Here is a 72,089-nt window from a genome sequence, read left to right as displayed (position 1 = left end):
TGCCCTAGATCGGACCCCTCCACTCCGACCAACTGGTGCCGGTGATTGTGGCTTCATTGCGGTTGTCCTTCCCTTGCCAAGAAGTGTCTACAGAGGGATTTTTGGCTACTTATGGCTTGTTGCAATCACAGGACCTCTACTTTGACCATTGTCTTGCCCAAGATCCAGTGCTAGACATCATTTTCTGGTTCTGATATGAAGTTGCTGGACATCTTCCAAACATCATCGATTTGGCTAGAAATCAGGATTCAACAGAGGGTAAGTTGGTTGATTTCAGTTGATGGATTGAGGTTTAAATCTAATGCTCGATGTTGATTGTGTATTATGATATTGTTTGGGAGTTCAGCAGTCTCATCTTGCCCTAGTTACCAATTTCCAACAGCCAACATTTTTGGCTTTGGATCAACCACGGTGCATCCGAAATTGGGTAAGTTTTGGAGTTGATTTGTAATGGTTAATTGGTGAATGATTTATGAAAATGGATACATAATCGTTATTGGTATGAGTTGGATTGATTAGAGTTTGTATTGGGTTAATTATTTCAATTAGAGTTTTCCCTAACTAGATTGGGGAATTTTATTTAGCTATTTGCTACCTATGTAATTGGCTAAAGGTATTATGTGATCGCAGGATTTGGGTTTGAGGTGAGTGTCTCGATGTGGGATTGGTCTATCTGACGTGATCGACAGATAAAGGCGGGTATTTCTTCCTTGGCTCTATGTAGATTTTTATTGAGCTTAGTGCATGATTTTATGTGATGGATTAGGCTATTGTACCTTATATCATATCCGTTTGTTGCTTTCCTGCTTGATACTTATGCTTGATCTTTGAGGTGTTCTAGTTATATCATATACAGTCTCTACTCTTGATATCTACTCTGCTATGTTGACACGCGTAGAGTATGTATTGTAGGGATTGTCGGGTTGTTTGTAGTATCATGCTGATTGTGCATATGACGGGGATTGTACGTAGGTTGGTATGTGTTATAGGAGTCCGCATGTTGACCTTACATTTATATGTTGTATGTACGTACGTGTTTGGTTATGTACTTTTGGAGGAATTGTGTTGATTGTATGTTCGGAGTATATACACATGTCCGTTGTGTTTTTATTGGAGGATACATGTTGATTGTACTTATACTTTTGTGTACATGTGTCTGATGGGATTATTGGAGTTTTGGTTGAGTATACATGTGTAGTGGGTACATATGTTTGGTGGGATACGTGGAGGTATCGTGACGATTATACTCTTGTTGGAGGTATTTATGAGGTTTGGGGTGGTTGCATGGATGATGATTATATATATATATATATATCATGTTCATCATTCATTGCATCTGATGACCATTATCTCCCTTGTGGTTGAGAGAGTCATCAATTGGTTTGGGAATAGCACCGCACACTCGACCACTCATGGGTAGTGGTAGCTGGAGCAGTTGCTGCTAGTCCTGTCGTGCCACCCGGTCACGAGGTTTTTGTGAGATCCGGCGTTGTGAGCAGTCAGGGACCCTGATACTATGTAGCTAGATAGTTACTAGTGTACTGTCCGCCTCGACCACTATATTGTGGGCTGGAGGGTAGTACAGTCGTCACAAACCCAAGCCTCTCGGCCATACAGGGGTCGTGGTGTCTGGAGAGGTGGCGGGGGTGACCATGGAGCATGCATGCACTTTTGCATATGATGCGCGGTGCATCTGGGGGGATATAACTGCATACATGCCTAGTAGATACTAGTTGCATGTGATTGTGATTTGTTGCATTTGATTGAGTTATGGTTGTTGCATATGGTTGTCATGCTGCATACATGTCATTTATTTTACATGTATATGCAGTCGTATTTATATTGCATAGGTGTCACGGGTATATCTGTTGCAGATCCGGTGAGTTTACTGATCATTGTACCATGTGTCGATTCCAGATTGGGTATGTATCTGTCATTATGTTAGTTGTGGTTTATACAGTTTATATGTCATGTTACTATGTCATATATGTTTAGGTGCATTGATTATGATAGTATGATCATGTTCTTTATTCCCTACTGAGACTGTATACTTGTGATCTCCATGTTTGTTTATGGACCATGCACTATCTTTTCTATAACCCGCTGAGTTACCTATACTCACCACCGCATGTATATCTTTATATTTTCAGGTAGATGGTTGGAGTGTCGCTTGGAGTATCCTGTCTGCCGGGTCCTACGTCACATCCGAAGACCGTGTTGTATTCTTTTGTATATCTTTTTATTATTTTTGGTATTGTATTTATGTGTAGCCATGTGTCTATCTTGTGGTTTTGGTGTTGTATTTGTGTTTAAGCCGTGCCGACATGCATTGTATTTATTTGTGTTGTGTGGGCTTTCCTTCGTTTTTCCGCTGTGTTTTAGTACAGCCGTGTGGGCTGTTTTATATATAACTGCGTGGTTGTGATTGTTTCATTCCAGCCGAGTGGGCTGTTATTATAACTGCGTGGTTGTGTATATAAATATTCCAGCCGCATGTGGCTGATGTATATTTTGTTTGTAGTGATGCTTCATATTGTCACCGGTACAGGGGAGATGCTGTCGGATTTTTGTCTGGCAGGGACTCCTTTGGGGGCGTGACAATTTAGTGGTATCAGAGCAGGTTTACGATACTTGCTATGTGTTTTGGATTTTCGAGATTTATCTGATACCAATTTAGTGGTATCAGAGCAGGTTCGTTGTCTGTTATTCGTGTTTTGGATTTCGTGATTCGGTTTTCTTGATGTGACTCTTCGGGCTTTGGGACCAGGCAGCAGCAGGACATCTCCAGGCTATAGGAGGTATGTTTGCATATTGTTATCATATATTTCTGTTGGTATGTGTATTGTTGTCCATGATGGTTAGTTATGACATGTATTAGTACTCTTGTTAGTACCTGCCTATTTGTTTGTAGCATGCATTGCATGTGTTGGGTCAATCACTGATCACGGTTGACCTACTGGGGATCAAGGATTACAGTCTCAGGGGATTTCCTCATATCATACTATTAGTAGTTTTAGTGTCTGTTACTACTAGTTGGTTGAGATTCAGAGTCACATACCTGTCTCTATTATTATTAGCTGGATAGTGGATGATATCTGTATGCATATGTTGACTCAGTTTGTATTACTCCGGTTGGTTAGATCAGTTTAGGATTGATTTACCTGATCGACTTGTGCAGTTGTGGATTGATTTATCTTAGTTGGTTTCGTACTCCTGTTATTTTGATTAGTAGAGTACTGATTTACTCCTGTTGGTTAGGTTTGTAGATTACCCTTATTGATTGAGGTAGTGGGGGATCGATTTTACCTTAGTTGATTTTGACGAGGATTGATTTACCCTTATTAGATCAGTTAGTTGACGACCGATTTATTTAGCAGTTCGATCATTAGGGTATCGTCATACTCTATTTCTAGAGATTCTGATCTTTGGGGTTACTTATGCTTGGTTAGATATTTGGGAGACACATTTGAGTACATGACTTGTACCGGTGTAGAAAGGACTGAATTGGCCGTATACCATTATCGGCTTAGTCAGTTTATAGAGGATCGATGTATCCTATTCCACGGGGACTTTGACTATGGATTGTCTGTACTTGGTTGGGGGCTTAGAAGGTACATACAGATAGGATACCGCACGGTGTGGAAAAGTGTAAAGCTACGTGCTTAACACTTTGAGATACAACCGTAACTAGGTATAATTTCAGACAATGATCTTCGAGGGGTAGAGCATCGATTGACGGATATTTGATCAGTTATTTAGTTGTAGTGTTCCTTTATCTTTGTGTTCATTGCTCGATACTGGAGGTTGCTGAACCTCAGGGTGGAGCAATCACAGTAAGATGGGGTACAAGACAATGGTTAGACGACTCAGCTAACATTGTCTATATCAGGTGACTCAATGATCCTGACCACATGATCATTTTACCAGATATTGTAGTTTATATCGCAGATTAGAGGATTTGACCTTTTATCGATATTTGTCGAGGGACATATATGGGATGATTATGAGAGTTGCGGAAATACTTTCTTGATGGGTAGATTCTTAGTCAGGAGATTGTGTGACCCTTTGAATTTGGATTGATATTCTTTTACTATGGATATTTGATTATCAGAAAGGATGAGATGATGAGATTTGGCAGACTTTATGGATACATTTAGTTTGTTGGCAGTAGGTGTTGAGGGTTGGATGCTTTCGTTTTTCTCTGTCATTGTTTAGGAGACTATCTGGTATGATTGATTGATATTGAGGATGATTATGATTGGTGGATATTGGGAGATCAGATGTGGTGATAGGTTGTCTTTTGATGATCTATTAGTGGATATTTGACTTGATGATCTATTATTTGGTAATTTGATGTTGATAGTGACATGGATTTATGGATTTGATGATTTGTAGTTGGTGATTTGATCATAGGCTTATTGTTGGGGATCCTATGGTTGAGTGAGCCTATTGTACGTACATTATGGGTCATTGGTGTTACCATTTTAGGTATACCGTGCCTTAGATGTTTTTATGGATTTGATGTACTTGGTATTCCTAGGGTGATTGGATCGATTTTCATTGTCTTCATTGACGATGTTGTGATCTATTCACTATCCAAAGTGGATCATGTACACCAACTTCGCATAGTTCTAGAGATGTTTCGACGGGAACATCTATATGTGAGGTTCAATAGTACGTATTGTAATTATCTTCTGTGAGATTTTGGGACGCGTTGTCTTTAGTAGAGAGATATTAGTGGATCCATGGCAGTTAGAAGTTGTTATCAGTTGGGAGTAGTCGTAGTCTATACAGGAGATACACAGTTTCCTTGATCTATCTAGATATTATTGGAGATTAGTTGAGGTTTCTCCAGTATTGTTATGCTGTTGACTAGACTGTCCAGGAGGGGTATGGAATTTTCCTAGATAGATGCGTACGAGATCAGTTTCAGGAGTTGAAACGAAAAGTTGTTAACTGCACCGTATTAGTTATGCTTTCTAGTGTAGACGGATTTGTACTCTACACAAATGTATCGTACCTGGGGTTTGGTGCAGTTCCTATGTAGCTTGGGCAGAGCAGTCTTATGCCAGTATACCGAATGAGCATGGAATGGGAATGAGATTCTTTGAATTCTATGGAAGATTATGTATGTTTTCACGTCACTTCTTATCCGGGAGGAGTTATTGCAGGAAACACATTGATCTGGATTTGTGATACATTCGGTTGACGCCTGATGTATAGAGACTTAGAACGTTCCTATTGGTGAAATGACATTAAGAAAGACATCGCGAATTTTGTAGCTTGATGTCTAGTGTGTCAGCAAGTGGAGGCTGAACATCGGATATCAGTAGGATTGTTTCAGTAGACTCGTATTTTGGAGTGGAGTTGGGAGCATATTTTGACGAATTTTGTTGAGGGATTATCCAGGACATGGAGAGGATATGATGGTTTGAGTAATCATTGTTGGGAGATGACTTGCTCCCTAGCTATTGATTTGTAGGATAGATTCTTTTGGATTGAGTAGTAGGATTATACTGTAAAGAGATTACCGGATCTTATGGTGTATCTTTGAGTATGATATTGGATGGAGATCTGCGATTTCACATCATGGTTATGAGTGAGTTTTTAGCAGACTTTGGGTTCAGAGTTTTGCTTTAGTATAGATTTTCACCCTCAGATTGATGGATAGTTTGAGTATTTTATACAGGTGTTGGAGGATTTATTGATAGTGGATTTTGGATTGTAGAGGTGTTTGATTTATCTGCAGTTGGCTAGATTACAGAGTGAGAGTAGCAGGAGTAGGGTGAGTTCATAGCTCACAGAGTTGTCGCTAGTCACTTGGAGGAGGATTATCATGTTTGGAGATTTGTTTATGATATTTGGATGGAGTGGTATATGAGTATGTTGCTTGGTGGTTACCCTTGGATGAGGATCCCTAAATTGACCAGTAAATTTGGGGACCAAATTTTTATTAGTGGGGGAGAATGTAAGATAACACAAATTTAAATAATAAATTTGTTTGGACGAAAAATCTTATTGGATTTTTCAGGAATATTTAGAAATTTTTTGGGATTTAAACGGAGGTCGTATGACCCATTTCGAGGGGATGGATTCGGAGCTAATTGGAGGCCTGTTTGGAATACCCATTTAAGTGGGAGTTGATTTGGGAATGGACTTAGGCTTTAATTAATCTAACCTAGGTTTTATTTTTTTAAATTTCTTTTCCTTTTCTCCTCCCCGAATTCGCCCGAACTCTCCCCCTTTCCCCGATCTCCTCTCCCGAGCCCTCTCTCGCACGACCTCTTCTTCCCCGATCACGAGTCTTCTTCTTCGCGAGACCTCTTGCGATTTCTCTCTCGGGCGATCATCGGCGCCGACAACCCTAGCTCTGGTTCAGTCGTCGCCCTCTCCCTTCTCTCTTGTCGTCGTGCCCTAGATTGCCGACGCCGAGTCTTGCTCGCCGAGATGCCTCCAGCACACCTTCATCGCCAATCAGGGGAGCATCTGTTGGTGCAGATCCGGTCGCCAATGATTCTTCTTCGACCTCCAACGAGAGATGCCTATTCCCTTTTGTGCGCCACCAACCAACGCGTGGATCGACACCAACCCTAGTCGCGGACATCTGGTGCTCACTAGAAGCTGTGTGCACGAACTGGAGACGAGGTTACTAGCTTTGATCGTTGTGGCCAGCCGTTGCCCTCTTCCTTACGCACCTGTGCCCTAGATCGGACCCCTCCACTCCGACCAACTGGTGCCAGTGATTGTGGCTTCATTGCGGTTGTCCTTCCCTTGCCAAGAAGTGTCTACAGAGGGATTTTTGGCTACTTATGGCTTGTTGCAATCACTGGACCTCTACTTTGACCATTGTCTTGCCCAAGATCCAGTGCTGGACATCATTTTCTGGTTCTGATATGAAGTTGCTAGACATCTTCCAAACATCATCGATTTGGCTAGAAATCAGGATTCAACAGAGGGTAAGTTGGTTGATTTCAGTTGATGGATTGAGGTTTAAATCTAATGCTTGATGTTGATTGTGTATTAGGATATTGTTTGGGAGTTCAGCAGTCTCATCTTGCCCTAGTTACCAATTTCCAACAGCCAACATTTTCGGCTTTGGATCAACCACGGTGCATCCGAAATTGGGTAAGTTTTGGAGTTGATTTGTAATGGTTAATTGGTGAATGATTTATGAAAATGGATACATAATCGTTATTGGTATGAGTTGGATTGATTAGAGTTTGTATTGGGTTAATTATTTCAATTAGAGTTTTCCCTAACTAGATTGGGGAATTTTATTTAGCTATTTGCTACCTATGTAATTGGCTAAAGGTATTATGTGATCGCAGGATTTGGGTTTGAGGTGAGTGTCTCGATGTGGGATTGGTCTATCTGACGCGATCGACAGATAAAGGCGGGTATTTCTTCCTTGGCTCTATGTAGATTTTTATTGAGCTTAGTGCATGATTTTATGTGATGGATTAGGCTATTGTACCTTATATCATATCCGTTTGTTGCTTTCCTGCTTGATATTTATGCTTGATCTTTGAGGTGTTCTAGTTATATCATATACAGTCTCTACTCTTGATATCTACTCTGCTATGTTGACACGCGTAGAGTATGTATTGTAGGGATTGTCGGGTTGTTTGTAGTATCATGCTGATTGTGCATATGACGGGGATTGTACGTAGGTTGGTATGTGTTATAGGAGTCCGCATGTTGACTTTACATTTATATGTTGTATGTACGTACGTGTTTGGTTATGTACTTTTGGAGGAATTGTGTTGATTGTATGTTCGGAGTATATACACATGTCCGTTGTGTTTTTATTGGAGGATACATGTTGATTGTACTTATACTTTTGTGTACATGTGTCTGATGGGATTATTGGAGTTTTGGTTGAGTATACATGTGTAGTGGGTACATATGTTTGGTGGGATACGTGGAGGTATCGTGACGATTATACTCTTGTTGGAGGTATTTATGAGGTTTGGGGTGGTTGCATGGATGATGATTATATATATATATATATATCATTCATTTGATAATTATATCCCTTGTGGTTGAGAGAGTCATCACTTGGTTTGGGAATAACACCGCACACTAGGGTTGGAGCAGTTGCTTCTAGTCCTGTCGTGCCACCCGGTCACGAGGTTTTTGTGAGATCCGGCGTTGTGAGCAGTCAGGACCCCGATACTATGTAGCTAGATAGTTACTAGTGGACTATCCGCCTCGACCACTATATAGTGGGTTGGAGGGTAGTATGATCGTCACGAACCCAAGCCTCTCGGCCGTACAGGGTCGTGGTGTCCGGAGAGGCGGGGGTGACCGTGGAGCACGTACGCACTTTGCGTATGATCGCGGGTATCCGGGGATATATCTGCATACACGCTAGTAGATACTAGTTGCGTATGATTGTGATTTGTTGCGTTTGATTGAGTTATGGTTGTTGCGTATGGTTTGTCGTCGCATACGTATCGTTTATTTTACATGTATATCGCATCGTATTTATATTATGTGTCACGGGTATACATTGCAGGATCCGATGAGTTCTATCGATCATTACCGTGTCGATTCAGTTAGGTATGTATCTGTCATTATGTTAGTTGTGGTTTATACAGTTTATACGTTTATATACGTATATGTTTAGGTCATTGATTATGATAGTATGATCACGTTCTTTATTCCTCGAGACCGGATACTTGTGATCTCCATGTTTGTTTATGGACCGTACATTATCTTTTCTATAACCCACTGAGTTACCTATACTCACCACCGTATATATTTATATTTTCGTGTAGATGGTTGGAGTGTCGCTTGGAGTATCCTGTCTGTCACATCCGAAGACCGTGTTGTATTATTTTGTTTATCTTTTTATTATTTTTGGTATTGTATTTATGTGTAGCCATGTGTCTATCTTGTGGTTTTGGTGTTGTATTTGTGTTTAAGCTGTGCCGGCATGCATTGTATTTATTTGTGTTGTGTGGGCTTTCCTTCGTTTTTCCGCTGTGTTTTAGTACAGCCGTGTGGGTTGTTTTATATATAACTGCGTGGTTGTGATTGTTTCATTCCAGCCGAGTGGGCTGTTATTATAACTGCGTGGTTGTGTATATAAATATTTCAGCCGCATGTGGCTGATGTATATTTTGTTTGTAGTGATGCTTCATATTGTCACCGGTGCAGGGGAGATGTTGTCGGATTTTTGTCTGGCAGGGACTCCTTTGGGGGGCGTGACAGATGCGTAGGTCGGTCCCGCTATAGGCCGATCGGTGTCCTCTCGATCGGGGTGCCCCCGCTCGATCGCGCTAAACTAAGCAATCTCCCTTCGCTCGGCTTCTTTGTTCAGCAAGGGGTCGCCTTTTACCCTGACGGACACGCCACCCGTTTGGCAAAGACAACCTCTAGGGAAGGCACTATTTGTTTGTCTCTTGATCTTGTGCTATCCACTTGCCATTGCTTGTCCATTCGATCTGTAAGTACCCCGTGGTAGTTTTAATATGGTCAACCAAGTTAAGTTAAGTCATGTTATATTTGATTCTTGTGTCTAAGTGTGTAAGAGCTTAAGAACACAAGAAGTTAAGCGGAAGACGCAGCTAGCAAGAAGGATGACACAGGAAAGGAGCCGATAGGCTTGGTGCATTCGAAGGACGAAATACTGCTGAAGAGTACACTTGTGGATGAGAAGAATGTGTGTGGCGTTCGAGGGATGAGAAGCCAGGGAGGAAGCCTGCTGGAGTAGAAGGTTGGAGTTAGGTTCGGTTGAGCTCAACTCCGATTAGCCGGAGCATCACTCACACGAAGAGGTCAGCTCTGCTGGTCTGCCTTATGGAAGGCGCCTTCGATGAACAGTGCGAAGGCACATTCCAGCCTATGAAGGCGCCTTCCCTAGCCGTTACTAGAGGATAATGTTTTATCTTAGGGGGGATAAAGTTTATTCGATGGAAGGCACCTTGGACCACTTTGAAGGCACTTTAAAGCTATGGATAATATTTTCTAGGGGCTATAAAATGACCCTTAGACCTAGAAAATATTCAAAAACTTAAACTACAACTTTTGTAATATTTTCCTAGCATTTTCTTGAGCTTTTCAATGATTGTAAGAGGCTTATCCACCTGCAATGAAGGAGATCTTCTAGTGTCTTTCACTTCTTTGGATTAACAACCACTTAGGTTGTGACCTAGTAAAACCTTAGTCTCTTAATCTTTCTTTTTAATTGTTTAGTTCAGTTTTATTATTACTATTTTAATTGTGCAACTAATCAAGTTCAAAGTACGAGAAGGGGTTAATTTTATTTTATAGGCAATTCACCCCCTCTTATCAGCCCCACTGTACCAATAAGTGGTATCAGCACCAGAATGCCTCAGAAGGACTAATCGCTGACTGAAGCACCAAAACGATGGCAGAACCGAGTATTTACCTGCTGAAGTTCAAAGGAGACTTCGCACAATGAAAATGTTGGATGGAGGTATTTTTAAAATGGATTTTGAGATTCTTTTAATTATAAAATATGGTTTTGTAGCTCCCAAGAACCAACAAGGAGCTAAAGAAGAGTATTCATGGACCAAGAAGGAGCAAGCAGACTTCGTAGCAAATGGAAGAGTCGAATTCCATACGTTGAGCATGCTACCTCCGAAGGAAGTTAGCAGAATCGACACCTACTAATTAGTAAAGAAACTTTGGGAGAAGTTTTTGGAGCTACACGAATTTAGGTCTGAAGCCAAGCTCGCTAAACAAGATCTGCTCCAGAACCTACTGACCAACCTCCCGCTGAAAGAAGGAAAGTCAGTAATATAACTGCTGTAACACCCATAGAATCCCTAGTCATTTTATGTGAATTGTTGCATGATTAGAATAAGCCTTATATGAATATTTCCAATAATAAAAGAAAAATAGAACCAAAAAGAGACATGACCAAGGTTTGAACCTTGGACCTCTTGTTAGATGTATGAATGTCATAACCAGTAGCCCCAGCAGGGGTGTGCTGTTAGGAAGGAAAGGGACAAGATAGTTAAAGGTAAGGAAAGTGAAGGCTCTCTTCACTAAGAAGGAAAAGTTTAAGTTTCCTTCTTCTTCTTTTAATGAGAAGTTGGTTTTTTTCCTTCTTCCTTCATGGAGAATAAATAGGAAAAAGGGAAAGAGAACTTCATTTTTTCTTCCCTCTTCCTCCTCCTCCTTCTCTCCACCGAAATCAAGTCCCTCTCCTCACCATTGCCGAAACCAACCAAAGGGATTTTCTCTCTAGGAAAGCTTCACAAGTAAGGTTACTTCTCCTAGTAAATCAAGCGAGAGGAAGTAAGTATCCCCCTCACCTGCAGTACAAGTACCTCCTATGTTTTCTATGCTTAAAAATGATTTGAAAAACCTAGGAAGTTACCTTGTAGGGTTCGGCCATGATAAGTAAATTTAGAAACATGCCATCTATTAGTTTTTGGTTATCTATGGTTGTTAAAGTTTTATTGTTTCATGTTGTTTAAAAAAAACGGAAAAAAAAACTTAGAAGCATACTCTTTTAAGTTTCGGCCATGAAAAGATAAAGAGGTTTAGAGAAGGTTAAGATGTAAACTATGCTTGTACATGATTTCTTATGGTTTGTAACTCACTACATGATGTTAGGTTAAGGTTCTTCATGTTTGATGTTGCTTAGATCTTGGAACTGTTGGTGCAATCTTAGGTCAAGGTTGACCTGGTTGACCCGACTCAAGTTGACTTGACTCGAGTTGTATTTTGATGTTTGACTTGGGAAGATTGTTGATGCAACCTTAGGTCAAGATTGACCTAGTTGAGTTGCATGTTGATGTTTGACACTCGTGGAAGAGTTGTATTCTTGATGTGAGACAAGAATAGATGGTTGGGAGATTATTGGTGCAACCCTAGGTCAAGGTTGACCTGGTTGACCTGAAAAGTCCAAGTATGGAGACTTGGCAAACGGAAAAGTCCAAGCAGGGAGCTTGGCACGCGAAAAGTCCAAGTATGGAGACTTGGCAGGAAAAGTCCATGGAGACTTGGCAGGGAAAAGTCCAAGCTGGCACGCGGAAAGTCCAAGTATGGAGACTTGGCAGGGGAAAGTCAAACAGGAGTTTGCACGGAGAAAGTCCCGTGAGTGAAGCAGGCGGTGGAAAGTCCCGGTGAGTGAAGCCAGGCGGTTGGAGAAAGTCCCTGGTGAGTGAAGCCAGGGAAAGACCTAGTGAGTGAAGCTGGCAGGTGAAATCCAAGTGAAGCGGCGGTGAAAATCCTAGTGAGTGAAGCTAGGTGAAAGGGAAAGTCCAGTGAGTGAAGCGGTGAAAGTCCCGTGAGTGAAGCCAGGCGGGAAAGTCCAGGATGTTGGCGGTGTGGAAATCGGTGAGTGAAGCCGGTGAAAGTCCCGTGAGTGAAGCCGGGCAAAATCCAGATGGATCGGGGATGATCGGACTTCTGGTGTTGGAAAGTCCAAGTAGGTCAAAGGGATTGACCGGACACTTGGCGGGGAGTTCTAGCAGTCAAGGTGACGGATGCTAGGGATGAAGTACCAATAGGTCAAGGTTGACGGATATTGGTTTGGAAGTCTTGGGACTTGGTTTGGGCAAAAACCAAGCTCGGATCGGTCACCGCCGATCCGGTGTCTGTTTTCTCGATCGGTCCGTGACCGATCGGATCTGTAAGCTCCGCGAAGAGGCGGTGATCGGTCCACCGATCGATCAAAGGCCATGTCCCGATCGGTGCGTGGACCGATCGAGATGAAGATCGCGACACCGATCGATCCGGGGACCGATCGGTGACAAAACCTGACCAATGTTGGGATCGGTCGTGGACCGATCCGGTATCTGATCGGTCCACGGACATCGATCGAAGGTTACGCATGTATGTTCACTAACCGATCGATCGGGGACCGATCAGCCTGGCGATCGGTCCTTAGGCCGATCGAGGTTCTAGCGCGACGCAACGGCTAGTTTCTTCGCCGTCTTCTTCGCAGGTATAAAGGGGTCGAGGGCTGCTGCTGCTTCTTCCTTCTTCTTGCGAAGTGCTTTGTGCTTGAGCTTTGTTGAGCTCCTCCAAAGCTTCGCGTGAGCTTCCTACTGGGTTCCTGCCGTTGTAGGCGTCGCGTGAAGTTGCTGCTTCACCTCCAGTCGACAAGAAAGCAAGCAATTGGTAGAGTGCGATTGTGTTCATATTGTATTGCTTTTCTTACTGCTCTTGTACTCTTTGTTTGCTGTTGCAAACGTTTGTGGCGAGGTTTCTCCACCCACAAGGAGTATATTGTATTAGCCGGTTCTCCGGGGACTCATCCACCGACGGATTGACCGGACTCGTCCACCTTACGGACACGCCGAGGAGTAGGAGCCCTAATCTCCGAACCTCGTTACATCCTCGTGTTAAGGTTTGGTTTTCTTCTCTTTCGTTTCTTTGTATTTTCCGCTGCGACTAACCTAATTGTAGGAAGAAACGAGAGCGATTTGGGGCGGCTATTCACACCCCCCTCTCTAGCCGTACGAAAGATCCTAACAAGTGGTATCAGAGCGAGGACGCTCTTCGTCGGATCAACATCCGTGGGAGCAAAGCTAGAGATGGATCAATTCGGAGAAGACATCACGATTCCACCCTTCTACAACGACAACTTCACATATTGGAAGGTAAGGATGATGTATTTTCTTAGGACTAATATGTTGAACTGGTTTTGTGTACAAGAAGGGTTTTCTCCTCCAATGGATAAAGAAGGAGAGCCACTTGAGAAGAAGGAGTGGACAAGAGAACAACTTCACAAATCCGAGATCAACAATGAGGTAACTAAAACAATTGAATTTTCATTACCTACTAATATTTTGTGTAAGATAGGTAAATACAACAATGCCAAGGAGTTGTGGGATAACTTGGCCAAGTACCATGAGGAGAGCTCCACCTCAAGCCATGAAGAGGAGCCTAGTGAGCCAAGTAGCTCACATCATGGAGGGAGCGAATTGGGAGTTGAGGGCTACTCAACATCCAAGGAAAAAGAGGAGGAGAGTTCCTCTTGTTCAAGTTCGGAGCAAGAAGAAGAAGTTTCCACCTCCGGAAGGGTTGAAGAAGAAAGCTCATCTCCACCCTCAACCCTAGGTAACTCAAGCAATTTAAGTTCAATTAAATTACACATTGTGTGCTTTGAGTGTAGGGAACATGGGCATTACAAGAGTAAGTGTCCAAAGAGGGTAAGAAAGACTCCACCGGCACCAAAGGTCAAGGAAGCCGGAGTCCCAACACGCAAAGGCAAGGAGCACATCGTGTGCTTCCAATGCAAGCAAAGGGGACACTATAGGAGCCATTGTCCGAGGGGGAGGCAACCTCACAAGGGCAAGAGACCGGGCACATCGATAGGGGGAGCTAAGGCAAACCCTAAGGTAATCTCTAAGGTTCATTATTGCAATTCTAATAAAACTCATGCTAGTAGTTTTGTTGCAATTGTTAATAATGATAAGCATGTTAACTTTAGGAACCAATACATGTGCTTAGGAGCTAAACATGTTAGCCTAGGTAAGGATAACACTAGAAATACCAACCCTAGGATTAACGCTTCTAAAGTTAAGGAAAACCTAGGTAGAAATCCCAAGAAGACTAGACACATGCCTAGGAATATCTCAAGAGAAAATGACAAATTAAAACTTGAGGTATTAGAGAGGGAAAATCAAGTCTTGAGGTCAAGACTTGATAATTTAGAAAAGGCTCTTAAAAACATGGAGAAGCCATCTCTAGGGTTTAAGAGTCAAAAACCCAAGTCCAAGGACAAGAAAGGTTTGAGTCACAAACCTAAGCCCCAAATGGTCAAGCCCACATATCATAATGTTCCATTTGATTATGGAACAAGACCTAGGGCTAGGAAGACCATTACCAAGGTCACAAGGGGAGTCACCCCTATAGTTGACCTTGATGAGACCCAAATGACCAAGGCTTTAAAGCCTAAGAGGGTCATTAGGAGGGTTGCTAGGGAAGTCATCCTAGTGAATTTTTAGTGAACCCAATGAGCTCAAGTAGGTATTGGGTTCCTAGGAGCATTTTCTCTACCCCATAGATGGGTTAGAGAGTGTCAACTCCAATAAGAAGGGTAGTTAACCCAACTTTGAGGAAATTGACACTCAAGGAGCATTTTCAAGGTTTTTGGGAACCTTTGAAAATGAAATGGAATAATCTTTATCATTCACTCCTTGGAAGAGTAAAGTGTGCCAAAGTGAGAATATATTAATCTCACTTTAAGTTGACACAATTTTGAAAAACCTAGAGAAATATCAAATTGGGATTTTGATATTCTCTTAGGTAATCAAGGCAATCCGGGCCTTAAATTAGAAGTGCTACTCTTGTAGAATTTTAAATGGTATAAATCAAACAAGAGATCAAGAAATGCCAATTTGGGTTTTGACATTTCCTTGGAGCACTTTGGGCAATCTAGGATTAGGACTTAAGTTAGCTAAGTGGTTAAGGATACTTAGATAGGTAATCTAGGTATATTTATCTATGCTAACTTACCATGATTGGTTGCCATATGCCATGCCATGACATCATATTTATCTTATTATCATTTGAAATGTCATGATAATGCTTAGGTTATCTATATGTCATGTGTTAGTTTAGTTTCAAACTTTATGCCATGACATCATGACATTGGCACATGTTTTCATTTATGATACCATTTTATGCCATGTCATCATCTCTTGCATTAATAATCAATTGAATTGATTTAAGGACAAACATATAATTTGATATTGAGATCAAATTGGTGTTTAGAAAATGCATGAGAACTTAGCCTAAGTTGACCTTAACCCATATCTCACATCAAAATTGACTTGGATGTGTTTGATACACTTTAGATGTGTGTGAGATATTAGGATCATGAGTTAGGATCAAGGTGCATAGGTTTTGTACCTAGATGAGCCTAATTCAAGAAAATAGGGATCATAGGGAAAGCTTGTGTACAAGTCATGTACATTTAGCCCTAAGATTATGGTCCTAAATTCAAATGGTTTTAAAAGCATTTTAAAATTGATTTGAAAAACCTTGATGAAGCTTTCCTAGTGATAGCATTCTTCATTGAGCAAGATGATACAAAGATGACTTAACTTTGAACTATTTCAAAGTTTTCGAATTTTGTATCAAGATTTGAAAATGGAAACTATTTTCATAGAAAACTATTTTTCCATGATAATGTATGTTATGAGGAATGTATCCTCAAAATTTCACAATTTTTCGAATTTTCTGGAATTTATTAGGGGTTTCTGAATTTCGGGAGAAGAAAAATCAGAAATCCCTGTGATCAGTGTCTGGATCGGTCGCTGGACCGATCCAGAGGCTGGATCGGTCACCGGACCGATCCAGAGTTGTGGATCGGTCCGTGACCGATCCGGTGAGGTCTCGATAAGCGTTAATGTCTTGAAATTCGATTGCATGTCCGAAATTTCGCCGACAGCTGGTTTTAGATTTATAAAGGTTTGAAACTCTCAAGACATTGTTGGTGCAATGGTCAAGGGAGTTGACTTTTAGGGAGTTTTACTCCTTAAAACTTTTGAGGATTAGTGATATGAGATTATCACTAAGTTGATTGTTGAGTTTAGTATCAAGGGGAAATTAAGAGTTTCAATGAAAGGTATGGGACTTTCATTAGGAAGAAACTTTGACCTTGATATCCTCCTTTTGATGTGTGTCAAAGGAGAGTTATTGGAGAACCCAAGTTAGGTTATCGGGTTAACCTAAGCTAGGGAAAGAATGTCAAGGAATGTTCAAGGAAGAACATTGGAATTCTTTTGATGTGTGTCAAAAGGGGAGAACTATTGGAGAACCCAAGTTAGGTTATCGGGTTAACCTAAGGGGAGAATGTCCGGAGAATGTTCAAGGAAAGAACATTGGACATTGGAAGATGGTTGGAAAACCTAAGTTAGGTTATCGGGTTAACCTAACTTGATTATAGTTTTGTCAAACATCAAAAAGGGGGAGATTGTTGGTGCAACCTTAGGTCAAGGTTGACCTGGTTGACCCGACTCAAGTTGACTTGACTCGAGTTGTATTTTGATGTTTGACTTGGGAAGATTGTTGATGCAACCTTAGGTCAAGATTGACCTAGTTGAGTTGCATGTTGATGTTGACACTCGTGGAAGAGTTGTATTCTTGATGTGAGACAAGAATAGATGGTTGGGAGATTATTGGTGCAACCCTAGGTCAAGGTTGACTGGTTGACTGAAAAGTCCAAGTATGGAGACTTGGAACGGAAAAGTCCAAGCAGGGAGCTTGGCGAAAAGTCCAAGTATGGAGACTTGGCGGAAAAGTCCAAGCACGGAGACTTGGCACGGGGAAAAGTCCAAGCGGGTAGCAGCGCGGAAAGTCCAAGTATGGAGACTTGGCGCGGGAAAGTCCAAACAGGAGTTTGGCACGGGAGAAAGTCCCAGTGAGTGAAGGCAGTTCGGAAAGTCCCGGTGAGTGAAGCCAGGAGTTGGAGAAAGTCCCGTGAGTGAAGCCAGGGAAAGACCTAGTGGTGAAGCTAGGCAGTGTGGGTGAGTGAAGCCGGTGAAAATCCTAGTGAGTGAAGCTAGGTGAAAGGAAAGTCCCGGTGAGTGAAGCGGTGAAAGTCCAGTGAGTGAAGCCAGGGGTGAAAAGTCCTAACTGGGATGTTAGGCAGTGTGGAAATCCTGGTGAGTGAAGCCAGGTGAAAGTCCTGGTAAGTGAAGCCAGGCAAGGGAAAATCCAGATGGATCAGGGATGATCGGACTTCTGGTGTTGGAAAGTCCAAGTAGGTCAAAGGGATTGACCGGACACTTGGCAGGGAGTTCTAGCAGGTCAAGGGAGTGACCAGATGCTAGGGATGAAGTACAAGGTTGACCGGATATTGGTTTGGAAGTCTTGGGACTTGGTTTGGGCAAAAACCAAGCTCTGGATCGGTCACCAGACCGATCCAGTGATACCTTGTTTTCTCTGATCGGTCTGGTGACCGATCAGATACAGAACAGAAGCTCTGGCGAAGAGAAAGGCAGGCTGATCGGTCCACAGACCGATCAGGCCATGTCCTGATCGGTCTGTGGACCGATCAGAGGTGAGCATCGCGACACCTGATCGGTCTGGGGACCGATCAGGTGACAAACAGAAGCACACCCAATGTTGGGATCGGTCTGTGGACCGATCGGTGCTCGATCGGTCCGCATCGATCGAGTCTGTGAAGGTTACGTGCACTAACCGATCGCGGGGACCGATCGGCCTGATCGGTCCTTAGACCGATCGGGTTCTAGCTGACGCAAGCGGCTAGTTTCTTCATTGTCTTCTTGGCGGTATAAAGGGTCGAGGTCGCCGCGCTATGACTCTTCTTCCTTCTTGCTGAGTGCTGCTTGAGCTTTGTTGAGCTCCTCCAAAGCTTCGCGTGAGCTTCCTATTCCTGCTGTTGTAGGCGTCGCGTGAAGTTGCTTCACCTCCAATCGACAAGAAAGCAAGCAATTGGTAGAGTGCGATTGTGTTCATATGTATTGCTTTTCTTTACTCTTTCTGCTTGTCGTTTAACTGTGGCGAGGTTTCTCCACCCACAAGGAGTATATTGTATTAGCCGGTTCTCCGGGGACTCATCCACCGACGGATTGACCGGACTCGTCCACCTTACGGACACGCCGAGGAGTAGGAGCCCTAATCTCCGAACCTCGTTACATCCTCGTGTTAAGGTTTGGTTTTCTTCTCTTTCGTTTCTTTGTATTTTCCGCTGCGACTAACCTAATTGTAGGAAGAAACGAGAGCGATTTGGGGCGGCTATTCACACCCCCCTCTCTAGCCGTACGAAAGATCCTAACAGGAACTTTGCTCTTTAGGGTTCGGCCATGAAAAGATAAAGAGGTTTAGAGAAAGTTAAGATGTAAACTATGCTTGTACATGATTTCTTATGGTTTGTAACTCACTACATGATGTTAGGTTAAGGTTTTTCATGTTTGATGCTGCTTATATCTTGGAGCTTTGCTCTTTAGGGTTCGTCCATGAAAAGATAAAGAGGTTTAGAGAAAGTTTAAAATGTAAACTATGCTTGCTTATGATCCCTTATGGTTTGTAACTCACTACATGATGTTAGATTAAAATTTTCATGCTTCATGTTGCTTAAAGATCTAGAACCAAGCTCTTAAGGTTTCAGCCAAGAGGGAATAAAGAAATTAGAGGAAGTTTAAGAACCTAATTATGATTGTTTATGAATCCTCATTATATGTTACCCACTATATGATGTTAGTTTAAGATTTTTCATGCTTCATGTTGAAGAAAAGATTGAGAACCATGCTACTAGGGTTAGGCCAAGAAGAAGAAAAAAAAAGGAGATTAGGTTAAAAGCTACCTAGGGTTTCTCAAGGTCTTACATGCTATGTTAAATATTGTGAAAACTTAGGTATTTGATTTCCATGTTTTATGTTCCTTGAAAACCTAGGATTCATGATTTTGATGGTTCGGCCAAGTTAGGTTTTAGGGTTTGTAGGAAGTTCAAAACCCTAACCATGCATGATAATGATTCTATATGATATGGTATGAAATTTTATGTTATGATATGCTTTATGTTATGTACACACATGCCATCATATTATGATTCCTTATGAAATGCTTTATGTTATGTGCACTTATGATTCCTTATGATATGTTTTAGGTTATGTGCACTTTATGCTATCATGATATGCTAAAAACATGCTATGTTTCATGATATGACAAGAACATGCTATGTTACATGATATGACAAGAACATGATATGTTTATGAAAGACTTATGTAAGATGAAAAGCCTAAGAGATGCTTCCCTTAAGTTGGGATCAAGAGCACTCTTCATGATATGACAAGAACATGATATGCTATGATATGACAAGAACATGATATGTATGATATGATAAGAAACAAGACATGCTATTTTACTTTTGTATGGCTTGTACCAAGGGTGGGCTCCATAAGCGCCCCTAAGTCGATGGTCTATGAAATGGGCCTAGTAAAAGGGATAGGTTCCTAAGTTGCCCCTAGGTCGATGGTCTATGAAACGGGCATAGTTCCTAGTAGGTTCAAGATTAGTTACCTTGGATCTACTTAGGATGCACGCATTCATGTATGTATGTGGTACAAGCCGGACCCTCATGTTGAGATTATGTTTAAGTATGTATAAGATATATATTTTCAAAAGGATATCTTGCATATGTTCATTTCATGATACATGTTTTCAAAAAAACATCTTGCATCTACATGTTCATGGTATATGGTTCTCCTTTATGCTTATGTAATATGCTCTTGAAAATATGTCTATGATGCTTATATGATCATGTTACCATTTTATGTTATGCTCTCACATGATATGATATAATTTATGATTATGCTCTCACATGATATGATATGATTTTATGATTATGCTCTTACATGATATGATATGATTTTATGTTTATGCTCTCACATGCTATGATACGATTTTATGTCTATGATCTTATATGATATGATATGACTTTATGCTTATGTTTTCACATGTTATGTTATGATTTGCCAAATGAACATGTTACTACTTTATGGTTATGCATGATTCGTGGTTTTGTGAGTAGGAAAGGGACTTACTAAGCCTATGTGCTTATAGTTTTATGTTTCCTTGTACTGCAGAAAAAGGAAAGGAATGACTAAATTAAGAGGAGCAGCAGGAAGGACAAGAATGTGTGTGGAAGTGGCATGGTGGAATAGATCCATTTATAATTCAGAACTTATATATACCTAAGTTGTGCATGAGAACCATGTTTTGACTTTATGCTTTTGAAAATAACTTGAACTAGTATGGATAGTTATGCACTTATGTCCTCCTTGTTGCATGTTGGGATGCTTATGATATCATGAATCATGTTTTAAGTAGTTGCTGATAAATCAAGTTATATGCATGAATACTAGTGCATTCATATGTTATGATTGAAAGATTAGCATGTTAAGCATGGTTCTATGTTATATGACTATATGGTTCACATGTCATGTTTAGTCCATATGCATATGATTAGATTAAATTTTAACCCCCACTTCCGCTGCCATGATTTCATATGCATATGTATATATGTATGTATGTTTTAAGTAAGTAACCCCGTCGCTTCTTTAGAGTAGTAGTAGTAGAGGGGCGGGCATTATAGATTGGTATCAGAGTATGTCTGCCTTTCCATTACACACACATCAAGCATACATCCTGCCGCTCCAAGTAAGAATTTCTATGCCTATATTTCTTTTTATGTATGATAAGGAATGCTTTAATTTAAGTATGCATGTCTACTCTATTTTTAATTATGATAAGTCACAGTTTTAGTCTAAGTATGCATGATGGTAGGTTAGGAATAATGATAACTTATGCTAGCTTTGTTGTCATTTATGAAGATAAGCATGGCTAGAAGACACAATACCAGAGCTGATGAGACAGTACCTCCACCTGATCTGATGCATGTAGTCACTGAACTTCGGCGTAAGGTCACAGAACAACAACAAGTGATAAATACTCTGATGAATCAACAGGGGAATCCTGTCACCGCACCAGGGAACCAGAATGTGATGCCAGTTATACCTATAGCTACACCAGTACCACCGTCACCTGTACCACCTGTAGGCCCAGTCCCACTGGTTCGACAGGAGGTGTACCTGATTCAGTGGCAGAGGCTGAAGCCGGAAGTTTTCTCTGGTGATTGTGAACCATGGGACGCTCAAGCCTGGTTCAAGACTGTGGAAAGCATAGTAGAACTATTGGACTGGCCAGAGCATGAGAAAGTCAAGTGTGCATCATTCTGCCTTACTGGAGATGCCAGAATGTGGTGGGACCGAGATAAAGCAAAAAGACAAGTGAACCAAATGAGATGGACGGATTTTGAAGCTGAATTCTTTGAAGAATTCTTCCACATGCATGTGACCAACAAGCACTACGACGAGTTTACCGAGTTCCGACAAGGTGACCTACCAGTTAATAAAGCTGTGAAGAGATTCAACCATCTAGCGTGCCTATGCCCAGAGTTGGTCAGCACAGAAAGAGAAAGGGTCAGACTTATGCTGAAGATGCTCAGACCCGAGATAGCTCTGAATGTGGTCGGCGAAGTTAATAGACCGCAGACTGCCGAAGAGCTAATCAGCAGTGCCCTGATCACCGAACACTATCTGAAGGCACTAAACGAGGGCAAGAGTCAAGTCCAGCTCGGAGGACAGAAACCTCAAAATACCAGAACCAGCTGGAAAGAAAACCACAATGGCAAGAGAAAGGAATGGAACGACTCTAAGGGTGGTCCAGCAAGCAAGCAACCTACGTTCCCTTAGTGTACCACATGTGGGAAGAAGCATCCAGGAATATGCCGTATAGGCACAAATAGGTGCTACAACTGTGGATTGGAAGGACATATGGCCAGAAACTGTCCTACCCAGATTCAGACACCTCCTCAGCAGTATGTCCAGAACAGAGGTGCTCTTCCACAACTACACCAGATGCAGGTTGCTATAGAAGGGACTTTGATAAGCCAAGGGAGACTGGAAGCTCCGCCAGTTATGACGAATGCCAGGATCTTCTCCCTCACCAAGGAAGATGTGGCGAATGCTTCTACCATTGTCACAGGTCAAATATTTATTTTCAGTCAGCATGCTACTGTATTATTTGATACTGGGGCGACACACTCGTTCGTCTCTACACCTTTCACAAGGAAGATAGACATACCACCACAAGCCTTAGATCGTAAGTTCTTAACAACCCTACCTTCGGGAGAAGTAATGTCATCTACTCATATGCTGCGAGCCGCGCCCGTCAGAATCGCAGACAGGGAACTCTATTGTGATCTGATAGTGCTCGACATGTAGGATTATGATATTATTTTAGGCATGGATTTCCTGAGTAAGTACGGTGCTTCGATAGAGTGCCGTATGAGAAAAGTGGTTTTCCAGCTTGAAGCAGAACCGATGTTTGAATTTATTGGGAAGCCAAGAGAAATTATGTGCTATGAGGTCGAAAATATGTCCGGACAGCTCTCTACCCTGACTATAGTCCCGACGCTGTTCGACAATATATTGGGGAAGCAAACCCGTGACCAAAGCATCCAAAGGATCAAGCAAGAGGTCTTAGAAGGAAAGGATGATGGATTCCGTATCGCTGACAGTGGAATATTATACCTCAGGGATCGCTTATGTATTCCCGACGATCCGGAATTGCGAAAGAAGATACTGGAAGAAGCCCATGCAACACCCTATGCGATGCATCCTGGATCCACCAAGATGTACCAAGACCTGAAAAAGAGATTCTGGTGGTTCGATATGAAAAGAGACATGGCTCAGTATTTCAGTACCTATCTGACCTACCAAAGAGTTAAAGCAGAACGCCAGAGACCTGGAGGTGTACTGCAGCCAATTCAGATTCCAGAATGAAAATGGGAGGATATTTCTATGGATTTTATCTCGGGACTACCCAAAACGACGAACGGCTACGATGCCATATGGGTAATCGTGGACAGATTGACGGAATCCGCCCACTTCCTAGCAATCAAGATGACCTATTTGATTGAGCAACTGACTCAATTATATGTCAAGGAAATTATTAGATTACATGTGATTCCTAAGATCATTATTTATGACAGAGATGGTCGTTTTATTTCACATTTCTGGGAATGTGTTCAGAGGGCTCTTGGCACGAAGCTATTGTTCAGTACTGCCTTCCACCCTCAGACCGACGGACAAACAGAAAGGGTGAACCAAGTACTAGAAGATATGTTACGAGCTTGTGCCTTAGACTTCAAGGGGAGCTGGTGTCGATATCTATGCTTAGCGGAATTCGTCTACAATAATAGTTACTAAACTACTATTGGAATGGCGCCTTACGAGGCTTTGTACAGGAGGAAATGTAGATCCCCTATATGCTGGGAAGGGTGACACAGGAAAGGAGCCAACGGGTTCGGTGCATCCAAAGGATGAAATGCTGTGGAAGAGTACACCGGTGGATGAGAAAGACGTGCACGGTGTTCGAGAGACAAGAAGTCGGGGAGAGAAACCTACTCGAGGAGAAGGTCGGAATTGAGTTTGGATGAGCTCAACTCCGGTTAGCTGGAGCATCACTCACACGAAGAGATCAGCTCTTGGGGAGTTGATCTTCCTTATGGAAGGTGTCATCCATGGCTTGAAAGACGTTTTCGATGAACAATGCGAAGGCACCTTCATCACCTTTCAGTCCATGAAGGCGCCTTCTCTAGACTTACCAGAGGATAATGTTTTATCTTCAGGAGATCAAATTTATTCGATGGAAGGCGCCTTGGACCACTTTGAAGGCCCCTTTAAGCTGCGGATAACATTTTACATAGGTTATAAAAAGACCTCTGGACCTAGGAAATATTCAACAACTTGAATTACAACTCTTGTAATGCTTTTCTAGCATTTTCTTGAGCTTTTCAACGATTGTAAGAGGCTTCTCCACCTGCAATGAAGGAGATCTTCTAGTGTCTTTCACCGTCTTAGATTAACAACCACTTAGGTTGCAACCAAGTAAAACCCGAGCCTCTTAATCTTTCTTTTTAGTTGTTTAGTTCAGTTTTATTATTAATTTTAATTGTGTTGCTAATCAAGTCCAAATTACAAGAAGGGGTTAATTTTATTTTATAGGCAATTCACTCCCCCCTCTTACCGGCCCCGCTGTACCAACACGGTCATGTTGTTCATGCAACCATAACTAGTCCACTCGACCGACTTTGACACCTTGCTTTTTAGTTGTTTAGTTCAATTTTATTATTACTATTTTAATTGTGTTGCTAATCAAGTCCAAATTACAAGAAGGGGTTAATTTTATTTTATAGGCAATTCACCCTCCTTTTACCGGTCCCACTGTACCAACACGGTCATGCTGTTCGTGTGACCATAACTGGTCCGCTCTGCCGACTTTGACACCTTACTTGATTTTGACCTTACGTCAATCGATCTTTCTTGCTCTGAATTATCTTTGATGGGACTCCTCATCATCACCGTATCAAATATATATAATTAAAAATCTAAGAATATATTTTATAAAATTTATTGTTTTTAAAAAATAATAATTTATATATTTAATTATTTGAGCGAAAGTTTGGCAAGTAGATTATTTTAGTCTTGACACTTGGGTTGAACCGTCCTACTCGGATCAACTTTGAGATTGAGTCCTTCATTAATGCAATCTAAATTGATGATGCTCAGCTAATGAGCTAGGTTAGGAACCAATCATGGTGGGTGGCCTATGTCGAATTGCAAATTAGCCGTTTTCATATGTCATTAATTTGAAATTCTTTATTTATAGGTCATTATATTTCTTTTATATATATATATATAAGAAATAAATTCTCTTCCTTATAAAAAATATTTTAAAATAATTAAAAATACATAAATGTACAATTGACAGCTTATACATATTTTTGATGAGAAACTTTAATAATGTATTTAATAATTTTATTTCCTTATTTAGAATTAAAGAAGAATGCTATAAATAACCTTGTAATTCGACTAGCTTTGCAAAAAAATAATAATATATACAAGCAAGCAAGCAAGCAAGAGATGGCTACTAAATGCTTGGCAATGATGCTTTTGGTTCTTGCTAGTCTTTTCGTTTTAAATCAATGTAAGTATATATAGATTTGATGTATGTTTAGGTAATTTACAAGTGCATATCCTTGGTGGCACTGATTTTATGCTTTATTACTTGTTTTGCATATACAGCTCGCGATATCACCACTATGGGATATAAACCAATGGATTATACAATGATAGAACCTTTTTGTATCATTTCGAAATGCCCCGATGGTTCCACTTGCTATTGCTGCTCAACCATAATACCAAGCAAGTGTTTTCCCTCACTCAGCTTGTGTGTTGGAAATTGTCCTGAATGTGATCCATGTCCTCAGTCTTTACATTAGCGTGCATACATTGCACAAACTCAAATAAATCACATTTGTCATACCATTTTATTATAATTGTCAAATAAAACTATGATCTCAATTTCAATTTCAATGTTCCGAGTATATATATATATATATATATATATATATATATATATATATATATATATATATAAAGGGTATATCTCACGTATCAAATGAAAAATAAAAAATAATAATAATAACCAACATATTAACGGTTTAAACAGATTAGAATACAATAATAAATTTATTAAGACTGATTAACCGAAGAAATTTAGCTATTAATCCTTTACCCTCTTGGTGGGAAACTCTTTGGCGACGGCCGAATCTTCTTCTTCAGATATCGATATTTTGTCACTAAAATCTCTCTGACAAATAATATTTCAATTTTTCGATATCAAAAAGCACGCCATGGCCTCTCCTCTACAATGTTTACGTGTATTGCTTGACCATCCAAGCTCTGTCCAAGTGCCAACACAAAGAGAAACACATTCAATCAGTTTCAAATTAGTATAGATCCACATGGGAACAATAATTTTATGAATAAGTTCTCATTTATCATGTTAACTACTCTCGTCATGATTGTCGTCCCATCATGAATCTATTTCTTAGGTAAATTATATGTTAGCAATACACAGATCTCTTAAATCACTACTATTATGCCGAGTAAAGTGTTTCTTTGCTTCCTATCCCTCAGTTTTATTTGACTCAATCTATCTAACAATAGAATCGATTAATTGTCTTTGGAAATCTCATCTTTGGAACCCATCTACTTCATCATAAATGTTTATAGCAATGCCGTCTTTGGATACCTCGCAATCTCATCTTTGTTATGTTAAGTTTTTGACTATAATATTTTGTAATCGTCTTGTTATAGTGTATACTAAAAGCCTAGTTTTTGTATAAACATTTATTTAGAAATAAAAAATCACAATGGTCAAATACCTACATTTATTTGTTAAGTGTAGTTGTTCAATTAATTTATATTGTAGATAACATGGTGTGTGGTGTCACACACAAAAGATCATGTTATCAATTCTTTATAAATTATAAACAGTTGCTCACGACTAAGATGGAAAGGAACAAACCATTGGAATAGTCGTAGTGTAATTAGGTATTAGTTTATCTTGACTAATAAATTACACTAGTATACTCTAAGTGCATTGAGTAGGACCATTTTAAATAAAATCTTTTTATACTGACTTGATAAAAGAACTAGACCTTAGTTATTATAAAAGTATGTGCTCTTAATCCTAATATAATAACAAACACATATATTTAGTATTTATTTCTTTGACTTATCAATGGGTGAGGTTTAGCTCGATAAATCAATAAGCCCGATAAGTTGGAAAATGATATTACTTATAGTGTGTGTTGTTGATTATAGAAGGAAACTGTGTCCTAGTTATCTAGGTTGAGAATGTCCCCAAAAGGAGCTCATAAGGATTGTCATGTTAAACCCTGCAGGTGGACTTAGTCTGACATGATGATGAGGTTAAGTGGTACTACTCTTGGACAAAGATATTAATTGAGTTGTCAGTAACTCATTTAATTAGTGGACATTCGACATCTTAAACACAGGGAGACTAACACACTCATAATAAGAAGGAGCCCAAAATGTAATTTGAGATTGGTGCGGTAGTTCAATAATAATTCTTTAGTGGTATGAATTATTATTGATGAAGTTAAGTTGTGTGTTCGGGGCGAACACGAGAAGCTTAATTTCATCGGGAGACCAAAACCAATTCCTCCTCTCGGTCCCTATTGTAGCCTCTTGTATATAGAGATTTATACCCACCACATACCCACTTCTTACCCAACCCAAGGGGGTCGGCCAAGCTAGCTAGGAACCCAAGCTAGGGTCGGCCAAGACCCAAGGATAGAGCCAAGATTAGTGGCTGACCCTAGCTTGAGTCCAAGCTAGGTGTGACCGACCACATAGAAAATAAAAGGGGAATTTTATTAAAATTATTTCTTATGTGGATATCATGGTTTTAAAAGAGAGTTTAAAATTTAAATCTTTTCTTTTATAGCTTTCTACAAAAAATTAAGAAAAGATTTGAAATCTTTCCTTATTTGTAGATTGAAAGGTGGATATTAATTTTAAGAAAACTTTCCTTTTTTAACCATGTTCATGATTTAAAAGAGAGTTTAAAAATTAAATATTTCTTTTATAAGTTTCTACAAAACATTAAGAAAAGATTTGATATCTTTCCTTATTTGTAGATTGAAAGGAGTTTTTAATTTTTAGAGATAACTTTCCTTTTTGAAAATCATCCACATGTTTAAAAGAAAGATTTTAATTTATAAAATTTCCTTTTTACAAACCACCATCAAGGGAAAAATTATTAGAGAAATTTTATTTTTTTAAAATTTCCGGAAACAAATAAGGGAGTTTTAATTTTGTATAAAACTTACCTAGTTTTGGAAGCTCTTAAGGTGGGCGACCACTTTAAAAAGAGAAAATAAAATTGATTTTTATCAATTAATTTTTTCTTTTTCATGGCAAAGAAAATAAGAAAGTTTTATTAAACATTCCTTATTTGTCAAGGCCAAGGATTATAAAAGAAAGGGTAGAAGTGCCCTCATGTGTGCTAACTATATTCTTTTTCTTCCTCTCTTTTCCTCTTTGGTGTGGCCGACCCTAGAGGTTTTCCCTCTCCTCTTCTCTTCTTCTTTAGTGGCTGGTTTCATCTTCTCTTGGAGCTCGTGTTGATGGCCGGTTCTAGCTAGGAGAAGAAGGAAAGAAAGGAGGTTTTGTTTCTAGCATCCCTTGGAGCTTGGTGGTGGTGGTCGGACCTCTACTTCTCTTGGAGAATTGTGGTTGCCGAATCTTGCTTGGAGAAGAAGGTGGCTTAGGTGGATTCTCATCTCGGTAGATCATTGCCCACACAACGTCCGGGATAAAAAGAGGAATACGGTAGAAGATCAAGAGGTTATTTGCTTACAAAGAAAGGTATAACTAGTAATTATTTTTTGCATCATACTAGTTTTCTTTGTATAGTTATTTTTGGAAATACCAAACACAAGAGGCATATTATTCTAGAGTTTTCGGATTTGTTTCGAATTTGTGTTTCTTTAGTTTTATTTTTTGAATTTGTGATTCGATTTTTCTTTTTGGTTAAACCTAGAGTTATATAAGGAAATTAAATATTAGCTTTCCTTAAAAGGCTTTGTCTAGGCGGTGGTGGATGCTCCCATACCCAAGAAGGTCATGTGCCTCGCCATGTAGTCCTGGAAGTCAATTTTAGAAATTAATATTTAATTAAATTTATAACATAGGTTAATTTGGATCAATAGTGTTAAGTTCCGCTTGCGATCCAAGTCTAAACCATTAAGAATAGATAAATTAAATTTGAAATCAATAATGTTAAGTTTCGTTTGCTATTCCTAATTTAACTTCTAAAGAACACAATAGGTTGTTTAGGAAAGGTTCGACACTTGTACAAAATTTTTGTACAGTGGAACCGATACGATCTTCCTAGGACCAACCAACAATTGATATCAGAGCTAGGGTTTACCTCTGTGTGTTTGGTTTTCAAATAGATTATGCACATGCCATACATAATTTAGGCAGGATAATAGTAGGATGTGTTAACTTTATGGTTGCAGGCTCCAATTATTATGTCATATAGATATTGTGTGTGATTGGACCCTTGGACATGTCAAGGGCATTTTATTGTGTGTGCATGATTGTAAAATTAAATACAGTATGAGCTGTATTAATTATTAGAATTTTACCTTTTTGTTCGATCTAGAATACATGTACATTCCTTTATGGAATATAGGATCGATATATGTAAAATTCTATTTTTGTCGCGGATCGTATCTTTGCGAGGCGTGGTGCTATTGGAGGACCAGAGGCGTAGCGGAATAAGAAGCAAGATAGATGCGACAACTCGACCCGATGGCGATGGCTAAAAATGACAGCAGCTAGGGTTGGAGCACACGGAGGAAAGTAATGCAAATGCCATAATAGTTGGAAAATTAATTTCCAAATTTATTGCTTTTATTTACTGTGTGTGTGCGCATGTGTTATATAACTAAGTGGGAGAGGGATTTTAAATAAATTTCACGGTCTCCATTACTGGTTTGTAAGTGATGCAACAAGCTTACGTGTTGGCTCTGAGTGCCTCCCTCCACAATGAATGAGTTTGTTGCGGATCACTAGATCAAACTTCCTTAATGAATGGTTATAGGAAATTTTTTAGGAGCGTGTGATCTTCTCCAACTGAAGGGGCATAATCCTATTTAATGGACTAAGTATCAAGTAATGGTATACACTTAGACGCATTCAATAGTATTCTCCCCAACGGAGTCACTGCTATTGTTTTGCGGAACCAAAGCAATACCAACTATTAATTTGTCATAAAGTTAGGTAAAACCTCCCCTCTTACAAATATTTGAATTAGTATACGTCCACACTAACGTGGCATACAAAATTCACGGTGTTCGAGGATGACAATATAAAATGGGTAATACCTCCTCTTACAAACAATTGAATTTGTATACGCCCATACTAACGTGACATACAAAATTCATGGCGTTTGAGGTAATTTAAGGTTGACAAGATAATTAATGGGTAAGACCCTCCTCTTACGAATGTTGAATTTGTATATGCCCACACTAACGTGGCATGCATAATTCCCGGTGTTTGAGGTGTTGGTAAATTTAAATAATATTGTTTGAGGAATCAATATTATTTTAAATTCAAAATTTTGACCAAATATTTGACCAAAGACAAGACGAACTATTAAGTTTATTCGTCATAAAGTAAGGTTGATGAGATAATAAAATTAATGGATAAAATTTCTTTTTTGAATTTGTATACGTCCACACTAACGTGGCATACAAAATTCAAGGGGATTTTTAAGGAATTGGTCTTGACCAAATATTTTTGTGATTCTTAGGATTTAAAATATTGGTCAATCCCCTAGCTGTTATACTATAGGATAGAATTAGTGGTCCCAATTATAATGATTGGAAATAAGACTTGGACATTAAGGTAGACTGTCTTCTTAGAATTAAGAACAATAAAGGTGTATTTTATTCATTAGTTATTACATGTTTAGTTGAGTTATCTACCGATACCTGGTATGTAGATACGAGAACCACTAATCATGTCTGTAATTTATTGCAGGGGTTCCAGGAAACTCGACAACTATATGAAAGGAAAATCACCGTCTACATGAGCACTGCTGCAAAAGTAGTAGCTGTTGCAGTGAGAGGTGTTTATCCTCCGAGAGGAATAAAACATGGATTTTTTGAAATTATCTTTACGTACCAAGTTTAGAAAGAACTAGTTTTCAGTTTCTAAACTATTTAAAGAACTTGATATTCTGCCTCTTTTAATAACAAAGTTGTTATCAAGAAAAAGAGGAAATTTATATGTTCTGGTATGTTAGTTGGCAATTTAAAAATCCAATAACTCCCACAATGCAACAAATGGAAATTAATAACATATCTTCTAACAATATGAGAAAGTAACCTTCAGAGATGAACCAATCTTATCTTTGGCATCTAAAGGTAGGTTATATTAACTTGAGTAAGATTCAAAAGATAATAACCAATGAACTCTTGGGTTCATTGGTAGTGGAAATCTTTCCAACCTGTGAGTCTTACTTGGAAGGAAAAATAACCAAGAAGCTTTTAAGTCTAAGGGGTATGGAGCCAAAGATATGTTGGAATCGGTTCATTCTGATTTGTGTGGATCTATGACTATCCAGGAAAGAGGTGGTTTCGAATATTTCATCTATTATATAGACAACTATTCAAAATACGAGTGCATTTACTTGATAAGCCACAAGTCTAAGTACTTTGATAAGTTCAAAGAGTATTAGGCTGATGTGGAGTAACGTCAAGGTAAAAGTATCAAGACACTACGCTGAGATCGTAGTGGAAAGTACCTCTTGGGAGAGTTTAGGAGTCACTTATCAGAAGACGGGATTCAATCCCAACTAACTACACCTAGTACACCCCAACAAAATGGTGTAGCAAGAAGGTATAGGACTCTTAAGGAAATAGTTAGATCAATGATAAATTATTCAGAATTACCAAAATTCATTTTGAGAATATACACTGGAAATGGAAGTGAACATAGTATCTTCTAAGTCAGAACTCTCTACTCCCATAGAATTACAGAATGGGCGTAAGCCCAGTGTGAAGTATATTCGGATTTGGGTGGTCTAGCACATGAGAGACACTGATAAGTTGGACAGGAGTTCACTTGTTTGTAGGTTATCCTAGAGAAACGAAAGAAGGTTTATAGTTCTAAAAATCAGAAGGTCATTGTTAGCATCAATGCACGATTTTTAGAAGAGGACTATGTAATAAACCATAAACCCATAAGTAAATTTGTTTTTAAGGAAATAATAAAGGACACGTCTAATCTAGTACCAACTGTACAAGATGAAATATCACAAGAAACTGCAACACGTATCACAGATGATACACAATTGCAGAAAGTACCTCGTCGTAGTGGGAGGGTTGTTATGCAACCTAAAATATTCATGTTTTGGGAGAGTCTTTGGACTTGATCCCTAGTGAACATGAACCTAATTCCCGGACATATGACGAAGCACTCCAAGATAAAGATGCAACATCTTTGAAAAGAGCAATGAATACAAAATTAGAATATATGTATTCTAATAAAGTCTGGGAGCTTGTAGAACCACCAAATGGTGTAAAAGTCATTAGGTGTAAATAGGTCTACAATAGGAAAAGATGGATAGAAAAGAAGGTGGAAACTTTCAAAGCAAGACTTGTTGAAAAAGGAAACTTTTTCATCGATAGTCATACTTAAGTTTATCCGGATTCTTTTATCTATAAGGACTATGAGATTTGGCAAGCGAATGTCAAGACAACTTTCCTTAATGTAAGTCTTGAAGAAAGCATCCATATAAAGCAATCAGAGAGGTTCATTGCAAAGGGCAAAGAGCATCTAGTATGTAAGCTCAATCGGTCTATGGACTGAAGAAAAGCTTCAAGGTCTTAGTTCATCTGGTTTAATGAAGTAATCCAGACCTGTGGATTTATTCAGTGTCCAGATGAGTCTTGTGTATACAAGTAGTGTGATGAAAGCGTGGTGGTATTTCTTGTACTATACGTAGATGACATTTTTGGTAGTTGGAAATAATATCAAAGTGTTGTCAGAAGTAAGGGTACGGTTGTCCAAACAATTCAATATGAAGGACTTGGAAGAATGCACATATTCTTGGGATTAAAGTAATAAGGGATCGCAAGAAAATAATATTGTGCTTATTCCAAGCTTCATATATCGAAACAATCCTTGCTCGTTTTAGCATGCAAGACTCCAAGAAAGGTTTTCTACCTTTTAGGCATGGAGTAGCTTTATCTAAAGAAATATCTCCGAAGACATCAAAGGAGATAAAGGACATGAAGGCAGTTCCTTATGCTTCGGCTATCAGAAGCCTAATGTATGTAATACTATGTACGAGACTGGATATCTGTTTTGCCCAGGGCATAGTTAGCAGATATCGAAGAAACCCAGGACCAGGACACTAGATTGCCGTAAAGCATATACTAGAGAATATATGCTAGTTTACAAGGTAGATAATTTGATCCCTGTGGGCTACACGGATTTTGAGTTCTAATCAGATAGGGACAGTAGTAAGTCAACCTCGGGGTTTTGTGTTTACTTTAGGAGGTAAAGCCATAACAATGGAGGAGTGTTAAGTATAGATGTTTTTCAAACTTCACCATAGAAGCTGAGTATGTAGCAGCCTCTAAGGCAACCATAGAAGATGTATGACTCAGAAACTTCATGTAACGACACGTCTTCTACTGGCTAGGCTGTAAGGCCGGACCGTCACATTATGCTGTGCTAAGCTATATCCATGACCATTACTAAGTCTAGGTGCGGAAAGCTGTACTAATTTAAACTTTGCTAAGCTAATACAAGTTCTTGGTCCTACATGTGCTAAGGGATGCAATCTAAGGTATACATGGCATATCTTACATCCCCTATGGTCAAGGAGCTGAATTACAGGGTCTCTTGGTCGAAACCTAGCTTCCCAATCGATCCAGATTGAACTCAATCGATTGCAAGCTGTTGAATCGATCCATGGATCGATTCCGATGGCTACTGTGCTCGGGCTAATATTCTGGATCGATCGGCTGATCGATCCAAACTGGCCAATCGATCCAATGATCGATTCCAGAGCTCTCTGTTCACGGGAGCGATTTCCTGATCGATCGAACGATTGATCGCCAAACTCTCTGTTCACAACAGAATGCGACTGGATCGATCGGCTGATCGATCCGGAAGCTTACTGTATGCGACAGAATGCGACTGGATCGATCGGTTGATCGATCCAGAAGCTTACTGTTCGTGGAACCAGGCTCCCAATCGATCCACTGATCGATAGAGGGCTCCCAATCGATCCGATTGGGGTTTCTGATTTCGCAGCAAGGCTCTGATTTCAGCACTGATTCGTGCCAAACTCGCCTACAAGAGTTCTATAATAGCTGGAAACATACCAATAACACATAACTAAGATTATGAGCATAAGTACTAACAATCTAAGCAAGTTGTTCACAATTCAAGGCATTAAAATAACTAGAAATGCGAAAAATAACACTATGTAAAACTAAGGTCTTAGTTTGCTAATTTCTCCAAGATCTTTATTCCAGGTTCCTTCCACACACATCTTCATCGCATTAACCTTCAACCTCCGCTAGTCCATCTCTTCTTTACCTTTATCTGCAGTATAAGGAAAAGAGTATCTGTAAGCTTGAGAGCTTAGTAAGAAACCATCTACCTCACTAAAACATGCATACGATGCAATTTATGATTTGAAAACATGCTATTTGAATACATGCTGAACAAGTGAGAGTATGGCATGGTATCATACAACATAGAAACCAAAACTAATCATAGAGCTATCACATGTATCAATAATGGAAACCAAGCTGAATCATGAACTGAGCTGAAACTAAAACTACACTAGAACTGAATTTAAACTGTATACACAACTGATTTGTGAGTTTTGAAAACTATTTACATAAATAGATTAAAATAATAATCATGCTGCTGATGGGCCCGACATCTGTACGTGCTATGCGCGCATCCTTAACTAGACCCGGGTTTGCAAGTCCCGAATTTAGTAAGGTTTACTAGGTTAGCTGAACCTAGGGACGACTATGGGAGCCCAACTCAATAGATATCTAATCCAGTACAATGCCACTGCTAAAATAAAATACTAATTATAGCTGAGTTCTTCTTATATTGCTATTTCTAGGTTATCTGAACCTAGAGCTAGGTTATCTGAACCTAGAGGCGACTGTGGGCGTCCACCCATTGGACCGTAGTCCCATATGACTATAGTAAAACTATACTTACTAAATAAATGCTTCTATTGCATTTACCAAGCTATTAAAATGCTTAAGTTGCATTCTTTTCCAGTGCTGCACATATTATCGAACACCTAGTGTGCACTATTGCACAACTTATGTGTCAAAAATTCGTATGCTACTAAACAAAGCAGAAATTCATACGAGAGCTACTTATACTGCAGATGAGGGGTTTCTTACCTCATGTTCAGATTTTCTTACAAATCTAATCGCTAGGTTTTCCGGTGGAGAGATCTCTTCGGCGATCTTCTCGCGTCTATGCGTTCCTCTCGCGGAGGGGAGCGTCCTCATGTCGGAGTTGTCGCCGGAAGGTGCTCCTAGAGCATAGGGGGCAGAAACCCTAGGTTTCTTGAGGTTGGCGCCGAGAGGTGAGGGGGAAAAGGAGAGGGCGGCGTGACTAGGGTGAGGAAAAGGTTTTTTCTCGTTTAAGAAAATATCAATTCCTCACTTAAATCCCTATTTATATTTAGTGGCTAATTCGGCCCAACTGAAACATAAATATAATTATTCCCCTTTCCTTTCAGCACGGCCCTGCTGGGTTCACCTGGTTACTAGAGTTCACTATAAGTCGTAGGACCCAATAGGTCTCGGGTTCAATCCCCGCTTAAGTTATTTTACGTTTCCATTTATTTTTGCTACTTCCGTTATTCTAAAAATTCCGTAAAAATATTCTAAAATTCCAAAAAAAATCATAGAATATTTCTAAAATAATTTTGAAAATTTTCGGGTGTTACACTTCATGATGGACTTAGATATGATTTCTGGGTTGTCAAAAAATTATTACAATTTATTGTAATAATAGTGGTGCAATAGCAAACTCGAAGAAAACATAAGTCCATAAGACAAGTAAACACAATAGAGCGCAAATACCACCCAATACGAGACATCATATAACGAGGAGAAGTTGTTACCACCTAGATTGCATCAGGTGATGACCTGTAGATCCTTTCACTAAGGTCCTTAAGGCAAGAGCTTTTGATGGGCATGTTGAAGGGTTGGGAATCAGATGTATGGCAGCATTTATGGCAGCATAATCTTTTAGTTTAAGTGGGAGATTGTTAGAGTGTATACTAAAACCGTAGCTTAAATTTGTATAAACATTTATTTAGAAATAAAGAATCACAATGGTCAAATACCTACATTTATTTGTTAAGTGTAGTTGTTCAATTAATTTATATTGTAGATAACATGGTGTATGGTGTCACACGCAGAAGATAATGTTAACAGATCTTTATAAATTATAAACAGTTGCTCACGACTAAGATGGAAAGGAACAAACCATTGGAATAGTCGTAGTGTAATTAGGTATTAGTTTATCTTGACTAATAAATTACAATAGTACACTCTAAGTGTATTGAGTAGGACCATTTTAGGTAAGTTCTTTTTATATTGACTTGATAAAAGAACTAGACCTTAGTTATTATAGAAGTCTGTGCTCTTAATCCTAATATAATAACAAACACATATATTTAGTATTTATTTCTTTGACTTATCAATGGGTGAGATTTAGCTCGATAAATCAATAAGCCCGATAAGTTGGAAAATGATATTACTTATAGTGTGTGTTGTTGATTATAGAAGGAAAATGTGTCCTAGTTATCTTGGTTGAGAATGTCTCCAAAAGGAGCTCATAAGGATTGTCATGTTAAACCCTGTAGGTGGACTTAGTCCGACAAGACGATGAGGTTGAGTGGTACTACTCTTGGACAAAGATATTAATTGAGTTGTCAGTAACTCATTTAATTAGTGAGCATTCGACATCTTAAACACAGGGAGACTAACACACTCATAATAAGAAGGAGCCCAAAATGTAATTTGGGATTGGTGCGGTAGTTCAATAATAATTCTTTAGTGGTATGAATTATTATTTATGAAGTTAAGTTGTGTGTTCGGGGCGAACACGGGAAGCTTAATTTCATCAGGAGACCAAAACCAATTCCTCCTCTCGGTCCCTATCGTAGCCTCTTGTATATAGAGATTTATACCCACCACATACCCACTTCTTACCCAACCCAAGGGGGTCGGCCAAGCTAGCTAGGAACCCAAGCTAGGGCCGGCCAAGACCCAAGGATAGAGCCAAGATTAGTGGCCGACCCTAGCTTGAGTCCAAGCTAGGTGTGACCGGCCACATAGAAAATAAAAAGGGATTTTTATTAAAATTATTTCTTATGTGGATATCATGGTTTTAAAAGAGAGTTTAAAATTAAATCTTTCCTTTTATAGCTTTCTACAAAAGATTAAGAAAAGATTTAAATTCTTTCCTTATTTGTAGATTGAAAGGTAGATTTTAATTTTAAGAAAACTTTTCCTTTTTAACCATGTTCATGATTTAAAAGAGAGTTTAAAAATTAAATATTTCTTTTATAAGTTTCTACAAAAGATTAAGAAAAGATTTAATATCTTTCCTTATTTGTAGATTGAAAGGAGTTTTTAATTTTTAGAGATAACTTTCCTTTTTGGAAATCATCCACATGTTTAAAAGAAAGATTTTAATTTATAAAATTTCCTTTTTACAAACCACCATGAAGGGAAAAATTATTAAAGAAATTTTATTTTTTAAAAATTTCTGGAAACAAATAAGGGAGTTTTAATTTGTTTAAAACTTACCTAGTTTTGGAAGCTCTTAAGGTGGCCATCCATTTTAATAAGAGAAAATAAAATTGATTTTTATCAATTAATTTTTTCCTTTTTCATGGCAAAGAAAATAAGAAAGTTTTATTAAACTTTCCTTATTTGTCAAGGCCAAGGATTATAAAAGAAGGGGTAGAGGTGCCTTCATGTGTGCTAACTCTATTCTTTTTCTTCCTCTCTTTTCCTCCTTGTTGTGGCCGGCCCTAGAGGTTTTTCCTCTCCTCTTCTCTTCTTGTTTAGTGGCCGGTTTTATCTTCTCTTGGAGCTCTTGTTGATGGCCGGTTCTAGCTAGGAGAAGAAGGAGAGAAAGGAGGTTTTGTTTCTAGCATCCCTTGGAGTTTGGTGGTGATGGTCGGACCTCTACTTCTCTTGGAGAATTATGGTGGCTGAATTTTGGTTGGAGAAGAAGGTGGCTTAGGTGGATTCTCATCTCGGTAGATCATTGCCCACAAATGTCCGGGATAAGAAGAGGAATACGGTAGAAGATCAAGAGGTTATTTGCTTACAAAGAAAGGTATAACTATTAATTGTTTTCCGTATCATACTAGTTTTCTTTGCATAATTATTTTTGGAAATACCAAACACAAAAGGCATATGATTCTAGAGTTTTCGGATTTGTTTCGAATTTGTGTTTCTTTAGTTTTATTTTTTGAATTTGTGATTCGATTGTTCTTTTTGGTTAAACCTAGAGTTATATAAGGAAATTAAATATTAGCTTTCCTTAAAAGGCTTTGTCTAGGCGGTGGTGGATGCTCTCATATCCAAGAAGGTCATGTGCCTCACCATACAGTCCTGGAAGTCAATTTTGAAAATTAATATTTAATTAAATTTATAACATAGGTTGATTTGGATCAATAGTGTTAAGTTCCGCTTGCGATCCAAGTATAAACCATTAAGAACAGATAAGTTAAATTTGAAATCAATAATGTTAAGTTCTGTTTGTGATTCCTAATTTAACTTCTAAAAAACACAATAGGTTGTTTAGGAAAGGTTCGACACTTGTACAAAATTTTTGTACAGTAGAACCGGTACGATCTTTCTCAGACCAACCAACACGTCGAACACTATAACCATAAAATATAACTGGTCAGGTACAAACTACAAACATAAACTCTAATCGCGCGAGTAGATAATAAGCAGGTAAATAAAGTTTCTCAAATAAAGTATTCTCACCTGTTAATCAAGAACGGCAATTGCATCATCCATTTCGGCCTGTGATTCCATCTTCACAATGTTGGAAATGGGGATAGTGGGGAATGTGGCCCATGTTCCCCACTACACATAATGGAAAAGTCCATTATGCCCCTAGTATATTTCCCTATATAAAGGGGGTCCGTCCAAGGCTCAGGGGGTGTGAAATTGCGAGTGTGAGACGAGAGTAAGAGGAGAACATCCAAGGCGGCGGGATTTGGTTTGTGGAATTGCGGAGGGCTTTCAGATCTTGTGATCGCTCTTCCGATAGCGAGTTTCGCCATTGCCGATTGTGGATTTGCGGGAGATCGCTGTAAGTTTTTAGAGCATTTATTTTTAATTCGTCTTTCATGCATTTAGTATAATCTACATTGGTATCAGAGCTGTGTTAGTTCTAAATGCTTAGAGACGAATTATGAAATCTCTATTTGGAAATTTTCTGTATCGCTTCATCATTTCCTGTCACTGTTTTGCACGACTAATGTGTCGTAGCATACATGCTGTGCCAAATTTGTAAAATTACAACGCTGCATGGATTTACCGACGATGACAATGACCGGTGACCGCCCAAATAGGCCGGAGATTGGCCTTCGTGGCCGGCGACTGTATCTGTTACGGTTGCATGGAGGCAATGGGCGAGGCGCAGCATCGGCGTGGTCGATCGTGGGCACGGCGCCGACGGAAAAATCGTGCATTTGTGAAGCACGGTGCAAAAGACGTGGGTGTTTTTTTTATGTTTATAAAAAAAAACTGTGAACAAATAAATTCCCATGTACTCATGCATGCAAATATTTTGCAAAACAGTATGCAAATATTTTGCAAAACATTATATTTATATAAAAAAAAAGGTAACGTTTATTATAAATTACTGCATGCATTTGAAATTAAGAAACATAATATGTTTATGTTTTTTAATTAAAGTATAATTTTTGTTTGCCAAATAATGCATACTGTTAGTATTAATTTTATTTACATGTGATAATTAATTGAATATTGAGTTCAATTAATTTATCATTTATGATAAATAATCTAAAGTAATTTTGGTCCATTTAGATCCGGTTCCGGTTTAAATCATTAGTTGGTTTAACCGAACCAATTTGATCCAACCCCGAAATCAATTTGGGTTGATTAATTGGACTTGGACCAAATATGATCAAATGATCAGATTTGTTCAAATGGGTCAGATTTGATCAAAACAATTAGATTTGTTCTAATTGGTCAGACTTAAACCAATGGGCATTGGTTTGATCAAATGGATCTGAGTTTGATCAATAAGTCTGAAATTGATAGAAATGGACTTAGAGAAAAAGTAACAGAACATAGGCACAAAATCCCTGTCCAATTAGATTAGTGCTAATTAAGGACAATGGACTGAGCTTAGGATCTGGATCCCTAATCAACCGATCCGATGGATCTGACCAATTAGATTAGTTCTAATTGTTGACTTAACTCCTGAAAATCGAGAAGATTTGTTTTTCTTGATTTATTATGTTGGTACTATGCCTGTATAAATTGAAATAAGCCGGTTTTGTACTGGTTAGTCGGTTTTGTACTGACTTATTTATTTTCAATTTTTCAGATGGCTAGTCGTGATTTACGACAACATGAGCTTTGGGAGGAGATTAAGGAGCTTGATTTCGACCCTGTTCAAGGACTCGGATGACTTATTGGTCGGCTCGATCGGTTGTTCTGGAAACTCGAGCGAGAAGAATTTCCAGTAGAAGACACACACAGAAGATTTGCTCTAGTCTATTCACTGCCAGAAAACCTTAGGCAGATAGCGTTCCAACTTTGGGATGATTATGATGGACACATCTCGTATTCAGAGATGTGCAGACAGTTGCTTCATCTCTATTGGGGTCTTGAAGACCTAGAGGAGGATCCAGATGAATCTGAAGAGGATTCAGAAGATCCTGAAGATCCTCCAGAGGAGGATCCAGAAGAATCTGAAGAGCATTCAGAAGAGCCTGAAGATCCAGAGGAAGATCCAGAGGATCTGGGAGAGTGTGTGTGGGAACCAATTGAAAATCTTGAAGCTGTCCTGCCTGGGATTACCCCAAATGAGTCCAGGCTGAGAGGGATTATTTTGGCCACTGCACTAGTGTCTGTCCTAGTGGGAATGGTAGTTGCCTATCTAGTTTATTAGAGTTCTGTTATTTTTATTGTCGTTTTGTATGAACAATAGTTAGTCCATTTCATTCATGTCAGTTGGTTATATGTTAACAATTTACAGCATAATTTTATATTAATGATATGTTCATTTATTTATGTTGTTTGCTTGACATGATGCATGATTAGTTCATGATGTATTAAATGATTAGTTCATTTAATTAAAAAATTCATGATATTATAAATGATTAGTTCATTTGTTGGGATGTATGTAATAGAATTGATTAATATTAATTTGATTGGTCATACGGATGATGAGTGAAAACATAGTTGTCACTTGATTTTGTAAACCAACTCAAAGTAATATTAAGTCAATCATAAATTGCATACATATGATATACACTGAATACTAAATAATTTGTTTATTTATGATAGATTATGGCAACCAAAAATATAATAGCTGAACTCAACAAAGGTGAAAAACTTAATGGGGATAACTACAAGATCTGGCACCTCAAGATACAATATGTACTTGAGGAACAAGAAGTTTTAGAGGCTGTAAATCAGGTTATGGAAGTACCTGTAGATGGTCCCACTGCACAACACAGACGAGATCTTGATTCCTATAAGGCATGGAAGAAAAAGGACTCCACTGCAAAGGGTATATTGATTAGTTCAATGGTAGACAACCTAGCTTTTGAATATGAGTCATATCTTACGGCTCATGAAGTCTGGGTTGCCCTTAAAGAAAAATACAGTGGAGTAAGTCTGAGCAAGCTTCGACAGCTGACAATTAAATTTGACAGCTACAAAAAGCGTCTGAATGTATCAATGGTTCAACACCTCAGGGATATGTCGAACATGATTCGGGAGCTTAAAACTGTTGGTCATGAGTTGACTGATGAACAACAGGTTCAAGCAGTTATTCGTTCACTTCCAGATTCTTGGGAGACCATGAAGCAGACCTTAACTCACAGTGAGAGTATCAAGACTTTCACTGATGTCTCACGCCATGTAGAATTGGAGGCGCAGAGAGTTGAATCCGCAAGGATTTCTGGACAAGCCTATGTGGCTGTAAGTTCTGCTGGATCATATGGATCCAAGAAAAAGAAATGGTTCAAGAAAGGGAAGGGAAAGAAGAGGGAAGCTGTTGTTGTGGGACAAGGCCCAATCAAGAAGATAGTCAAGAAGACTGGAAAGAAACCTAAAAACAAGTTGACTTGTTTTAATTGTGACAAAAAGGGCCACTTTGCTCGGGAGTGCACTGAGCCGAAAAAGGTAAATCCAAGTGTGTCTTCTTTTCAAGAGCATTTTGTTGCTAGTTCAGTGTTGTTAGCTGATTCTTATCCTTTATGGATTATAGATTCGGGAGCAACCAACCATGTAGCTCGGGAACGAGTTACATTTGTTGAGTACCATTGGGTACCAACTGGCAACAAGTGGATCTATGTGGGAAATAATGCAAGAGTTGAAGTCAAAGGAGTCGGCACTTGCAAACTCAACCTACGTGGTGGTAGAGTTTTATTTCTACATGATGTCCTTTATGCTCCTGAAATTCGACGGAATCTTGTTTCCGTTACGTGTCTTCTTGATTTAGGGTATTGTATTAATTTTTACAGTCGGTCTGTTGAACTTAAGATTGACTCAGTGTCAATCGGATATGATTTTTTAACAAATGGTTTTATGGTTCTTGATGTAGAACCAGATGTCAATTATGCTATTGATGGTTGTTTTTCAAACATTGCTTTAACTAGTGATGCAGATATAACTGATGAAGTTTGGCATGCTAGATTAGGACACATAGAACAAGAACGTATGAATCGATTAGCTAGAGAGGGTTTATTGGGCACTCGAGCTAAGATTCAATTGTCTATATGTGAGCATTGTCTTGCTGGAAAAGCAACTAGGAAACCATTTGGTAAGGCTATTAGATCTGAATCGACATTGTAGTTAATTCATTCGGACATTTGTGGTCCAATGAATGTGAAGGCTAGACATGGAGCTTCCTATTTCATTACATTTATTGATGATTTCTCTAGGTTCGGTCATGTGTATTTGATTTCTCACACATCTGAAGCATTAGATTGCTTCATTCGTTATATGAACGAAGTTGAGAATCAAACAGAACGTAAAGTTAAGGCTTTACGCACTGACCGTGGAGGGGAGTATTTGTCTGATATGTTCAAGATAATATATAATGATAGAGGGATTATTAGACAGTTAACAATCCCTGGAACTCACAGCAAAATGGGGTAGCTGAAAGAAGAAATAGGACTCTTCTTGAAATGGTTAGGTCTATGATGGCGCAAGCTAATTTGTCAATCTCCTATTGGGGAGATGCATTATTAACTGCAGCCTATATACTTAACAAAGTGCCTTCAAAGTCAGTTCCATCTACCCCATATGAACGTTGGACAGGCAGAAAATCAGATTTGAGTAATCTGAGACCTTGGGGGTCTGCTGCTTATGTTCATGATAGTTCTCACAAGTATGGAAAACTAGGGCCTAGAGGTAAAAAATGTATCTTTATAAGATATCATGAGACCTACAAAGGTTATGTTTTCATAGGTGAGCAACTAGATGGAACCATCTCCGAAATAAACTCGAGAGATGCGACTTTTCTCGAAACAGAGTTCCCAATCAGAGGTGATGTTGATAAAAATGTTCCTCTATTTGAGGAGGATGAGATATTATCAACAAGAGAGGTGTCAAAAGGGATAACCTGAGTCTAGTCAACCGAGTGGGAGTGATATGCCGAGTCATGAGTTGACTTCTCAACAGCCCAACTTACGGAGAAGTGTTCGTAAGATCAAACCTAAGAAGAGGTTTGATATTGAGAATGAGGCATTGGTTACACTTCCAATTGACGACGACGAGCCTCAATCCATTGAGGAAGCATTGGGATGTAGAGTTAGAGAAAAATGGAAAGCTGCAATGGTTGAAGAGATAGAGTCCATGATTCAAAATCATGTTTGGGACTTAGTTGATCTTCCTCCGGGCCGAAGGGCTATTGGGAATAAATGGATTCTCAAAATAAAGAGGAAAGCAGATGGATCGATTAACAGATACAAAGCTCGTTTAGTTGCAAAAGGATACACCCAAATGGAGGGTATTGACTTTGAAGAGACATTTTCTCCTGTAGTGAAATTTGTATCAATAAGAGTTATTTTGGCCTTTGTGGCACATTATGACTTAGAATTACATCAAATGGATGTAAAAACCGCTTTCCTTAACGGTGATCTTGACGAAGAAATCTATATGGTTCAACCAGAAGGTTTCATTGATGAAGGCCAAGAGCAAAAAGTATGTAGAAAGTCTATATATGGGCTAAAGCAAGCGTCAAGACAATGGAACATAAGATTTAACGAAGTCGTTTTATCTTATGGTTTTGAAATGATCAATGAGGATCATTATATTTTCCTGAAACAGGAAAAAGGAAAGTATGTCATTTTATCATTATATGTTGATGATATGCTGATAGCTGGAAATGACATAGGATATGTGAATGAAGTCAAGAAGTGGCTGTCATCACAATTTGATACAACAGATATGGGAGAAGCTGAATACATCTTAGGGGTGAAGATTATAAGAGATCGTCCTAAAAGACTTTTGGGTCTGTCACAAGAGTCTTATATAAATAAGATGTTACATCATTTCAGCATGTCTAATTGCAACATAGAACATACACCTATTGTGAAAGGTACTGTGTTGAGCAAGAGTATGTGTCCTAAAACTCCAGAGGAAATAGCTGAGATGAATAAAAAATCATATGCCAGTGCTATTGGTAGTTTGATGTACACTATGTTGTGTACACGTCCCGATATCAGCTATGTTGTGGGCTTGGTCAGTCGCTTCCAGTCAAACCCAGGACCGAGACACTGGAAGGCAATAAAAAGGATATTCAGATATCTGAAGGCGACAACAGATTATTGTCTCTGTTTTCAAGGATCAGATATGAGTCTGAAAGGTTATTCAGATACAGATTGGGCTGGAGACTTGGATGATAGAAAATCCACATCAGGCTATGCATTCTTGCTGAATGGTGGCGCCATCTCCTGGAACAGCAAGAAACAAGCTTGTGTAGCTTTGTCGACTATGGAAGCTGAATATGTGGCATGCTCAGCAGCTGTGCAAGAAGCAGTCTGGTTGAGAAGGTTTCTGAAGCGTCTGAAAATTGCTGAGGATAGTGGGAGTCCAGTAACTGTCTACTGTGACAGTCAAGCTACAATAGCTTTTTCCAAGGATCCCAAATATCATAACAAAGGCAAGCATATAGAAATTAAATATAATTTTGTAAGGGATATTGTGGCTAAAAGAAAAGTCATTCTTGAGTATGTCCCTACACGTGTTATGCTTGCAGATCCTTTTACTAAGCCAATGAATAAAGAGTCATTTAAAAACATGTAAAGTCTTTGGGACTTCGTATAATGTAACAATATTGAAATAACAATCAAACTTTGTGTTATGATTGTGTAATTTGACATAATTTATTCAGTGTATATGTTGTATTTGTTACATTCATGTAAGATCTCGGTGAGCATGTTGGCAGGTGGAGATTGGTCCACTCACATGGACAATCATCTCTGTTTGTTAAGTACAAATAGGGGTAAGACCGTTACTTATGAAATAGCTTACGTAGCTGAAATTATGAAATTAGAGACAGATTCATAAGTTGAGGTCGCCTTGATAATTGTGTCAAGATGAGATCATTTATGTGTAAATAATGATCGAAGTAAATGAACCCACCATTTACTGAACCTGTTGAAAGCCAGATTAGAATTCATATGTTGAATTCAGGATTAGACGTTAGGTATGTCTAGATCGAAATCTGTACGATGTTAAATTTGAAGACAACATGCACTCTTTTAAGTAAAGAGAATAACATTGTAGCATGTGATTCATACCACATGTGCTATTGCGATAATAAGGGTACGTCTGGTTGGGTGTAATGTAATCTTGCTTGTAATGTAATCAAATTTGTAATGTAATGTAATGTAATCTTGATTACATTACTACGTTTGGTAATGTAATGTATGTAATCTTTGATTACAAAGGTGATTACATTCTTTTGTTTGGTGTCCATTATTTTTTATAAGGAATGTAATTCATATTATTATAAAATGACAAAAATATCGTGTGACCTCTATCGACGGTCGCCACACCTCTGCCGGAGTTTACGGTAGCCATCGGCAACCAACTGCCGCCGCCACCGTCGGTCGCCGCAGCAGGCCACCGTCTTCGCCAATCGGCGGCGATGGGCAACGGCAGGCGGACGACGACCAGCGGCAACGGTGGCGGAGGCCGACGGTGATCGGCGGCCGGCGATCGACGATCGGCAATTGGCAGCGGCGGTGGCGGCCGATTGCTGGCAGCCGACGGCGGCCGGCGGTGACCGGCGACGACCAGCGACCGGCGACGGCCGGCGACCGGCGGTGACCGGCGACGACCAGCGACCGGCGGCGGCCGGCAACCGGCGGCCGGCGACCGACGGCGGCCGGCGAGCGACGACCGGCGGTGGCCAGTGGCCGGCGGCCGGCGACCGGTGGCGGGCGACGGTCGATAACAGACTAGGGGTATATTCGGCATTTAAACTTTGATGAAACAATGACCTCGTAATGTAATCGGATTACCTAGCATTTGCTTTGTAATCCAGATTACAAATCTTTACTACCTTTTGTAATACAGAATACATTACATTACGGCTGCGTTTGGTAGCCTGTAATCTACCTTGTAATGTAATCCAGATTACATTACAAAGTCGATTATTTTGTTTGGTTTGATTTAAAACTTGTAATGTAATCTGGATATGATGTCTACTATCATCACAAAAATTTTCGATATTTTTTTAATTTTATCTGATTTATTATGAAATCTTTTCGAAAAGAAAAATTTTAATATTAAAAAATTAGAAAATTAGAAACTCATTTTTCTACTATTAGACAATATATTTGTCATATAAAAAAAAAATTTAGCAAAATTTTTAGAGTTGAAAAAATATTTTATTTTAATTTATTTTTGAATATTTGTTGCTTTAATAGAATGAATCATTTCTGTTAGACTAAATCATATCTTTTTTGGAAAATTTTCTACTGATCTAATTTATTTTGCTTAAATTCAACAAAAAGTTTTAAGATTTTTAGAAACTAAATACTAATTTTTGATTTATTTTTTGATGTACAATGGCTTAATTATTGAAAATATAATTTGTTTAATTGTTTGTTGTATTTTTTTTTCCTTATTTTTTTAATGTGATCAAAGGGAAGAAATGGATATAAGTTAAGGAGAGTTGGGACATTTTTTGGATGTAGAATTTTTACATATTTTGCAAACTTCTTTAATTCATTGCATTGCAATATTTTATTCTACTTGCAACTTGTTTACATAATCATGTTATTATTTTGTTTGACCCTAATTTTAATTTGGGTTGATGCACATAAAAAAAAAGGGAGATTGTAAGTACCTCGTGGTAGTTTTGATATAGTCAACCAAGTTAAATTAGATCATGTTGTATTTGATCATTGTGTCTAAGTGTGCAGGAGCTTAGGAACACAAGAAGTCGAGCGGAAAACGCAGTTAACGAAAAGGGTGACACAGGAAAGGAGCTAACGGGTTCGGTGCATCCGAAAGATGAAATGTTGTGGAAGAGTACACCAGTGGATGAGAAAGACGTGCGCGGTGTTCGAGAGACAAGAAGTCAGGGAGGGAAACCTACTCGAGGAGAAGGTCGAAGTTGGGTTTGGATGAGCTCAACTCCGGTTAGTTGGAGCATCACTCACACGAAGAAATCAGCTCTTGGGGAGTTGATCTTCCTTATGGAAGGTGTCATCCATGACTTGAAAGATGTTTTCGATGAACAGTGCGAAGGCACCTTCATCACCTTTCGGTCCATGAAGACGCCTTCTCTAGACGTTACCAGAGGATAATGTTTTATCTTCAAGGGATCAAATTTATTCGATGGAAGGCGCCTTGGACCACTTTGAAGGCCCCTTCAAGCTGCGGATAACATTTTACAGAGATTATAAAAAGACCTCTGGACCTAGGAAATATTCAACAACTTGAATTACAACTCTTGTAATGCTTTTCTAGCATTTTCTTAAGCTTTTCAACGATTGTAAGAGGCTTCTCCACTTGCAATGAAGGAGATCTTCTAGTGTCTTTCACTGTCTTAGATTAACAACCACTTAGGTTGCAACCAAGTAAAACCCGAGTCTCTTAATCTTTCTTTTTAGTTGTTTAGTTCAGTTTTATTATTAATTTTAATTGTGTTACTAATCAAGTCCAAATTACAAGAAGGGGTTAATTTTATTTTATAGACAATTTACCCCCTTTTACCGGCCCCGCTGTACCAACACGGTCATGTTGTTCATGCAGCCATAACTAGTCCACTCTACCGACTTTGACACCTTGCTTTTTAGTTGTTTAGTTCAATTATATTATTACTATTTTAATTGTGTTGCTAATCAAGTCCAAATTACAAGAAGGGGTTAATTTTATTTTATAGACAATTTACCCCCTTTTACCGGCCTCGCTGTACCAACACGGTCATGTTGTTCATGCAGCCATAACTAGTCCACTCGACCGACTTTGACACCTTGCTTTTTAGTTGTTTAGTTCAATTATATTATTACTATTTTAATTGTGTTGCTAATCAAGTCCAAATTACAAGAAGGGGTTAATTTTATTTTATAGGCAATTCACTCTCCTTTTACCGACCCCACTGTACCAACACGGTCATGTTGTTCATGCAACCATAACTAGTCCACTCGACCGATTTTGACACCTTGTTGTTTAGTTGTTTAGTTTAATTTTATGATTACTATTTTAATTGTGTTTCTAATCCAGTCCAAATTACAAGAAGGGGTTAATTTTATTTTATAGGCAATTCATCCTCCTCTTATCGGCCCCACTGTACCAACACGGTCATGCTGTTCGTGTGACCATAGCTGGTCCGCTCGGCCGACTTTGACACCTTGCTTGACTTTAACCTTACGTCAACCGATCTTCCTTGCTCTGACTTATCTTTGATGAGACTCCACGTCATCACCGTATCAAATATATATAATTAAAAATCTAAGAATATATTTTATAAAATTTATTGTTTTTAAAAAATAATAATTTATATATTTAATTATTTGAGCGAAAGTTTGGCAAGTAGATTATTTTAGTCTTGACACTTGGGTTGAACCGTCCTACTCGGATCAACTTTGAGATTGAGTCCTTCATTAATCAATCTAAATTGATGATGCTCAGCTAGTGAGCTAGGTTAGGAACCAATCATGGTGGGTGGCCTATGTCGATTATCATCACTAATTGCAAATTAGCCGTTTTCATATGCCATTAATTTGAAATCCTTTATTTATAGGTCATTATATTTCTTTTATATATATATATATATATATATATATATATATATATATATATATAAGAAATAAATTCTCTTCCTTATAAAAAATATTTTAAAATAATTAAAAATACATAAATGTACAATTGACAGCTTATACATATTTTTGATGAGAAACTTTAATAATGTATTTAATAATTTTATTTCCTTATTTAGAATTAAAGAAGAATGCTATAAATAACCTTGTAATTCGACTAGCTTTGCAAAAAAAAAATAATATATACAAGCAAGCAAGCAAGCAAGAGATGGCTACTAAATGCTTGGCAATGATGCTTTTGGTTCTTGCTAGTCTTTTCGTTTTAAATCAATGTAAGTATATATAGATTTGATGTATGTTTAGGTAATTTACAAGTGCATATCCTTGGTGGCACTGATTTTATGCTTTATTACTTGTTTTGCATATACAGCTCGCGATATCACCACTATGGGATATAAACCAATGGATCATACAATGATAGAACCTTTTTGTATCATTTCGAAATGCCCCGATGGTTCCACTTGCTATTGCTGCTCAACCATAATACCAAGCAAGTGTTTTCCCTCACTCAGCTTGTGTGTTGGAAATTGTCCTGAATGTGATCCATGTCCTCAGTCTTTACATTAGCGTGCATACATTGCACAAACTCAAATAAATCACATTTGTCATACCATTTTATTATAATTGTCAAATAAAACTATGATCTCAATTTCAATTTCAATGTTCCGAGTATATATATATATATATATATATATATATAAATAAAGGGTATATCTCACGTATCAAATGAAAAATAAAAAATAATAATAATAACCAATATATTAACGGTTTAAACAGATTAGAATACAATAATAAATTTATTAAGACTGATTAACCGGAGAAATTTAGCTATTAATCCTTTACCCTCTTGGTGGGAAACTCTTTGGCGACGGCCGAATCTTCTTCTTCAGATATCGATATTTTGTCACTAAAATCTCTCTGACAAATAATATTTCAATTTTTCGATATCAAAAAGCACGCCATGGCCTCTCCTCTACAATGTTTACGTGTATTGCTTGACCATCCAAGCTCTGTCCAAGTGCCAACACAAAGAGAAACACATTCAATCAGTTTCAAATTAGTATAGATCCACATGGGAACAATAATTTTATGAATAAGTTCTCATTTATCATGTTAACTACTCTCGTCATGATTGTCGTCCCATCATGAATCTATCTCTTAGGTAAATTATATGTTAGCAATACACAAATCTCTTAAATCACTACTATTATGCCGAGTAAAGTGTTTCTTTGCTTCCTATCCCTCAGTTTTATTCGACTCAATCTATCTAACAATAGAATCGATTAATTGTCTTTGGAAATCTCATCTTTGGAACCCATCTACTTCATCATAAATGTTTATAGCAATGCCGTCTTTGGATACCTCGCAATCTCATCTTTGTTATGTTAAGTTTTTGACTATAATATTTTATAATCGTCTTGTTATAGTGTATACTAAAAGCCTAGCTTTTGTATAAACATTTATTTAGAAATAAAAAATCACAATGGTCAAATACCTACATTTATTTGTTAAGTGTAGTTGTTCAATTAATTTATATTGTAGATAACATGGTGTGTTGTGTCACACACAAAAGATCATGTTATCAATTCTTTATAAATTATAAACAGTTGCTCACGACTAAGATGGAAAGGAACAAACCATTGGAATAGTCGTAGTGTAATTAGGTATTAGTTTATCTTGACTAATAAATTACACTAGTATACTCTAAGTGTATTGAGTAGGACCATTTTAAATAAGATCTTTTTATACTGACTTGATAAAAGAACTAGACCTTAGTTATTATAAAAGTATGTGCTCTTAATCCTAATATAATAACAAACACATATATTTGGTATTTATTTCTTTGACTTATCAATGGGTGAGGTTTAGCTCGATAAATCAATAAGCCCGATAAGTTTGAAAATGATATTACTTATAGTGTGTGTTGTTGATTATAGAAGGAAACTGTGTCCTAGTTATCTAGGTTAAGAATGTCCCCAAAAGGAGCTCATAAGGATTGTCATGTTAAACCCTGCAGGTGGACTTAGTCTGACATGACGATGAGGTTAAGTGGTACTACTCTTGGATAAAGATATTAATTGAGTTGTCAGTAACTTATTTAATTAGTGGGCATTCGACATCTTAAACACAGGGAGACTAACACACTCATAATAAGAAGGAGCCCAAAATGTAATTTGAGATTGGTGCGGTAGTTCAATAATAATTCTTTAGTGGTATGAATTATTATTGATGAAGTTAAGTTGTGTGTTCGGGGCGAACACGAGAAGCTTAATTTCATCGGGAGACCAAAACCAATTCCTCCTCTCAGTCCCTATCGTAGCCTCTTGTATATAGAGATTTATACCCACCACATACCCACTTCTTACCCAACCCAAGGGGGTCGGCCAAGCTAGCTAGGAACCCAAGCTAGGGTCGGCCAAGACCCAAGGATAGAGCCAAGATTAGTGGTTGACCCTAGCTTGAGTCCAAGCTAGGTGTGACCGGCCACATAGAAAATAAAAGGGGATTTTTATTAAAATTATTTCTTATGTGGATATCATGGTATTAAAAGAGAGTTTAAAATTTAAATCTTTCCTTTTATAGCTTTCTACAAAAAATTAAGAAAAGATTTGAAATCTTTCCTTATTTGTAGATTGAAAGGTGGATATTAATTTTAAGAAAACTTTCCTTTTTTAACCATGTTCACGATTTAAAAGAGAGTTTAAAAATTAAATATTTCTTTTATAAGTTTCTACAAAATATTAAGAAAAGATTTGATATCTTTCCTTATTTGTAGATTGAAAGGAGTTTTTAATTTTTAGAGATAACTTTCCTTTTTGAAAATCATCCACATGTTTAAAAGAAAGATTTTAATTTATAAAATTTCCTTTTTACAAACCACCATCAAGGGAAAAATTATTAGAGAAATTTTATTTTTTTTTAAATTTCTGGAAACAAATAAGGGAGTTTTAATTTTGTATAAAACTTACCTAGTTTTGGAAGCTCTTAAGGTGGGCGACCACTTTAAAAAGAGAAAATAAAATTGATTTTTATCAATTAATTTTTTCTTTTTCATGGCAAAGAAAATAAGAAAGTTTTATTAAACATTCCTTATTTGTCAAGGCCAAGGATTATAAAAGAAAGGGTAGAAGTGCCTTCATGTGTGCTAACTATATTCTTTTTCTTCCTCTCTTTTCCTCCTTGGTGTGGCCGACCCTAGAGGTTTTCCCTCTCCTCTTCTCTTCTTCTTTAGTGGCTGGTTTCATCTTCTCTTGGAGCTCGTGTTGATGGCCGGTTCTAGCTAGGAGAAGAAGGAAAGAAAGGAGGTTTTGTTTCTAGCATCCCTTGGAGCTTGGTGGTGGTGGTCGGACCTCTACTTCTCTTGGAGAATTGTGGTTGCCGAATCTTGCTTGGAGAAGAAGGTGGCTTAGGTGGATTCTCATCTCGGTAGATCGTTGCCCACACAACGTCCGGGATAAAAAGAGGAATACGGTAGAAGATCAAGAGGTTATTTGCTTACAAAGAAAGGTATATCTAGTAATTATTTTTTGCATCATACTAGTTTTCTTTGTATAGTTATTTTTGGAAATACCAAACACAAGAGGCATATGATTCTAGAGTTTTCGGATTTGTTTCGAATTTGTGTTTCTTTAGTTTTATTTTTTGAATTTGTGATTCGATTTTTCTTTTTGGTTAAACCTAGAGTTATATAAGGAAATTAAATATTAGCTTTCCTTAAAGGCTTTGTCTAGGCGGTGGTGGATGCTCCCATACCCAAGAAGGTCATGTGTCTCGCCATGTAGTCCTGGAAGTCAATTTTAGAAATTAATATTTAATTAAATTTATAACATAGGTTAATTTGGATCAATAGTGTTAAGTTCCGCTTGCGATCCAAGTCTAAACCATTAAGAATAGATAAATTAAATTTGAAATCAATAATGTTAAGTTTCGTTTGCTATTCCTAATTTAACTTCTAAAGAACACAATAGGTTGTTTAGAAAAGGTTCGACACTTGTACAAAATTTTTGTACAGTGGAACCGATACGATCTTCCTAGGACCAACCAACAATTGATATCAGAGCTAGGGTTTACCTCTGTGTGTTTGGTTTTCAAATAGATTATGCACATGTCATACATAATTTAGGCAGGATAATAGTAGGATGTGTTAACTTTATGGTTGCAGGCTCCAACTATTATGCCATATAGATATTGTGTGTGATTGGACCCTTGGACATGTCAAGGGCATTTTATTGTGTGTGCATGATTGTAAAATTAAATACAGTAGGAGCTGTATTAATTATTAGAATTTTACCTTTTTGTTCGATCTAGAATACATGTACATTCCTTTATGGAATATAGGATCGATATATGTAAAATTCTATTTTTGTCGCGGATCGTATCTTTGCAAGGCGTGGTGCTATTGGAGGACCAGAGGCGTAGCGGAATAAGAAGCAAGATAGATGCGACAACTCGACCCGATGGCGATGGCTAAAAATGACAGCAGCTAGGGTTGGAGCACACGGAGGACAGTAATGCAAATGCCATAATAGTTGGAAAATTAATTTCCAAATTTATTGCTTTTATTTACTGTGTGTGTGCGCATGTGTTATATAACTAAGTGGGAGAGGGATTTTAAATAAATTTCACGGTCTCCATTACTGGTTTGTAAGTGATGCAACAAGCTTACGTGTTGGCTCTGAGTGCCTCCCTCCACAACGAATGAGTTTGTTGCGGATCACTAGATCAAACTTCCTTAATGAATGGTTATAGGAAATTTTTTAGGAGCGTGTGATCTTCTCCAACTGAAGGGGCATAATCCTATTTAATGGACTAAGTATCAAGTAATGGTATACACTTAGACGCATTCAATAGTATCCTTCCCAACGGAGTCACTGCTATTGTTTTGCGGGACCAAAGCAATACCAACTATTAATTTGTCATAAAGTTAGGTAAAACCTCCCCTCTTACAATATTTGAATTAGTATACGTCCACACTAACGTGGCATACAAAATTCACGGTGTTTGAGGATGACAATATAAAATGGGTAATACCTCCTCTTACAAACAATTGAATTTGTATACGCCCATACTAACGTGACATACAAAATTCATGGCGTTTGAGGTAATTTAAGGTTGACAAGATAATTAATGGGTAAGACCCTCCTCTTACGAATGTTGAATTTGTATACGTCCACACTAAGGTGGCATGCATAATTCCCGGTGTTTGAGGTGTTGGTAAATTTAAATAATATTGTTTGAGGAATCAATATTATTTTAAATTCAAAATTTTGACCAAATATTTGACCAAAGACAAGATGAACTATTAAGTTTATTTGTCATAAAGTAAGGTTGATGAGATAATAAAATTAATGGATAAAATTTCTTTTTTGAATTTGTATACGTCCACACTAACGTGGCATACAAAATTCAAGGGGATTTTTAAGGAATTGTTCTTGACCAAATATTTTTGTGATTCTTAGGATTTAAAATATTGGTCAATCCCCTAGCTGTTATACTATAGGATAGACTTAGTGGTCTCAATTATAATGATTAGAAATAAGACTTGGACATTAAGGTAGACTGTCTTCTTAGAATTAAGAACAATAAAGGTGTATTTTATTCATTAGTTATTACATGTTTAGTTGAGTTATCTACCGATACCTGGTGTGTAGATACGAGAACCACTAATCATGTCTGTAATTTATTGCAGGGGTTCCAGGAAACTCAACAACTATATGAAAGGAAAATCACCGTCTACATGAGCACTGCTGCAAAAGTAGTAGCTGTTGCAGTGGGAGGTGTTTATCCTCCGAGAGGAATAAAACATGGATTTTTTGAAATTATCTTTACGTACCAAGTTTAGAAAGAACTAGTTTTCAGTTTCTAAACTATTTAAAGAACTTGATATTCTGCCTCTTTTAATAACAAAGTTGTTATCAAGAAAAAGAGGAAATTTATATGTTCTGGTATGTTAGTTGGCAATTTAAAAATCCAATAACTCCCACAATGCAACAAATGGAAATTAATAACATATCTTCTAACAATTTGAGAAAGTAACCTTCAGAGATGAACCAATCTTATCTTTGGCATCTAAAGGTAGGCTATATTAACTTGAGTAAGATTCAAAAGATAATAACCAATGAACTCTTGGGTTCATTGGTAGTGGAAATCTTTCTAACCTGTGAGTCTTACTTGGAAGGAAAAATAACCAAGCTTTTAAGTCTAAGGGGTATGGAGCCAAAGATATGTTGGAATCGGTTCATTCTGATTTGTGTGGATCTATGACTATCCAGGAAAGAGGTGGTTTCGAATATTTCATCTATTATATAGACAACTATTCAAAATACGAGTGCATTTACTTGATAAGCCACAAGTCTAAGTACTTTGATAAGTTCAAAGAGTATTAGGCTGATGTGGAGTAACGTCAAGGTAAAAGTATCAAGACACTACGCTGAGATCGTAGTGGAAAGTACCTCTTGGGAGAGTTTAGGAGTCACTTATCAGAAGACGGGATTCAATCCCAACTAACTACACCTAGTACACCACAACAAAATGGTGTAGCAAGAAGGTATAGGACTCTTATGGAAATAGTTAGATCAATGATAAATTATTCAGAATTACCAAAATTCGTTTTGAGGATATACACTGGAAATGGAAGTGAACATAGTACCTTCTAAGTCAGAACTCTCTACTCCCATAGAATTACAGAATGGGCGTAAGCCTAGTGTGAAGCATATTCGGATTTGGGTGGTCTAGCACATGAGAGACACTGATAAGTTGGACAGGAGTTCACTTGTTTGTAGGTTATCCTAGAGAAACGAAAGAAGGTTTATAGTTCTAAAAATCAGAAGGTCATTGTTAGCATCAATGCACGATTTTTAGAAGAGGACTATGTAATAAACCATAAACCCATAAGAAAATTTATTTTTAAGGAAATAATAAAGGACACGTCTAATCTAGTACCAACTGTACAAGATGAAATATCACAAGAAACTGCAACACGTATCACAGATGATACACAATTGCAGAAAGTACCTCGTCGTAGTGGGAGGGTTGTTAGGCAACCTAAAATATTCATGTTTTGGGAGAGTCTTTGGACTTGATCCCTAGTGAACATGAACCTAATTCCCGGACATATGACGAAGCACTCCAAGATAAAGATGCAACATCTTTGAAAAGAGCAATGAATACAGAATTAGAATATATGTATTCTAATAAAGTCTGGGAGCTTGTAGAACCACCAAATGGTGTAAAAGCCATTAGGTGTAAATAGGTCTACAATAGGAAAAGATGGATAGAAAAGAAGGTGGAAACTTTCAAAGCAAGGCTTGTTGAAAAAGGAAACTTTTTCATCGATAGTCATACTTAAGTTTATCCGGATTCTTTTATCTATAAGGACTATGAGATTTGGCAAGCGAATGTCAAGACAACTTTCCTTAATGTAAGTCTTGAAGAAAGCATCCATATAAAGCAATCAGAGAGGTTCATTGCAAAGGGCAAAGAGCATCTAGTATGTAAGCTCAATCGGTCTATGGACTGAAGAAAAGCTTCAAGGTCTTAGTTCATCTGGTTTAATGAAGTAATCCAGACCTGTGGATTTATTCAGTGTCCAGATGAGTCTTGTGTATACAAGTAGTGTGATGAAAGTGTGGTGGTATTTCTTGTACTATATGTAGATGACATTTTTGGTAGTTGAAAACAATATCAAAGTGTTGTCAGAAGTAAGGGTATGGTTGTCCAAACAATTCAATATGAAGGACTTGGAAGAATGCACATATTCTTGGGATTAAAGTAATAAGGGATCGCAAGAAAATAATATTGTGCTTATTCCAAGCTTCATATATCGAAACAATCCTTGCTCGTTTTAGCATGCAAGACTCCAAGAAAGGTTTTCTACCTTTTAGGCATGGAGTAGCTTTATCTAAAGAAATATCTCCGAAGACATCAAAGGAGATAAAGGACATGAAGGTAGTTCCTTATGCTTCGGCTATCAGAAGCCTAATGTATGTAATACTATGTACGAGACTGGATATCTGTTTTGCCCAGGGCATAGTTAGCAGATATCGAAGAAACCCAGGACCAGGACACTAGATTGCCGTAAAGCATATACTAGAGAATATATGCTAGTTTACAAGGTAGATAATTTGATTCCTGTGGGTTACATGGATTTTGAGTTCTAATCAGATAGGGACAGTAGTAAGTCAACCTCGGGGTTTTGTGTTTACTTTAGGAGGTAAAGTCATAACAATGGAGGAGTGTTAAGTATAGATGTTTTTCAAACTTCACCATAGAAGCTGAGTATGTAGCAGCCTCTAAGGCAACCATAGAAGATGTATGACTCAGAAACTTCATGTAACGACACACCTTCTACTGGCTAGGCTGTAAGGCCGGACCGTCACATTATGCTGTGCTAAGCTATATCCATGACCATTACTAAGTCTAGGTGCGGAAAGCTGTACTAATTTAAACTTTGCTAAGCTAATACAAGTTCTTGGTCCTACATGTGCTAAGGGATGCAATCTAAGGTATACATGGCATATCTTACATCCCCTATGGTCAAGGAGCTGAATTACAGGGTCTCTTGGTCGAAACCTAGCTTCCCAATCGATCCAGATTGAACTCAATCGATTGCAAGCTGTTGAATCGATCCATGGATCGATTCCGATGGCTACTGTGCTCGGGCTAATATTCTGGATCGATCGGCTGATCGATCCAGACTAGCCAATCGATCCAATGATCGATTCCAGAGCTCTCTGTTCGCGGGAGCGATTTCCTGATCGATCGAACGATTGATCGCCAAACTCTCTGTTCACAACAGAATGCGACTGGATCGATCGGCTGATCGATCCAGAAGCTTACTGTATGCGACAGAATGCGACTAGATCGATCGGTTGATCGATCCAGAAGCTTACTGTTCGCGGAACCAGGCTCCCAATCGATCCACTGATCGATTGAGGGCTCCCAATCGATCCACTGATCGATTGGGGTTTCTGATTTCGCAGCAAGGCTCTGATTTCAGCACTGATTCGTGCCAAACTCGCCTACAAGAGTTCTATAATAGCTGGAAACATACCAATAACACATAACGAAGATTATGAGCATAAGTACTAACAATCTAAGCAAGTTGTTCACAATTCAAGGCATTAAAATAACTAGAAATGCGAAAAATAACACTATGTAAAACTAAGGTCTTAGTTTGCTAATTTCTCCAAGATCTTTATTCCAGGTTCCTTCCACACACATCTTCATCGCATTAACCTTCAGCCTCCGCTAGTCCATCACTTCTTTACCTTTATCTGCAGTATAAGGAAAAGAGTATCTGTAAGCTTGAGAGCTTAGTAAGAAACCATCTACCTCACTAAAACATGCATACGATGCAATTTATGATTTGAAAACATGCTATTTGAATACATGCTGAACAGGTGAGAGCATGGCATGGTATCATACAACATAGAAACCAAAACTAATCATAGAGCTATCACATGTATCAATAATGGAAACCAAGCTGAATCATGAACTGAGCTGAAACTAAAACTACACTAGAACTGAATTTAAACTGTATACACAACTGATTTGTGAGTTTTGAAAACTATTTACATAAATAGATTAAAATAATAATCATGCTGCTGATGGGCCCGACATCTGTACGTGCTATGCGCGCATCCTTAACTAGACCCGGGTTTGCAAGTCCCGAATTTAGTAAGGTTTACTAGGTTAGCTGAACCTAGGGACGACTATGGGAGCCCAATCCAATGGATATCTAATCCAGTACAGTGCCACTGCTAAAATAAAATACTAATTATAGCTGAGTTCTTCTTATATTGCTATTTCTAGGTTATCTGAACCTAGAGCTAGGTTATCTGAACCTAGAGCTAGGTTATCTGAACCTAGAGGCGACTGTGGGCGCCCACCCATTGGACCGTAGTCCCATATGACTATAGTAAAACTATACTTACTAAATAAATTCTTCTATTGCATTTACCAAGCTATTAAAATGCCTAAGTTGCATTCTTTTCCTGTGCTGCACATATTATCGAACACCTAGTGTGCACTATTGCACAACTTATGTGTCAAAAATTCGTATGCTACTAAACAAAGCAGAAATTCATACGAGAGCTACTTATACTGCAGGTGAGGGGTTTCTTACCTCATGTTCGGATTTTCTTACAAATCTAATCGCTAGGTTTTCCGGTGGAGAGATCTCTTCGACGATCTTCTCGCGTCTATGCGTTCCTCTCGCGGAGGGGAGCGTCCTCGTGTCGGAGTCGTCGCCGGAAGGTGCTCCTAGAGCCTAGGGGGCAGAAACCCTAGGTTTCTTGAGGTTGGCGCCGAGAGGTGAGGGGGAAAAGGAGAGGGCGGCGTGACTAGGGTGAGGAAAAGGTTTTTTCTCGTTTAAGAAAATATGAATTCCTCACTTAAATCCCTATTTATATTTAGTGGGTAATTCGGCCCAACTGAAACATAAATATAATTGTTCCCCTTTCCTTTCAGCACGGCCCTGCTGGGTTCACCTGGTTACTAGAGTTCACTATAAGTCGTAGGACCCAATAGGTCTCGGGTTCAATCCCCGCTTAAGTTATTTTAAGTTTCCATTTATTTTTGCTACTTCCGTTATTCTAAAAATTCCGTAAAAATATTCTAAAATTCCAAAAAAAATCATAAAATATTTCTAAAATAATTTTGAGAATTTTCGGGCGTTACACTTCATGATGGACATAGATATGATTTCTGGGTTGTCAAAAAATTATTACAATTTATTGTAATAATAGTGGTGCAATAGCAAACTCGAAGAAAACATAAGTCCATAAGACAAGTAAACACAATAGAGCGCAAATACCACCCAATACGAGACATCATATAACGAGGAGAAGTTGTTACCACCTAGATTGCATCAGGTGATGACCTGTAGATCCTTTCATTAAGGTCCTTAAGGCAAGAGCTTTTGATGGGCATGTTGAAGGGTTGGGAATCAGATGTATGGCAGCATTTATGGCAGCATAATCTTTTAGTATAAGTGGGAGATTGTTAGAGTGTATACTAAAACTGTAGCTTTTGTATAAACATTTATTTAGAAATAAAGAATCACAATGGTCAAATACCTACATTTATTTGTTAAGTGTAGTTGTTCAATTAATTTATATTGTAGATAACATGGTGTATGGTGTCACACACAGAAGATAATGTTATCAGATCTTTATAAATTATAAACAGTTGCTCACGACTAAGATGGAAAGGAACAAACCATTGGAATAGTTGTAGTGTAATCTTGACTAATAAATTACAATAGTACACTCTAAGTCTATTGAGTAGGACCATTTTAGGTAAGTTCTTTTTATATTGACTTGATAAAAGAACTAGACCTTAGTTATTATAGAAGTCTGTGCTCTTAATCCTAATATAATAATAAACACATATATTTAGTATTTATTTTTTTGACTTATCAATGGGTGAGATTTAGCTCGATAAATCAATAAGCCCGATAAGTTGGGAAATGATATTACTTATAGTGTGTGTTGTTGATTATAGAAGGAAACTGCGTCCTAGTTATCTTGGTTGAGAATGTCTCCAAAAAGAACTCATAAGGATTGTCATGTTAAACCCTGTAGGTGGACTTAGTCCGACAAGACGATGAGGTTGAGTGGTACTACTCTTGGACAAAGATATTAATTGAGTTGTCAGTAACTCATTTAATTAGTGAGCATTCGACATCTTAAACACAGGGAGACTAACACACTCATAATAAGAAGGAGCCCAAAATATAATTTGGGATTGGTGCGGTAGTTCAATAATAATTTTTTAGTGGTATGAATTATTATTTATGAAGTTAAGTTGTGTGTTCGGGGCGAACACGGGAAGCTTAATTTCATCAGGAGACCAAAACCAATTCCTCCTCTTGGTCCCTATCGTAGCCTCTTGTATATAGAGATTAATACCCACCACATACCCACTTCTTACCCAACCCAAGGGGGTCGGCCAAGCTAGCTAGGAACCCAAGCTAGGGCCGGCCAAGACCCAAGGATAGAGCCAAGATTAGTGGCCGACCCTAGCTTGAGTCCAAGCTAGGTGTGACCGGCCACATAGAAAATAAAAAGGGATTTTTATTAAAATTATTTCTTATGTGGATATCATGGTTTTAAAAGAGAGTTTAAAATTAAATCTTTCCTTTTATAGCTTTCTACAAAAGATTAAGAAAAGATTTAAATTCTTTCCTTATTTGTAGATTGAAAGGTGGATTTTAATTTTAAGAAAACTTTTCCTTTTTAACCATGTTCATGATTTAAAAGAGAGTTTAAAAATTAAATATTTCTTTTATAAGTTTCTACAAAAGATTAAGAAAAGATTTGATATCTTTCCTTATTTGTAGATTGAAAGGAGTTTTTAATTTTTAGAGATAACTTTCCTTTTTGGAAATCATCCACATGTTTAAAAGAAAGATTTTAATTTATAAAATTTCCTTTTTACAAACCACCATCAAGGGAAAAATTATTAAAGAAATTTTATTTTTTTTAAATTTCTGGAAACAAATAAGGGAGTTTTAATTTTGTTTAAAACTTACCTAGTTTTGGAAGCTCTTAAGGTGGCCATCCACTTTAATAAGAGAAAATAAAATTGATTTTTATCAATTAATTTTTTCCTTTTTCATGGCAAAGAAAATAAGAAAATTTTATTAAACTTTCCTTATTTGTCAAGGCCAAGGATTATAAAAAAAGGGGTAGAGGTGCCTTCATGTGTGCTAACTCTATTCTTTTTCTTCCTCTCTTTTCCTCCTTGTTGTGGCTAGCCCTAGAGGTTTTTCCTCTCCTCTTCTCTTCTTCTTTAGTGGCCGGTTTTATCTTCTCTTGGAGCTCTTGTTGATGGCCGGTTCTAGCTAGGAGAAGAATGAGAGAAAGGAGGTTTTGTTTCTAGCATCCCTTGGAGTTTGGTGGCGATGGTCGGACCTCTACTTCTCTTGGAGAATTATGGTGGCTGAATTTTGGTTGGAGAAGAAGGTGGCTTAGGTGGATTCTCATCTCGGTATATCATTGCCCACAAACGTCTGGGATAAGAAGAGGAATACGGTAGAAGATCAAGAGGTTATTTGCTTACAAAGAAAGGTATAACTAGTAATTGTTTTCCGCATCATACTAGTTTTCTTTGCATAATTATTTTTGGAAATACCAAACACAAAAGGCATATGATTCTAGAGTTTTCGGATTTGTTTCGAATTTGTGTTTCTTTAGTTTTATTTTTCGAATTTGTGATTCGATTGTTCTTTTTGTTTAAACCTAGAGTTATATAAGGAAATTAAATATTAGCTTTCCTTAAAAGGCTTTGTCTAGGCGGTGGTGGATGCTCCCATATCCAAGAAGGCCATGTGCCTCACCATGCAGTCCTGGAAGTCAATTTTGAAAATTAATATTAAATTGAATTTATAACATAGGTTGATTTGGATCAATAGTGTTAAGTTCCGCTTGCGATCCAAGTATAAACCATTAAGAACAGATAAGTTAAATTTGAAATTAATAATGTTAAGTTCTGTTTGTGATTCCTAATTTAACTTCTAAAAAACACAATAGGTTGTTTAGGAAAGGTTCGACACTTGTACAAAATTTTTGTACAGTAGAACCGGTACGATCTTTCTCAGACCAACCAACACGTCGAACACTATAACCATAAAATATAACTGGTCAGGTACAAACTACAAACATAAACTCTAGTCGCGCGAGTAGATAATAAGCAGGTAAATAAAGTTTCTCAAACAAAGTATTCTCACCTGTTAATCAAGAGCGGCAATTGCATCATCCATTTCGGCCTGTGATTCCATCTTCACAATGTTGGAAATGGGGATAGTGGGGAATGTGGCCCATGTTCCCCACTACACATAATGGAAAAGTCCATTATCCCCCTAGTGTATTTCCCTATATAAAGGGGGTCCGTCCAAGGCTCAGGGGGTGTGAAATTGAGAGTGTGAGACGAGAGTAAGAGGAGAACATCCAAGGCGGCGGGATTTGGTTTGTGGAATTGCGGAGGGCTTTCCGATCTTGTGATCGCTGTTCCGATAGCGAGTTTCGCCATTGCCGATTGTGGATTTGCGGGAGATCGCTGTAAGTTTTTACCGCATTTATTTTTAATTCGTCTTTCATGCATTTAGTATAATCTACATTGGTATCAGAGCTGTGTTAGTTCTAAATGCTTAGAGACGAATTATGAAATCTCTATTTGGAAATTTTCTGTATCGCTTCATCATTTCCTGTCGCTATTTTGCACGACTAATGTGTCGTTGCATACATGTTGTGCCAAATTTGTAAAATTGCAACGCTGCATGGATTTACCGACGATGACAATGACCGATGACCGCCCAAATAGGCCGGAGATTGGCCTTCGTGGTCGGCGATTGTATCTGTTACGGTTGCATGGAGGCTATGGGCGAGGCGCAGCATCGGCGTGGTCGATCGTGGGCACGGCGCCGACGGAAAAATCGTGCATTTGTGAAGCACGGTGCAAAAGACGTGGGTGTTTTTTTTTATGTTTATAAAAAAAAACTATGAACAAATAAATTCCCATGTACTCATGCATGCAAATATTTTGCAAAACAGTATGCAAATATTTTGCAAAACAGTAGATTTATAAAAAAAAAAAAAAAAGGGTAACGTTTATTATAAATTACTACATGCATTTGAAATTAAGAAATATAATATGTTTATGTTTTTTAATTAAAGTATAATTTTTGTTTGCCAAATAATGCATACTGTTAGTATTAATTTTATTTACATGTGACAATTAATTGAATATTGAGTTCAATTAATTTATCATTTATGATAAATAATCTAAAGTAATTTTGGTCCATTTAGATCCGGTTCAGGTTTAAATCATTAGTTGGTTTAACCGAACCAATTTGATCCAACCCCGAAATCAATTTGGGTTGATTAATTGGACTTGGACCAAATATGATCAAATGATCAGATTTGTTCAAATGGGTCAGATTTGATCAAAACAATTAGATTTGTTCTAATTGGTCAGACTTAAACCAATGGGCATTGGTTTGATCAAACGGATATGAGTTTGATCAATAAGTCTGAAATTGATAGAAATGGACTTAGAGAAAAAGTAACAGAACATAGGCACAAAATCCCTATCCAATTAGATTAGTGCTAATTAAGGACAATGGACTGAGCTTAGGATCTGGATCCCTAATCAACCGATCCGATGGATTTGACCAATTAGATTAGTTCTAATTGTCGACTTAACTCCTGAAAATCGAGAAGATTTATTTTTCTTGATTTATTATGTTGGTACTATGCCTGTATAAATTGAAATAAGCCGGTTTTGTACTGGTTAGTCGGTTTTGTACTAACTTATTTATTTTCAATTTTTCAGATGGCTAGTCGTGATTTACGACAACATTAGCTTTGGGAGGAGATTAAGGAGCTTGATTTCGACCCTGTTCAAGGACTCGGATGGCTTATTGGTCAGCTCGATCGGTTGTTCTGGAAACTCGAGCGAGAAGAATTTCCAGTAGAAGACACACACAGAAGATTTGCTCTAGTCTATTCATTGCCAGAAAACCTTAGGCAGATAGCGTTCCAACTTTGGGATGATTATGATGGACACATCTCGTATTCAGAGATGTGCAGACGGTTGCTTCATCTCTATTGGGGTCTTGAAGACCTAGAGGAGGATCCAGATGAATCTGAAGAGGATTCAGAAGATCCTGAAGATCCTCCAGAGGAGGATCCAGAAGAATCTGAAGAGCATTCAGAAGAGCCTGAAGATCCAGAGGAAGATCCAGAGGATCTGGGAGAGTGTGTGTGGGAACCAATTGAAAATCTTGAAGTTGTCCTGCCTAGGATTACCCCAAATGAGTCCAGGCTGAGAGGGATTATTTTGGCCACTACACTAGTGTTTGTCCTAGTGGGAGTGGTAGTTGACAATCTAGTTTATTAGAGTTCTGTTATTTTTATTGTCGTTTTGTATGAACAATAGTTAGTCCATTTCATTCATGTCAGTTGGTTATATGTTAACAATTTACAGCATAATTTTATATTAATGATATGTTCATTTATTTATGCTGTTTGCTTGACATAATGCATGATTAGTTCATGATGTATTAAATGATTAGTTCATTTAATTAAAAAATTCATGATATTATAAATGATTTGTTCATTTGTTGGGATGTATGTAATAGAATTGATTAATATTAATTTGATTGGTCATACGGATGATGAGTGAAAACATAGTTGTCACTTGATTTTGTAAACCAACTCAAAGTAATATTAAGTCAATCATAAATTGCATACATATGATATACACTGAATACTAAATAATTTGTTTATTTATGATAGATTATGGCAACCAAAAATATAATAGCTGAACTCAACAAAGGTGAAAAACTTAATGGGGATAACTACAAGATCTGGCACCTCAAGATACAATATGTACTTGAGGAACAAGAAGTTCTAGAGGCTGTAAATCAGGTTATGGAAGTACCTGTAGATGGTCCCACTGCACAACACAGACGAGATCTTGATGCCTATAAGGCATGGAAGAAAAAGGACTCCACTGCAAAGGGTATATTGATTAGTTCAATGGTAGACGACCTAGCTTTTGAATATGAGTCATATCTTACGGCTCATGAAGTCTGGGTTGCCCTTAAAGAAAAATACAGTGGAGTAAGTCTGAGCAAGCTTCGACAGCTGACAATTAAATTTGACAGCTACAAAAAGCGTCCGAATGTGTCAATGGTTCAACACCTCAGGGAGATGTCGAACATGATTCGGGAGCTTAAAACTGCTGGTCATGAGTTGACTGATGAACAACAGGTTCAAGCAGTTATACGTTCACTTCCAGATTCTTGGGAAACCATGAAGCAGACCTTAACTCACAGTGAGAGTATCAAGACTTTCACTGATGTCTCACGCCATGTAGAATTGGAGGCGGAGAGAGTTGAATCCGCAAGGATTTCTGGACAAGCCTATGTGGCTGTAGGTTCTGTAGGATCATATGGATCCAAGAAAAAGAAATGGTTCAAGAAAGGGAAGGGAAAGAAGAGGGAAGCTGTTGTTGTGGGACAAGGCCCAATCAAGAAGATAGTCAAGAAGACTGGAAAAAAACCTAAAAACAAGTTGACTTGCTTTAATTGTGGCAAAAAGGGCCACTTTGCTCGGGAGTGCACTGAGCCGAAAAAGGTAAATCCAAGTGTGTCTTCTTTTCAAGAGCATTTTGTTGCTAGTTCAGTGTTGTTAGCTGATTCTTATCCTTTATGGATTATAGATTCGGGAGCAACCAACCATGTAGCTCGGGAACGAGTTACATTTGTTGAGTACCATCGGGTACCAGCTGGCAACAAGTGGATCTATGTGGGAAATAATGCAAGAGTTGAAGTCAAAGGAGTCGGCACTTGCAAACTCAACCTACGTGGTGGTAGAGTTTTATTTCTACATGATGTCCTGTATGCTCCTGAAATTCGACGGAATCTTATTTCCGTTACGTGTCTTCTTGATTTAGGGTATTGTATTAATTTTTACAGTCGGTCTGTTGAACTTAAGATTGACTCAGTGTCAATCGGATATGGTTTTTTAACAAATGGTTTTATGGTTCTTGATGTAGAACCAGATGTCAATTATGCTATTGATGGTTATTTTTCAAACATTGTTTTAACTAGTGATGCAGATATAACTGATGAAGTTTGGCATGCTAGATTAGGACACATAGGACAAGAACGTATGAATCGATTAGCTAGAGAGGGTTTATTGGGCACTCGAGCTAAGATTCAATTGTCTATATGTGAGCATTGTCTTGCTGGAAAAGCAACTAGGAAACCATTTGGTAAGGCTATTAGATCTGAATCGACATTGCAGTTAATTCATTCGGACATTTGTGGTCCAATGAATGTGAAGGCTAGACATGGAGCTTCCTATTTCATTACATTTATTGATGATTTCTCTAGGTTCGGTCATGTGTATTTGATTTCTCACAAATCTGAAGCATTAGATTGCTTCATTCGTTATATGAACGAAGTTGAGAATCAAACAGAACGTAAAGTTAAGGCTTTACGCACTGACCGTGGAGGGGAGTATTTGTCTGATATGTTCAAGATAATATGTAATGATAGAGGGATTATTAGACAGTTAACAATCCCTGGAACTCACAGCAAAATGGGGTAGCTGAAAGAAGAAATATGACTCTTCTTGAAATGTTTAGGTCTATGATGGCGCAAGCTAATTTGTCAATCTCCTATTGGGGAGATGCATTATTAACTGCAGCCTATATACTTAACAAAGTGCCTTCAAAGTCAGTTCCATCTACCCCATATGAACGTTGGACAGGCAGAAAACCAGATTTGAGTAATCTGAGACCTTGGGGGTCTGCTGCTTATGTTCATGATAGTTCTCACAAGTATGGAAAACTAGGGCCTAGAGGTAAGAAATGTATCTTTATAAGATATCATGAGACCTACAAAGGTTATGTTTTCATAGGTGAGCAACTACATGGAACCATCTCCGAAATAAACTCGAGAGATGCGACTTTTCTCGAAACAGAGTTCCCAATCAGAGGTGATGTTGATAAAAATGTTCCTCTATTTGAGGAGGATGAGATATTATCAACAAGAGAGGTGTCAAAAGGGATACCTGAGTCTAGTCAACCGAGTGGGAGTGATATGCCGAGTCATGAGTTGACTTCTCAATAGCCCAACTTACCGAGAACTGTTCGTAAGATCAAACCAAAGAAGAGGTTTGATATTGAGAATGAGGCATTGGTTACACTTCCAATTGACGACGACGAGCCTCAATCCATTGAGGAAGCATTGGGATGTAGAGTTAGAGAAAAATGGAAAGCTGCAATGGTTGAAGAGATAGAGTCCATGATTCAAAATCATGTTTGGGACTTAGTTGATCTTCCTCCGGGCCGAAGGGCTATTGGGAATAAATGGATTCTCAAAATAAAGAGGAAAGCAGATGGATCGATTAACAGATACAAAGCTCGTTTAGTTGCAAAAGGATATACCCAAATGGAGGGTATTGACTTTGAAGAGACATTTTCTTCTGTAGTGAAATTTGTATGAATAAGAGTTATTTTGACCTTTGTGGCACATTATGACTTAGAATTACATCAAATGGATGTAAAAACCGCTTTCCTTAACGGTGATCTTGACGAAGAAATCTATATGGTTCAACCAGAAGGTTTCATTGATGAAGGCCAAGAGCAAAAAGTATGTAGAAAGTCTATATATGGGCTAAAGCAAGCGTCAAGACAATGGAACATAAGATTTAACGAAGTTGTTTTATCTTATGGTTTTGAAATGATCAATGAGGATCATTGTGTTTTCCTGAAACAGGAAAAAGGAAAGTATGTCATTTTATCATTATATGTTGATGATATGCTGATAGCTGGAAATGACATAGGATATGTGAATGAAGTCAAGAAGTGGCTGTCATCACAATTTGATACAACAGATATGGGAGAAGCTGAATACATCTTAGGGGTGAAGATCATAAGAGATCGTCCTAAAAGACTTTTGGGTCTGTCACAAGAGTCTTATATAAATAAGATGTTACATCATTTCAGCATGTCTAATTGCAACATAGAACATACACCTATTGTGAAAGGTACTGTGTTGAGCAAGAGTATGTGTCCTAAAACTCCAGAGGAAATAGCTGAGATGAATAAAAAATCATATGCCAGTGCTATTGGTAGTTTGATGTACACTATGTTGTGTACACGTCCCGATATCAGCTATGTTGTGGGCTTGGTCAGTCGCTTCCAGTCAAACCCAGGACCGAGACACTGGAAGGCAGTAAAAAGGATATTCAGATATCTGAAGGCGACAACAGATTATTGTCTCTGTTTTCAAGGATCAGATATGAGTCTGAAAGGTTATTCAGATGCAGATTGGGCTGGAGACCTGGATGATAGAAAATCCACATCAGGCTATGTATTCTTGCTGAATGGTGGCGCCATCTCCTGGAACAGCAAGAAACAAGCTTGTGTAGCTTTGTCGACTATGGAAGCTGAATATATGGCATGCTCAGCAGCTGTGCAAGAAGCAGTCTGGTTGAGAAGGTTTCTAAGCGTCTGAAAATTGCTGAGGATAGTGGGAGTCCAGTAACTGTCTACTGTGACAGTCAAGCTATAATAGCTTTTTCCAAGGATCCCAAATATCATAGCAAAGGCAAGCATATAGAAATTAAATATAATTTTGTAAGGGATATTGTGGCTAAAAGAAAAGTCATTCTTGAGTATGTTCCTACACGTGTTATGCTTGCAGATCCTTTTACTAAGCCAATGAATAAAGAGTCATTTAAAGAACATGTAAAGTCTTTGGGACTTCGTATAATGTAACAATATTGAAATAACAATCAAACTTTGTGTTATGATTGTGTAATTTGTCATAATTTATTCAGTGTATATGTTGTATTTGTTACATTCATGTAAGATCTCGGTGTGCATGTTGGCAGGTGGAGATTGGTCCACTCACATGGACAATCATCTCTGTTTGTTAAGTACAAATAGGGGTAAGACCGTTACTTATGAAATAGCTTACGTAGTTGAAATTATGAAATTAGAGACAGATTCATAAGTTGAGGTCGCCTTGATAATTGTGTCAAGATGAGATCATTTATGTGTAAATAATGATCGAAGTAAATGAACCCACCATTTACTGAACCTGTTGAAAGCCAGATTAGAATTCATATGTTGAATTCAGGATTAGACGTTAGGTATGTCTAGATCGAAATCTGTACGATGTTAAATTTGAAGACAACATGCACTCTTTTAAGTAAAGAGAATAACATCGTAGCATGTGATTCATACCACATGTGCTATTGCGACAATAAGGCTACGTCTGGTTGGGTGTAATGTAATCTTGCTTGTAATGTAATCAAATTTGTAATGTAATGTATGTAATCTTTGATTACAAACGTGATTACATTCTTTTGTTTGGTGTCCATTATTTTTTATAAGGAATGTAATTCATATTATTATAAAATGACAAAAATATCGTGTGACCTCTATCGACGGTCGCCACACCTCTGCCGGAGTTTACGGTAGCCATCGGCAACCAGCTGCCGCCGCCACCGTCGGTCGCCGCAGCAGGCCACCGTCTTCGCCAATCGGCGGCGATGGGCAACGGCAGGCGAACGACAACCAGCGGCAACGGTGGCGGAGGCGGACGGTGATCGGCGGCCGGCGATCGACGACCGGCAATTGGCAGCGGTGGTGGAGGCCGATTGCCGGCAGCCGGCGGCGGCCGGCGGTGACCGGCGACGACCAGCGACCGGCGGCCAGCGACCGGCGACCGGCGGCCGGCGACCGGCGGCGGGCGACCGGCAGTGGCCGGTGGCCGGCAACGAAGGTCGGCGACCGGTGGCGGGCGGCGGTCGATAACAGACTAGGGGAATATTCGGCATTTAAACTTTGGTGAAACAATGACCTCGTAATGTAATCGGATTACATAGCATTTGCTTTGTAATCCAGATTACAAATCTTCACTACCTTTTGTAATCCAGATTACATTACATTACGGCTACGTTTGGTAACCTGTAATCTACCTTGTAATGTAATCCAGATTACATTACAAAGTCGATTATTTTGTTTGGTTTGATTTAAAACTTGTAATGTAATCTGGATATGATGTCTACTATCATCACAAAAATTTTCGATATTTTTTTAATTTTATCTGATTTATTATGAAATCTTTTCGAAAAGAAAAATTTTAATATTAAAAAATTAGAAAATTAGAAACTCATTTTTCTACTATTAGACAATCTATTTGTCATATAAAAAAAAATTAGCAAAATTTTTAGAGTTGAAAAAATATTTTATTTTGATTTATTTTTGAATATTTGTTGCTTTAATAGAATGAATCATTTCTGTTAGACTAAATCATATCTTTTTTGGAAAATTTTCTACTGATCTAATTTATTTTGCTTAAATTCAACAAAAAGTTTTAAGATTTTTAGAAACTAAATACTAATTTTTGATTTATTTTTTGATGTACAATGGCTTAATTATTGAAAATATAATTTGTTTAATTGTTTGTTGTATTTTTTTTCCTTATTTTTTGATGTGATCAAAGGGAAGAAATGGATATAAGTTAAGGAGAGTTGGGACATTTTTTGGATGTAGAATTTTTACATATTTTGCAAACTTCTTTAATTCATTGCATTGCAATATTTTATTCTACTTGCAACTTGTTTACATAATCATGTTATTATTTTGTTTGACCCTAATTTTAATTTGGTTTGATGCACATAAAAAAAAGGGAGATTGTAAGTACCCCGTGGTAGTTTTGATATGGTCAACCAATTTAAATTAGATCATGTTGTATTTGATCATTGTGTCTAAGTGTGCAGGAGCTTAGGAACACAAGAAGTCGAGCGGAAAACGCAGTTAACGAGAAGGGTGACACAGGAAAGGAGCTAACGGGTTCGGTGCATCCGAAGGATGAAATGTTGTGGAAAAGTACACCAGTGGATGAGAAAGACGTGCGCGGTGTTCGAGAGACAAGAAGTCAGGGAGGGAAACCTACTCGAGCAGAAGGTCGAAGTTGGGTTTGGATGAGCTCAACTCCGGTTAGTTGG

The 72,089-nt window shown here is 38.2% G+C and overlaps 1 protein-coding gene and 1 long non-coding RNA gene across 2 annotated transcripts; one reads left to right on the top strand and one right to left on the bottom strand.

Annotated features, from left to right (window-relative positions):
- Window positions 1-6,007: 6,007 nt before the first annotated feature.
- On the top strand, window positions 6,008-7,851 carry LOC121996801. Its single transcript, XR_006116158.1, has 3 exons — window positions 6,008-6,956; window positions 7,025-7,125; window positions 7,329-7,851. It is a non-coding gene; the product is annotated as an uncharacterized LOC121996801 (long non-coding RNA).
- Window positions 7,852-46,256: 38,405 nt separating this feature from the next.
- LOC121995000 (putative uncharacterized protein ENSP00000383309) lies at window positions 46,257-70,916 on the bottom strand. Its single transcript, XM_042548863.1, has 2 exons — window positions 70,537-70,916; window positions 46,257-46,680 (listed from the first exon to the last, which is right to left on the bottom strand). The coding sequence occupies exons 1-2, from the start codon at window positions 70,914-70,916 to the stop codon at window positions 46,257-46,259; spliced, it is 804 nt and encodes a 267-aa protein (XP_042404797.1).
- Between the last annotated feature and the right edge of the window lie 1,173 nt (window positions 70,917-72,089).

The sequence above is a fragment of the Zingiber officinale genome, chromosome 6A (assembly GCF_018446385.1).
Source record: "Zingiber officinale cultivar Zhangliang chromosome 6A, Zo_v1.1, whole genome shotgun sequence".
Lineage (NCBI taxonomy): Eukaryota > Viridiplantae > Streptophyta > Magnoliopsida > Zingiberales > Zingiberaceae > Zingiber > Zingiber officinale.
This window is presented reverse-complemented; position numbering and strand designations above follow the sequence as displayed.

What these genes read in the sequence shown, in the direction of transcription:
- LOC121995000 (XM_042548863.1), bottom strand. Translation starts at nt 70,916, where the DNA reads ATGCCGAATATTCCCCTAGTCTGTTATCGACCGCCGCCCGCCACCGGT. An exon ending in TACCGTAAACTCCGGCAGAG is followed by an intron (nt 46,681 to 70,536) that starts GTGTGGCGACCG and finishes ATATACCCCTAG; the next exon opens with TCTGTTATCGACCGTCGCCC.